The sequence below is a fragment of the Ursus americanus genome, chromosome 17 (assembly GCF_024610735.1).
Source record: "Ursus americanus isolate L20-20 chromosome 17, mUrsAme1.1.p, whole genome shotgun sequence".
Classification (NCBI taxonomy): domain Eukaryota; kingdom Metazoa; phylum Chordata; class Mammalia; order Carnivora; family Ursidae; genus Ursus; species Ursus americanus.
This window is the reverse complement of record NC_142143.1, coordinates 6,817,788-6,884,349: the sequence shown is the minus strand read 5'-3', so window position 1 is coordinate 6,884,349 and position 66,562 is coordinate 6,817,788. Positions and strand designations below refer to the sequence as shown.

The 66,562-nt window shown below is 51.1% G+C and overlaps 6 protein-coding genes across 25 annotated transcripts; 3 read left to right on the top strand and 3 right to left on the bottom strand.

Annotated features, from left to right (window-relative positions):
* Positions 1-8,293: 8,293 nt before the first annotated feature.
* On the bottom strand, positions 8,294-18,857 carry NAGA (alpha-N-acetylgalactosaminidase). 2 transcript variants are annotated; one of them, XM_045779495.2, is made up of 10 exons: positions 18,661-18,857; positions 15,629-15,720; positions 14,649-14,784; positions 14,051-14,222; positions 13,385-13,562; positions 12,938-13,032; positions 12,099-12,260; positions 10,647-10,844; positions 9,417-9,560; positions 8,294-8,927 (listed from the first exon to the last, which is right to left on the bottom strand). In XM_045779495.2, exons 2-10 carry the CDS (start codon positions 15,642-15,644, stop codon positions 8,793-8,795), a joined length of 1,236 nt encoding a protein of 411 aa, XP_045635451.2. In that variant the 5' UTR covers positions 15,645-15,720; positions 18,661-18,857; the 3' UTR covers positions 8,294-8,792. The 2 variants fall into 2 exon arrangements, with proteins under 2 accessions (XP_045635451.2, XP_045635450.2); XM_045779494.2 differs by lacking the exon at positions 18,661-18,857 and adding an exon at positions 16,157-16,311.
* PHETA2 (PH domain containing endocytic trafficking adaptor 2) lies at positions 18,353-23,071 on the top strand. 3 transcript variants are annotated; one of them, XM_087868666.1, is made up of 5 exons: positions 18,353-18,632; positions 19,934-20,015; positions 20,545-20,718; positions 20,837-21,601; positions 22,660-23,071. In XM_087868666.1, the coding sequence occupies exons 3-5, from the start codon at positions 20,685-20,687 to the stop codon at positions 22,668-22,670; spliced, it is 810 nt and encodes a 269-aa protein (XP_087724792.1). In that variant the 5' UTR covers positions 18,353-18,632; positions 19,934-20,015; positions 20,545-20,684; the 3' UTR covers positions 22,671-23,071. The 3 variants fall into 3 exon arrangements, with proteins under 3 accessions (XP_087724792.1, XP_087724791.1, XP_045635452.2); XM_087868665.1 differs by having other exon boundaries at positions 18,356-18,632; positions 20,837-23,071; XM_045779496.2 differs by lacking the exon at positions 20,545-20,718 and having other exon boundaries at positions 18,356-18,632; positions 20,837-23,071.
* Positions 23,072-23,517: 446 nt separating this feature from the next.
* SMDT1 (single-pass membrane protein with aspartate rich tail 1) lies at positions 23,518-27,030 on the top strand. Its single transcript, XM_045779498.2, has 3 exons — positions 23,518-23,786; positions 25,130-25,270; positions 26,797-27,030. The coding sequence occupies exons 1-2, from the start codon at positions 23,601-23,603 to the stop codon at positions 25,265-25,267; spliced, it is 324 nt and encodes a 107-aa protein (XP_045635454.1). The 5' UTR covers positions 23,518-23,600; the 3' UTR covers positions 25,268-25,270; positions 26,797-27,030.
* Positions 27,031-28,262: 1,232 nt separating this feature from the next.
* NDUFA6 (NADH:ubiquinone oxidoreductase subunit A6) lies at positions 28,263-35,319 on the bottom strand. The gene is made up of 3 exons (XM_045779497.2): positions 35,144-35,319; positions 29,637-29,752; positions 28,263-28,466 (listed from the first exon to the last, which is right to left on the bottom strand). The coding sequence occupies exons 1-3, from the start codon at positions 35,280-35,282 to the stop codon at positions 28,335-28,337; spliced, it is 387 nt and encodes a 128-aa protein (XP_045635453.2). The 5' UTR covers positions 35,283-35,319; the 3' UTR covers positions 28,263-28,334.
* A 256-nt stretch (positions 35,320-35,575) lies between these two features.
* LOC123780677 (uncharacterized) lies at positions 35,576-61,525 on the top strand. Of its 13 annotated transcripts, none has more exons than XM_087868662.1 (16): positions 35,576-35,876; positions 42,741-42,799; positions 43,103-43,261; positions 43,504-43,762; positions 45,335-45,371; positions 51,789-51,980; positions 52,417-52,608; positions 52,707-53,120; positions 54,557-54,595; positions 55,320-55,363; positions 55,820-55,896; positions 59,259-59,324; positions 59,436-59,474; positions 59,738-59,905; positions 60,270-60,312; positions 60,800-61,525. In XM_087868662.1, exons 9-16 carry the CDS (start codon positions 54,564-54,566, stop codon positions 60,859-60,861), a joined length of 531 nt encoding a protein of 176 aa, XP_087724788.1. In that variant the 5' UTR covers positions 35,576-35,876; positions 42,741-42,799; positions 43,103-43,261; positions 43,504-43,762; positions 45,335-45,371; positions 51,789-51,980; positions 52,417-52,608; positions 52,707-53,120; positions 54,557-54,563; the 3' UTR covers positions 60,862-61,525. The 13 variants fall into 13 exon arrangements, with proteins under 13 accessions (XP_087724788.1, XP_087724787.1, XP_087724780.1 ...); XM_087868661.1 differs by having other exon boundaries at positions 60,632-61,525; XM_087868654.1 differs by having other exon boundaries at positions 43,640-43,762; positions 59,738-60,312.
* A 140-nt stretch (positions 61,526-61,665) lies between these two features.
* CYP2D6 (cytochrome P450 family 2 subfamily D member 6) lies at positions 61,666-66,272 on the bottom strand. Of its 5 annotated transcripts, none has more exons than XM_087868650.1 (9): positions 65,797-66,272; positions 64,922-65,093; positions 64,198-64,350; positions 63,939-64,099; positions 63,339-63,515; positions 63,028-63,193; positions 62,609-62,796; positions 62,004-62,154; positions 61,666-61,914 (listed from the first exon to the last, which is right to left on the bottom strand). In XM_087868650.1, the coding sequence occupies exons 1-9, from the start codon at positions 65,983-65,985 to the stop codon at positions 61,736-61,738; spliced, it is 1,536 nt and encodes a 511-aa protein (XP_087724776.1). In that variant the 5' UTR covers positions 65,986-66,272; the 3' UTR covers positions 61,666-61,735. The 5 variants fall into 5 exon arrangements, with proteins under 5 accessions (XP_087724776.1, XP_087724777.1, XP_045635645.1 ...); XM_087868651.1 differs by having other exon boundaries at positions 63,028-63,169; positions 65,797-66,269; XM_045779689.2 differs by having other exon boundaries at positions 62,013-62,154; positions 65,797-66,268.
* Between the last annotated feature and the right edge of the window lie 290 nt (positions 66,273-66,562).

The following is a 66,562-nucleotide window of genomic DNA, read 5'->3' as shown; positions in this document are numbered from 1 at the left end:
TTCCCAGAGGCCGATGCACGCACGTGTAGCTGCAGCTGCTGACGGCCACAAGGCCAGTGGTGGACCTCCACACAGATGGGCAGCTTTACCGCACCTCTAGGCCACTGTCGTTGCTGTGGGCCATCCTGGTGGCTGCCGCCGCTAAGCCAAAACCACCAGGCTGTGGAGCATCGCCATTCCAGGGTGCCCTACCCAGCGGGCCTGGCCCACCTACACAGGGATTTTTTTCAATAAAAATACATATGGTACTGTCCTTTCTCTTCCTTATGATTTTCTTAACTTTCTCTTTTCTTTAGCTTACTTTGTTATAAGAATACAGTATATAATACAGACAATGTACAAATATGTGCTAATCAACTAAGTTATCAGCAAGGCTTCCAATCAACAGTAGGCTATTACAAGTTAAGTTCTGGAGAGTCAGAATTATAAGGGGATTTTTGACTGTGCAGGGGTCAGCGCCCCTAACCCCCATGTTGTTCAAGGGTCAACTGTATTTACCTTCCCAGTGTGTTGTGTATTTTCATATGTTTTCATGTTACTAATTAGCATACTTTCATTTCAGTTTGAAGAACTCCTTTCAGCATTTCTTATAAGGCACTTCTATTTTTTTTTTTTTTAGATTTAATTTATTTATTTGACAGAGAGAGCACAAACAGGGGGAGCAGCAGGCAGAGGGAGAGGGAGAAGCAGGCTTCCTAATGAACAAGGAGCCCCATGTGGGGCTCGATTCCAGGACCCTGGAATCATTATCTGAGCTGAAGGCAGATGCTTGAGCGAGTGAGTCACCCAGGCACCCTTATAAGGCACTTCTAGTGGTGATGAACTCCCTCAGCTTTTGTTTGTCTGCGGTAATCTTTGTTTCTCCTTCATTTCTGAAGGACAGCTTTGCCAGATCATTCTTGGTTGCAGTTTTATTTTTTCGGCACTTTGAATATATCACCCCACTCTCTCCTAGCCTGTAAGGCGTCTGCGGAGAAATCCACTGATAGCTTTATGGGGATTCCCTTGTAGGTTACAAGCTTCTTTATTCTTGCTGCATTTTTTTAAAAAATATTTTATTTATTTATTTGACAGAGAGAGAGACAGCCAGCGAGAGAGGGAACACAAGCAGGGGGAGTGGGAGAGGAAGAAGCAGGCTCCCAGGGGAGGAGTCCGATGTGGGGCTCGATCACAGGACTCTGGGATCACGCCCTGAGCCGAAGGCAGACGTTTAACAACTGAGCCACCCAGGTGCCCCTGATTTTCAACACTTTTATCCTAATGTATCTTGGAGAAAATCTCTTGAAGTTGGGACCTTGGGAACTCTCAGCCATTATTTTTTTAAATAAGCTTTCTCAGGGAGCCTGGGTGGCTCAGATGGTTAAGCATCTGCCTTCGGCTCAGGTCATGATCTCCAGGTCCTGGGATCGAGCCACACGTCAGGCTCCCTGCTCAGCAGAGAGTCTCCTTCTCCCTCTCCCCCTGCTTGTGCACTTTCTCCCTCTCTCTCTCTTTCACTCTCTTGAATAAATAAAATCTTAAAAAACAAATCTTTCTCCTTCCGCTTCTCCCTCTCTTTTCCTTCTGGGGCTCCAGTAATTAGCACATTGCTTCTGTTGACGGCATCATGTAGATCGTATAGGCTTTCTTCACTCTCTCCTTCTTTTTCCTTTGTTAGTCTCTGACTGGATAATATCAAAGTTCCTTTGTTCTAATTCACAGATTCTTTCTCCTGATTGCTTCATTCTGCAGCTGATGCCCTCTGTGGCATTTTCCACCTCGTTCGTTGTACTCTTCAGCTCCAGAAGTCATTTGGTTCTTTTTTGGTATTATTTCTATCTCTTTGTCTTTCTGTCTCTATGATTTCTAGCTCTATCTCATTTTATTCGTCTATTGTTTTCCTGATTTCATTGAATTGTCTTTCTGTGTTTTCTTGTAGCTCGTTGGGCTTCCTTAAAACAGCTATTTTGAATTTTTAAAAAGATTTTATCTATTTATTAGAGAGAGAGAGAGAGAGGACAAGCAGGGGGATCGGCAGAGGGAGAGGGAGAAGCAGGCTCCCCGCTGAGCAGGGAGCCTGATGTGGGGCTCCATCCCAGGACCTTGAGATCATGACCTGAACAGAAGGCAGACGCTTAACCGACTGAGCCACCCAGGCGCCCCTGACAGTCTCTGTTTTGTTTTCTCGAGGGTAGGGTTAAAGCTCAAGTTTGTGGTCTCTCCCAGTCTGCAGACTCCGGCTGGCTTTCTGTGCATGCTCACTAGCCACCAGCCAAAGCTCACTCTTGTCACCATCAAGACTTTGCACAGAAAAGAGGGTAAAGCGGTGTGGGGGCGAGGTGCGTGGCTCACCTGTGGGCCAGTTGGGGGGATCTGCAGGCAAGATCAGCTTGTGGGCAGGCTTCTTACTGGGGTCTGAAACACAGTAGGATCCCTCGTCCCTTTAATGCCTTGTGAGGGTCTTATGTGTCACTCTGCCAGCCTTTTCCCACCCCCAAGTCATGCCGCTCATGACTCAGTACTCTGGTCAGAGTGAGTGAGAAATAGGTTTGTTTGGCAACATGCTGCACAACTGGGGAAGCCATGTGCTCACTCACATGCTCTCATTTTTCCCTGTGGGAGAAATCAAGGGCCAAGAAACGTCTGACTTGGCACTGAGCTGTGCTTCCTTGGGGGAGGAGTGACATGTGTAAACTCAAACTGTTCCTCTTTCCCTCTCTAGTGCGTCCAAATTTTTATTTTCTTTCTCCAGTGGTGTGCTGGAATTTCTTTCCTGGAAACCCGGACTTCCACAAAGGCTCTCTTGTCTGTGGGTGATTGTCTAAGGCAGCGTTCTCCAGGGTCTCCCAGGCTGTGGCTGAGAGGGGCTGGAGCCAGTTCTCAGGCCACTGCAGGGTTCGAGCCAGGACTGAGGTCTGTGCACCTGTTACCTGCTGCGCTGGTGGTCAAGGCTCTTCCCTCCCCGGCTCCACGGTGTGTGGTGTTGAGTCCTGCGCCTCCCACAGGCACTTTGGTCTGTGAGGGAATGCCAGCTTGGTGTTTTTGACTTGGGCTGGGGGGGTACATCTCATAGCTTATTTAGCAACCCCACTTTTAAAATTCTTACTCTTTTTTTTTTTTTAAAGATTTTATTTATTTATTCGACAGAGATAGAGACAGCCAGCGAGAGAGGGAACACAAGCAGGGGGAGTGGGAGAGGAAGAAGCAGGCTCATAGCGGAGGAGCCTGATGTGGGGCTCGATCCCATAACGCCGGGATCACGCCCTGAGCCGAAGGCAGACGCTTAACCGCTGTGCCACCCAGGCGCCCCTAAAATTCTTAGTCTTTATCCTGAATATCCACCTGACAGATTATATTCCTTTCCCTTCTCCTTGTTCGCCCTTTTATGGTTGGAAATAACTTGGGGAAGAGTGAGGCTGGCTCTGTTCCTGGAACTATCTGATATTCAGGTAAGGATGGCAGAAAAGTTTGGATAACATCGAATGGGAAAAAAGGAATATTACAACGTTATTTTGCATGTTACCAGGAGTCTGGAAAAAGAAGGAAGTAGAGGAAGAATCATTACTGGGAAGTTGGCACAATCTCCGGTGGCAGGAGGGTGTCCCTTCCTCATGACACCCAGGTCCATTCTTCTTCATTCCTTCTCTTAGGCATCCTAGGGTGGGAAGACGTGCACGTCTGGATGGGACGCCCCATTGCATTCGTGGGGAGTGCTGCTGTCCTGTTTGTGACCCAGACTAAACATATTCTTCACGAGCCCATGTACTACTTTTAGCCTTGTTGGACCCTGCTGACCTGGGCCTCTCCACAGCCACCACCCCTAAATGCTGGACATCTTCTGGTTGAGTCTCAGGGATATATCTCTTTTTTAAAAAAAATGGTAAAAAACATAACGTAAAGCCTATCTTAACCATATTGAAGTCCATTTCAGTAGTGTGAACTGTATTCACATTCTTGTGCAGTGGATATCTAGAACATTCTCGTGCAGAACTGAAACTCCATACCCATTGAACAACTCCCCGTTCCCCGCTTCCCTCAAACCCCTGGCAACTACCATTCTACTTTGTTTCTACAAAATTGACTACTTTAGATACCTCACGTAAGTGGAATCACACAGTGTCCATCTTTTTGTGGCAAGCTTATTTCACTCAGTGTATCCTCAAGGTTCATCCATGTAGCATGTGACAGAATGTCCTTCTTTTTTAAGCTGAATAATATGTATGTATATACTTCATTTCTTCATCCATTCATCCATCAATGGACTTTTGGGTTACGTGTCTTAACTATTGTGCTTAATACTGCAGTGGATATGGGTGTGAGTTTTGTTGTTGTTGTTTTAAAATTTTTATTTTTAAATAATCTCTACAGCCAACATGGGGCTCAGACTTATAGCCTCGAGGTCAAGAGTCTCACGCTCTACCAACTGAGCCAGTCAGGCGCCCCTGGTGTGAATTTTTTTTTTAAAGATTTTTATTTATTTATTTGACAGAGAAAGACAGCTAGCGAGAGAGGAAACACAAGCAGGGGGAGTGGGAGAGGAAGAAGCAGGCTCCCAGCAGAGGAGCCCGACGTGGGGCTCGATCCCATAACTCCGGGATCACGCCCTGAGCCGAAGGCAGACACCTAACGACTGAGCCATTCAGGCGCCCCTTGGTGTGAATTTTTTTTAACAGCTTTACTGAGATATAATTCACGTAACCATAGTTCATTCATTTAATGTGTGCAATTCAATGGGTTTTAGTATATTCACAGGTATGTGCAACCATTGCTCTAGTCAAGTCAAGAACATTTTTATCACCTCAAAAAGAAGCCTTGTACCCTTCAGTGTTATCCCTTATCCCACCACCCTCCCCACCTGGCCCTAAGCAACCACTAGTCTACTCTCTGTTTTACACATTTCCCTATCCCGGACTTTCAGAGGAATGGAATCATATAATATGCGGTCTTTTGTGACCAGCTTCTTTCCCTTAGCGTAAGGTTTTCAAGGTTCGTCCATGTTGTAGCAGGTGTTAGTACTTGACTCCATTTTGTGGCTGACTAATACTACATTGTATGGTTAACCGTATTTTGTTTATTCATTCCGGAGTTGGTGGGCATTTGGGTTGTTTCCACCTTTTGGCTGCTATGAATAATGCCGCTATAAACATCTGTGTGCGGGGTTTTTACGGACATATGTTTTCATTTCTTTTGCATGTATACTGAGATGTGGAATTTCCAGGTCGTATAGTAATCCTGTATTTAATCATTTCGAGGAATTGCCAGGTCATTTTCCACAGGAGCTGTACCAGTTTTACATTTCTACCAGTAGCATATGAGGGCTCTCATTTCCCCACATTCTTATCAACAATTATGACTTTTTTATTCTAACCATCCTTTTAGGTGTGAAGTGGTATCTTGTGGTTTTTATTTGCATTTCCCTAATGGTTAGTGATGTGGAGCACTGGCCATTTGCTTATCTTCCTTGGAAAAATGTCTGTTCAGATCCTGTGCCCATTTTGAAATTGGGTTGTCTTTTGATTGAGTTGTAAGAGTTCTTTATGTATTTTAACATAAGTCCCTTATATGACATGTCTGTTGCAGACATTTTCTTTCATTTTTTGGGTTGTCTTTTCTCTTTTTCATATAAGCAAATTATAGCTACAGATCTCCCTCTGATCCCTACTTGCAGTCCATAAGGTTTGGTATGTTGTGTTTTCATGTTTGGGGTACGCTGTATGTTCATTTTCATTCATCTCAAGTATCTTCCCTAGTATGTGCTGGTCTGCTTCTGTCTTGCTGCTTTTAAAATCCTCTTTTTGTCTTTTTAGAGTTTGGGTTCTGTCTAGGGCTGAATCCCTTTAGGCTTATCCTACTTGGAGCTCGTGAATTTCTTGGATGTGTAGCTTAATTTTTGTCATCAAATAGGGGAAACTTGTAGCCATAATTTTTTCAAATATTCTTTCTGCCCTTTCTCTCTCTTCTGTGTATGTTGCTGTGCTGCATGGTGTCCTGTAGGTCTCTGAGCCTCCGTTCATTTTTCTTCATTCTGCTGTCCCTCAGACAGGTGAATTTCAATGGACCTATCTTTGAGCTTGCCGATTTCTTCTGCCTGGGCATGTCAAATAATTGTTGTTGTTGTTTTTAAACCTGTTATTGTATTTTTCAACTTGTATTTGGTTCCTTTCTGTAATTTCAATCTCTTTAGTGATATTCTCTATTTAGTGAGACATTATTCTATTCTTTCCTTTAGCTCTTCATGAAACATGGTTTCCTTCAGCTCTGTGAACATATTTAATATAGCGGATTTAAAATCTAGTGGTAGAGTCAACTAATGAATCACCAAGCTTGTTGTTCTTACCAAGGTTCTACTCCCTGTCTTAACTGAAGGCACTCTGGGTTGCTGGAGGCTTTTGATTAATTTCCAGAGTTCTGTAAAAGTTGATTCTGATAACATGTGGCAGGTTTTTCATTGCTTTTATGGAGGGAACAAACATTTGGTGGTTATTACTGGACCACTTTTGTTGATTCCTTGCTTGCATTTTGATTCAAAGAAACTATAGTAAGGTATTTTGAGACAGTTGGCAAAAACTGAACACAGAATGGTTATTAGATTATTAAAAACTTTATTTTGGTGGCCAGGAAAATTGTATTAAGGTCACAAATATTTTTAAAGACCTGTTAGAGCTACATAGTGGTATTTACAGTTTTCTTTGATATGCTTTCTAATACTCCAGCTCACAAAAGTATGTATGGGAAGACAGCTATGAAATATTGGCACACGTTGACGGGTGTTAGAACTGGGTCATGGGGGTTCACCATTTTATTTTTGTGTTTGAAAATTTCTATAACAAAGTGTTTCTTAAAAGATGAGATGTACCCTTGGGTCCAAACAAGGATGCCTTGAATTGGGAAAAAATAATTGAGCTCCTAACTGGCTTTGGGTAGAAGGGAGTAAAACAACGCCTGGAAGATAGGCAGGGTGTGATATCGAGAGCATGAAGGCTAAAGAGAGAACCACAAGTGAAGACATGTAACCGTATCTCAGTCTGGAAGGCAAATGAACTGACTGGTCAAGTCCTGGCTGCTCCCTAACCCTGACTCCCAAGTCCATGGTCTCAACCACCATCCCTGCCACATCCCAGGGTGGTGGGAAAGACTTCTTTCCTAGGACTGGCCAAAGAATTGTTCCCAGCTGAGTCCATTCCATCCAGGCTTGAACAGGACTGTGATCAAGATCCGAAGCTGGAGCTGTGCAGCGGCGACCGGCCTCCAAGGGCAGAGGCCTCCAAGGGAGGAGGTGGGCTTCTGACCTTCTAAGTGACCCACAGCCTTAAGACATCAGCTGGGAAAAGGGAGCTCTCTCTGATGACCCCAGACTCAATCAATGAAGCCTCAGTAATCTTAAATGACATTGTAAAATACGCACCTGTAAGTTCTTTCTACCATATTCCTATAAAGGAACTCAAACCCTGAGGGAGGAGCCATGGAAGATCTACCCAGAAGAGTTCCCACAGGGCAAAATAGTGCAAGGCCTGGGGCACTGGGTGCTCCCACATTCAAAGCCCAAGAAAAACCTACCTAGCTTGCTCTGCTGCCAGGTTTCCAAATGGGGACAAGAGCCACCAGGGACCACAGGTCCCCTGTGGCCTTAGCTAAATGAACAGGGCTTGGGAAATAGAAACCAAAGGAAGGCAGTCAAGAACCTGCCATTCTTTTACTTTGCTGAGGAGGAGGAACAGGAAATACATTTTAAGACACAAAGAACCCCTCGACTTGTCTTTGGACACAGCTGGGGGAACTGAACCTACTCTGAAGCCAGGTTAGGAAAAAAGAAACCGAGGGAGGGGCTGGGGCACTGCCAGGCAGAGGCCCAGCTGTCATGGCCCTGTGGGAGAAAGGGTAGCTGACCCCCTCACTGGCACCCCGCTCCAGAGTGCCACTGAATGAAGCCCTGTCAGAAAGGGGGACATGAGCTGACAGGTGCCGAAGACAGTAATGCAAAATCCTTAGCAGATCGGGCTCTTGCAGCAGGAGGGCTGAGGAGTCTGAGTGGCGTGGGGAAGGGGTGCACAAGATAAAGGGCCTGGGAACGTTGCTACTCTGCTTCGCTGGGTCATCGCCACGGCTGTGTGGGACAGAGCAGGATGGCTCCCTGGTGAGAGGCAAGTCTGGCATGTCTAGGAAGTACAATCTGTAGGTCACTTTGGAAAATGACGAGCCAGAGGATGCCACACACCTTCCATGCGAGGTGAGATGTGAAACCAGCACCCTGTGTACTGCCGCCCGGAGTCCCTCACTGAAGGTGCCCGTGGCCCCAGGTCCACACTGCAACCACTCGATTGAAGAACAGCTTTATTGGTAACCTGACAGAATCAAGGTTACCTAGGTGGTGTCAGCCTGCGAGGCCTTATCCAGGCAGGAAAACCAATCACACGATTCATGGGAGTTCCTGACAAGAGGTCAGATCTCCACTCCTAATCATAAGAAAAATCCCAAATCCTGATTTCAGAGTAGACAAAAGGTCAGAGGGTATCAATCCCCTGCTCGTGGGGGCTCAGGAGGCTGGCTGAGTTGCTCAGTAACATCTGTGGGGCCGCGCAGACAAAGTAGAAGCCAGGAAGGCCACAGGAAATTGCCCCAAGACAAGTTTCCAAGAAGGTTCACACTTGGGCAGGGCATGGAACCTGGCCCTGAGATTGCACTTTGGGTCTGATGGGGCCAAGTCACCGAGTGGGCCTGGGTATCAGAGAACCCCGCCTTCGGGCCTCGGCATGTGGAGGCTCCATAGTCTGGGCTCAGCGCCGCCGCCACAGCCTGTCACAGGTCTCAGCTCCTCAGTGCTGGGGCGTCCCCAGCTTCCTGATGGGGTACAGGTACCACATCACCACCCCTGAGGGGTTGATGATCACTGTGAAGTTGGTTTGAGAGTGGAGGCCACTGATGACGTCACCCGTGTAGACATTCTGGGCCTGCAGTGGGAGGAGACATCGCCAAAACCACTATAAGAATAGTTGCACAGAGCCCCCCTCCGAGGGCAGGAAAGCCTGGACTTCGGCCTGTCTGTGGTGGGCCTCCAGGATGCCCCACAGAAGTGGGAGCCCTGCACCTCCCGCGACTTGTCCATTGGCAAAGCCAGCAGTTGCCCAAACGAGGCAGTGGTGATAGCCCCAGCCCACGGACAACCTGAGGAACGTGCCGCCAAGGACTGACCAATAAGGGGACGCACGCAGCCTCGGTGCCCAGGCCTTAGTTATACAGAGTAGTTCTGTTTGCAGAGCTCGAAAACACCAGTGCAGAGAAGGGTACCAGCCACCGCCCTGCATGCCTGCAGCTCCCCTCGGGCTCCTGCCAGAGGACCCAGGGTCCGAGGCCTGGGGGGGGCCGCGTACAAGTGAGCACCACTCCCAGCAACCCCCTCCCAGGAAAACCCGCAGCCCTGCAGGTGGCAGGGTACTCACCTCGTACGTGCTGGAGCTGTTGAAGTTCAGCTGGCCGAGGGAGGAGTGGTAGTGGTAAGGCATATCCGTCCGGCGGCTGAAGAAGACCACGGCGCTGGCCTCATTGGCCAGGGGCCGCACGAACACTTCGATGTGGGATTTCTCCTGGGCACAGAACGTGGCTAGTGGCTGGCCTTGCTGCTCAGGCAGGCCCTGAAATCCCCTCCCTAGCCCTCCTTTGAGCTCTGGGTCTCCCTAGCCCACACTTCCATGTCATGCAGAAGTTTGGGGGGATACCCCAGCCCTCCAGCATCCCAACTTATTCTTGCCTGACTCTGCAGATGCTCCCTGACATTTCCTGTGTGCCAGGCCCCATGCTAGAACACAGAGACAAATGCTGTATAACGTCCTGTCTCGGAGAGCTCGTAGGATAAGGCAAGGGTTAGATGTGGGCAGCTGCTGGCACTGGAGTAGAGGAAGCTGTCCAGTAAGAAAAATGAACTCTGCCCTGAGCAGCCCAGAGGGTGAAGCCCCATCTTCCAGGAGGTCCCTGGGCCTGGTTCCACCATAAGCCCCTCCAGCAGGGATTAGTTACCTCCTCTTGGCCTCACCCATTCTGTATGTGCCTTCTCTAAGTTGTGCGGATTTAACTAGAGAGGTGAGGATCTGTGCAAGCAGCACAAGCTTTGAGGCTCTACTGTTGGAGTTAAGTTCTACTGTACCATTTACCAACTGTGTGGCCTTGGGTAACTCAGACTCCTCAAGTCTCAGTTTCCTCACTTGTAAAAGAGGGAAGGAGTATTCACCTGAGAAAAGGTACCCACAATGCCCAGCACACAGTAGGTTCTCAATAAATAGTCAGTGCTAGTCTAGTATTAGTAGTAGTTGCATTCCTTGGCTCAGACAACTCCTAAGCTCCGGAGGGAAGCCCTGGTTCGCTGCCAGACATCACGGGATGTGCGCAAAAGTCTTGTACTTCCAAACGGAGGGGCCCCACTGTCCTGTGTGCACTTGTGGGGTGATGTGTCCCTTCCCCAGATCCCAGGAGCTGTCCTGCTCTGGCCTTGCTCTCAGGCAAAGGCGGGGGACGTCTGGAGCAGCTCCCAGTAGAATCCTTGACTGAATGCAACCAGGAAGGAGGGCTGAGCAGATTTCAGAGGCCCAGCCCTCCATGACCTCCAGGCCTCCAGCCTTGTTCTCAGGGGAGCCCAGTCCCTCGGCCTCCCCTTCCCTCCCCCCACACCCCAGTACCCTGAGAATCCTGCGTCCCTGGATGCCCAAGGGATCCTGGTTGATTTTGATCATGAGTGGATTCTGCAGAATGTCCATGTTCTGGGCAGAGATGGTACGCAGGTCCGTGGACATGAAGAGGGGGGCTGCCAGCACCGTCCATAGGGCCATCTGGGCCCGGGCTTGCTCAAAGCTGAGGCCAAAGTTCCCTACAAGCAGCTGGGGGCAGAGAGGAGAGGAACAGTCAGCTCTGTCCTCTCCAGGGAGGTGGGCACGGGGCCCAACCCTACACATGTAGCCAAGTCAAGAGAAGATGGAGGAGGATAGCCTGTGGGGCCTGGGTCTGTGAACATTTCCCAGTGTGTGGCCTTGGGGTGAGCGGAGCACTCTCCCTGTGAGCCTCAGCTTTTTATTTCACCAAGAATATGGGGTGATACTATGTTTTGGCCACGTCACAGGTCGTTCAGATGATCCAGTGGGATCCCGTTGCCAAAAGTGTTTATAAACCGCAACACCAAAGTCAAGAAATACAGTCAGATGGAAGCAGTAGGTAACCAGACCTGGACAGAGTCCCTGCTGCTGCCCCTAGCACCCACTTGCCCAGCCACAGGTGACAGGACGAAGGGGGACTTCCTGACCAATCCACAGACTGGACACAATTATTGCTAACGCAACACGGTTACATATTTAGTGATACCAACTGAACAGCCACGGTGCGGGTGCGTCGAGCAGTGCCGAGCGTTTTAAAGGACCATCCGTTTCAATACTCAGAACAACCCTATATGAGGTAGCTGTTCTCATTTTCCAATTGACAAAACTGAAGCACAGAAAAAACGGAGTCGCTTTCCCAAGGATGAGTGGCAGAGAGGGAACTAGAACTCCACGGCAGGCCAATTTGTTTCTCTAGGCGTCTATCTGGCCTATGTAATACTAATATGTACAATAATGTAATTATTATAACCATCACTGGAAGTACATGCTTGTTGGCTAAATGAAGAGGTAGCTATAAAGTCATAAGATAAATTGCAAAAAATTGTAAGTCACCAGGGCTCTGAGTGAGGTAGGTACGAGGGGCCAACTCCGCCTGTGGAGGCCCCGCGGGAGGGCACCAGGGCTCGGGGCAGGGCGGTCCGGGGAGGCACCGGCAGGAGGGTGTGCACTCTTCGTGATCTTCACCCTCCAGAGGAGCAATGTCACACAAGAGTCACTACTGACCAGTCCTCAGGTTTCAAGAAACATCAGAACTGCCTGGGGAGATGCTTAACAATGGGCATTGCGAGAACATTCTGATCCAAAAGGTGGGGGTGGGGCCCTGGGAACAGCCATGTAAACAAGCTCCCGTGGTGAGTCTAAGGCGGCTGGCTCAAGGACACGTTTTAGAGACACTGATCTAGAACCTGGCGAGCATCCAGGAAGACAGCACAGGGCAGTGGGGCGCAGGTCTGTCGTGGCCATCCCCCTCCATGCTGGTACCATGTCTGGGTCGTTCCAGTGCCCAGGGCCTGCCGCTGGCTGCAGGATGTCCTGGTTGTCCACAAACCAGTCCAGGATGGAGAGCACGCTACTCCACGAGTCCTGGATGTCGTCGTAGTTGCGCCAGAGGTTGCAGATCTCTGCCAGCAGAGTGTAGTTCACCTGGATGTTGGGGGAAGGCAGAGCCCAGCACCAGAGTCACGCCCTGCAGCCTCAGGCTGGCACAGGGGCTGAGGAGCCTCGGCAGCAGACACGGAGGGTGGGGGAGGGCGAAGAGAACAGGCCCTGAGCCAGATCAGGGTGAGACAGGTCTCCCCTGCCCTCTCATGCCACCTGGGGCCGAGCCCAGGGTATGGGCCGAGGCTGGTGTACCCACAACCGTCCCCACCGCACTCCCGCCCCTGTATTCTCTCAGTGAGTCCCACCACCTGCCAGCACTCTCCCTCAGGTCTGCTGGTCTGATCCCACCCTTTCTAGTGTCCTAGGTGCTGGAGGGCCCCTGGGGAGGCTCAGCTTCACCTGCCTGGCCTCACCAGCCTTCTGGATCTCCTGGCCCACTCAGTACAACCAGGATACTGCAAACTTGCTGGGTGATATATGTCAGCCCATGACATGTGGTTTCTATGCCTTGGACACCCATCCCTTCAGCCCACCTCACAAGTGTTTCCTCTTCTCTAGACCCAGGGCTGGCTGAGGCCCCCCCTGGGGCAGTTATAACCCTCTCTTAGACCCACAAATCAGCACATGGACAGCTATGATGAGAGCAGCCCTGACTGCACAGGAGGCAGGGAGGCTCGGGTGTGGGGTGCATTGCCGGGCAGGTGCACAGAATGGCTTACCTTTGGGGGAAGGCCCCCTTCATAGGCCGGCCAACTGCAGGAGAAGGCAATGGGGCGGCCTGTGGCATTCAGGGCAGCTGCCATCTTGGGGTACCCTGGAGAAGCCCAACCCCCACATTTTAGGACTGAGAAGGCTCAGGAGGAAATCTGAGGCCTCAGCCCAAACCTCCCACCAAATGTAAGGAAACTGAGGCTCAAAAGAGGAGGTGCCTCCCCCTGTATCCAGAGCTGCACACACTTCCTTGGCAGGGGCATGGTGCCAACCCATCATAGGAAGCCTGGGAGGCAAAAATGCCCCCAGCCTCTGGTGCAGGGAATTGGGAAATACTACCCCATAGCGGGCATACGGGCAGATGAGCTCAAGCTTAGCCAGGGGGGCACCTGTGAGCTTTCCATGACCGCCCCTCCCTGTCTACCTGATGGCCCCCAGCCAGCTTGAGGACCCACCCTTGGCCCGTTCCTCGGGGGTTGAAAAGCAGCCATCCAACTTCAGCATGTCCACCTTCCACTCGGCAAAGGTTTGAGCGTCCTGAATCACCTTGTCTAGCGTGGTGCCCGGGTAGCCCATACAGGTGAAGTTGCCCATGTCCTCGTAGATGCCCAGCTTCAGGCCCAGGGAGTGAGCCTGTGGAGGGTTGAGGACACTGCGGGCTCAGGCGGGGAGCCACCTCACAGGCACATCTGACCAGGCCCCATTATAAAACTATCAATGGCTCCCCGCTGTCCAAAGGAAAGGGTCTCGGTTTGCTGGCCTGGCCTCTGCCAACCATGGCCCTTCTCACTCCTACACACACCTCCCACGGGCAGTTGCTGGCTTCTAGGCCTTGCTTCTGCCATCCCCTCTGCCTTGAATGCCATCTCTTCTTGTATCAGCTCAAGAACTGCCTCCTCTCGTGAATTTTTCTGAAATCCCAGGCTGAATAAGATGCCTTTCCTGGCTCTTACCCACCAGAGTGGGCCAAAATGAGCTGTTCGTTTATCTGTTTCCCCCACCAGACTGGTTTCTCAAGCAGGGATTGTGGAAATGAACCCTAAGTGAAGTGGTGCCAGTTGGGGCGAGAGGGAGTGTGGTCTGGACCCCCAGCTAAAGGGCAGGGCTGGGGTGGGGCTCACATAGTCAGCCAGGAAGGCAATGCCGTTCGGGAAGCGCTTGGGGTCGGGCACCAGGCGGCCTTTGTCGTCACGCCCACCAATCCAGCAGTCGTCAATGTTAAGGTACGTGTAGCCTAGGTCCCGCCATCCATCCTGTGCCAGGTGGTCGGCCATCTCCATGAAGAGCCGCTCACTGGTGAGAGGCAGAGGATGGGGCAGCTCAGTGACCCCCCACCCCCTTCTTCAGAGCTTTTCAGACTTCTCAGATAATCTGAGTGTGAATCCAAGCTATAAGAACCATCATCAGGGTGGAATGAAAGGAGTGGTTGGGTCCCCAGGCTTGCAAGACTGAGCCAGCCTGGCTCTCACAATTATCTCCTTTCAGTGGCCTCAGGGGCTGGGTCCACCACAATGCCCCTGCCGCACTGGCCTGACAGTTCCCACCAAGGCCCCACGCAGGTCACAGGCTGTCTCTGATGTCCCAAAAGTCACCTCCGGCTGCATTCTCTTTGGGATGGGGCGCTCTGTCCCACCCTCTTTTCTAGCTGACCCTCCGCTCTCTCCCCCCCCCCCTCTGCTGGGTCTTGGGCAAGGCTTGTGAGGTGTGGGCCTTCCTCACCTGATGCAGTTCTTTGGGTCCTCATCGCAGTCGGTGTTGCAGCGAAAGCGTTCCCAGGCCAGCCAGCCCATGGGTGGCTTCCGCAGGAGCCCATTCTCTAGCACCAGCACCTCGGCCACCAGGGCCAGCAAGACCACTGCAGGGGGGTTGGAAGGATGACTGTCAGCGGCTCCCATAGCCCCAGCCCTCACGCTACCCCATCCATATGCTGTTTGGCTCTGCAGAGCCCTTAGGGAAACCAGACTCCTGGGCTTAAGGCAGAACTAGCTCTTCTGTGACTGGGCTTAAGGCAAAACTAGCTCTTCTGCGGCTGCTGGCCCCGGCAGTCACAGTGAGGGGGCTCACAGTGCCTGGGGCAGGGCAGTGTGTTTGAGGGCTGAGTCCCCACTCGCTGTTGCCACCGCAGTGCTGAATTTGTAAAAAACTCACACCTGAGGCTGTATCCTTTCTATACCTTGACCAGTTCCCCCCATTGACACACAACTTGACAGAACATGGTAGTCAGACTCCAGGTCTCCTGACTCCCATCCAGAGCTCTTTGCTCTCCACCACAGATCCCGCCCCCCCCCCCAAGAGGCCTCAGGAGGGCTTAAGGGGTCACCCAGGTTGGACCTGCACCTAGCCAGCTCATCTGGGTGAACTCTTGCCCCCTCAGGCCTGCTTCCTTATCTATAAGATGAGGTTACTGTACTGACTTTACAGGGCTGTTCTCTGCCATGTTGATAACACATAAAATAGGACTTCTGCACTTCGAGGGAGAGAGGATGAGAAACGAAGAGGCCTCTTTGGAGGGGAACTGATTCCTAGGTGGGGAGCATCTCCTTTCTGGGCCAGCTCCAAGAATAAGAGGAACATGTCTCCCCACATACCCACATCAGGGAAGGAGGCCCAGAAACCAGAGGGCTGGAACTTCCTCCAGGTAGCCCCTACCCGCAATGGGTCACCTACCCTCCCCAAACTACCCCCACCCGCGTAGGTACCTGTCTTCAGCAACATTGCTCTGGACTCCGCGTCTCAGGACCTGACCAGATCTGCTCTGCTTTTACCAGCTTTATATGTTGGACTTTGGAAGCTAAGAAACGACAGAAAAGCACTGGGGTCACTACGGCCTCGCTAGCTCTGCCGCCCTCAGCCTTGGGCGTGGATCCCCCACTCAGTCCCGAAGTCGCCCTCAATTGCCCACCAGCCCCCGCCCCCAACCCCCAGCCATCACTTCCCCGAGCCCGCGGATTCCTCAGAAATACTAAACAAGGTGTCTCAGACGTTAGACCCCACCCTCTCTGTAGTGCTGGGAACCCCGAGCGCCCACGGGCGGCCCTCCGCCGGGTCGGGGCCACAAAAAGGCACCGATCGCCTCTGGGACGCCCGGGAAGAACAGAGGCGTCGGGCTGGGACCAGGCTTCGGATTCCTACCGGGTCTGGGTTGCCACCCCCCGCCCCCAAGGACCTCAGCCCAGCAGCCCCAGAGCGGGGATCCTCCCCCAGAGTGCCCAGCTCACGGAACTCACCCTGCGGACGCCCCCCGAACGCCACCGGCTTCTGCCTCTGGGGCAGCCAACTGCTGCGGTAATGTGATTTGCCTACTGCGTTCCAGGAGGGCGGAGCCTGACGGCGGCACGCCTTCCGCGGCGGAACCTATCAGAATCCCCCTAGCAACGTCGTGTCCCGCCCCCTGTGGGCCCAATAAGCCCTCCTCCGAACCTCCCAAAGCCCCGCCCCCCTCGAGCTCCGGCTCCGAGCCCACCCCCGGCAGGCACCATTCGAGCAGGTTTAAGGACTGGGTGACCTGGCTACCACGGCTCCCGGAGAGGGTGGTCCTTTCACCTCTGCGGTGTCCCTGAAGGCAAGCATAGTGCCCGGCACAATGTAGACGCTTAATAAATAGTATGGCGTGAATATCTGCTTTGTTAAAAGGAAGTGAGGAAATGTCATGAAGAACCACCCAAAGAAAGCCGCTCAAAAAACAGTAGTCGAAGTTGAATAGGCACTGCGAGAAAGATGGGTGGGAGAGAGCTAACCAGGTGTAGGGCACTGTTTTTGCAAAGCCAGGAGACTCTCCTCCCTTACCTGACGCTCCAGGCCAGCCACCGGTTGCACTGGCCCAGGCAAGCAATCTGCATATTCCTTCTCTTTCATTCATCAAATATTTATTGAGCAACTACTAGGTAGGTGCCAAACACTTTATTCTTGGCACTTTCACTTGGACGGTCACTGGGCATCTCAAACATAACCGGCCCCAAACTGAACACTGGAGACCTTCCATTTCTCAGGTAATGGCAACTCTCCTTCCATGTGCTCAAGCCAAAAGCTTGGAGTCCTCTTTGCCACCCCTTTCCCTCACTCCTCTCATCCAGTCTTTGGCAAACCCTGTTGCACTCTACCTTCAAAACCCACCTCTCGTCACTCTCCCAGCAACCATCACATCTTGCCTGGATTATTGGTTGCAGCACCCTCGTCACCCGTCGGCTTCCACCTACATTTGTTCTCTCCACAGCAGCCAGAGTGCTCCTTTAAAACATAGCTCAGGTTGGGGCACCCGGGTGGCTCAGTAGGTTAAGCCTCCCATCCCTGATTTTAGCTCAGGTCATGATCTGAGGGTCGTGAGATGGAGCCCAGGGTTGGGCTCCCGCTGAGCATGGAGCCTACTTGAGATTCTCTCTCCTTCTCCCTCTGCCTCCCCGCTCCACTTGCTCATGTGCTCTCTCTCCCTCCCTAAAAAATAAATTAATTAAAAAAAAACAACAAACCATTACTCAGATCACCACTCGCTCCAGACCGTGACGGCTGTTCATCTCAGTCCAGAAACTCACAGATTTACAAAGCCCCACCCACACACTCTGCCCATCTCCTACAGCTCTCCCCCTCCTCCCTGACTCCCTGCTGCACAGTCCTCCTTACAGTTCTTCAAGCGCACAACAGGTCTCAGGGCCTTTGCACCAGCTGTTCCCCCTGCCTGTCATGCTCTTCCTCCAGATTTTGGCATGACTGGCTCCCTTATTTCCTTCCAGTATTATTCAGAGGGCACCTTCTCAGTGAGGCCTACCCTGACCAACCTATTTGAAATTGCAACTTCCCTAGTCTAGCAATTCCCAAGCTCCCTGACCCTCCTATATTTTCCACGCTGCTTACTCCCTTCTAACACATTTATTACGGTCTCTATTATTAACTGAATAAAATTCAGGGGAAGAGACAGATAGCAAACAGGAAATAAAAGCATGAATATAGCGAAGTTTCTATAGTGGCTCGTGCTATAATGAAAACACAACTCAGGGATGTGATAGAGACTTGAAGGTAGGCTACTTTCCACCGCCTGGTCAGGGAGGGGACATTTGAGCTGAGACCTAATTGATGTGAAAGAGCCCTGAGACGTTAGAGTCAATGGGGCAAGAGCAAGAAGGAAGAACACTCTAGGCTGCAGGAAACTGCAAAGGCTAGAGCTCTGACCTCGGAACCCCCAAGTTCATGGGCAGATATGCCGACCTCCCTGGCTTCCGTGGGCCGTCGGAACCCTAGCCTCCTGCGTGTGGTTGAGCACTCCTGCAACCTTCACTACAGCCTACGAATAGACCGACCCCAGGCAGAGCCTGGGGGCCGCGGATGGGTGGCAGGCCGCTGGGAGTGGCGGAAGCAGAAATGCATAACCCCCAGAGACAGAGATGCCAGAATTTCAGGGGCCGGGTGGAGCCGCCAGGAAGCTCAGCCGGGCCTCACGGGCTGGATAGGAGCCCGCCCAGAGGAGGCGCCGGGCGAAGCCTTCCCAGGCTTGGCTCTGTGGGAAAAGTGGGCCGGGCGGGATGAGGGGGCTGGAGAGGGGAAGAGAAGGACTCCGAGTTCCCCCGGCGGTGGGCCGGGCCCGAGGCCCGCAGACGGCCTGCGGTGGGGCCCTGGGTTCGAGGTCGCCCGCCGCTGACCAGCTCTGTCCGGGCCTCTCGGGCCTCAGTTTCCCTCCCGCGTGGATCCAGGGGCGGCTTCGCGGACCGCCGGGTGAGCAGGGGAGGGGCGGGGGTGGTACCTCGAGCCTCCCGGAAGGGGTCTCCCGGCGCCCGCGGCCACGTTCCGGCCGGGCCGGAGGCGCGGGGTCCGGAGCAGGGAGCGCCCCGAGCCGCGGGCCGCCCTCCTGGGCGTCGGCGCGCCCCGCGGCGCGGAGGTGAGCGCGGCCCGGCGGGCTCTGGAGGAGGCGGCCCCGGGAAGGCGTGCCCCGCGGAGACGTGGCGGGGCCGCCCCACTGCGCGGACCCGGCGACTGAGGCGGCAGCCGCTGCTCTGCGGCGCCCGCGGGGGGGCGGTGGCGGGTCAGGGGCCCACCCGGGGGGCCCTAGCCCGCCCAGCTCCTCTCACAAGCAGAATCAGGAGACACGCGGTGTACCGGTCCCCCGCGGGCTTTGCGGTCCGGGTCCCGCAGCCCTGGGAGGAGTGGGGGCCACGCCCGCCCCCGGGCTCGAGGCGGGGGCGGGGGCACTGCTTCTCCGGCCCCGGCGCCCCTCTCCGCGCCCCGGTGCCGGTACCGGGAGGACAGCGGTGAGGCCAACGCCAGGGCGGCCCTCAGTGAGCACACCCCCCCCCCAGCCTCCCGCGACCGGCCACGGGCATGGCCCCGCCCCCGCGGCCCCCCCTGTTTCTCTCCGTAGGCCTTATCATGACCGGGCCTTACGTTACTTCTTAATTAATTTTCTCATTCATTTATCTTTGTCTGTTTACAATGTGTCTCCCCGCTGGAATGTAGGCTCCAGGAGGGACGCATTGCTTTGTCCATTGTTGTATTCTTGGTCATTTCAGTACTTTCTGAGGTCCTCTTCCTGATGGACTGGATACTGGAGGTTACACCGGCAGCCAAGGCGATTCCCGCCTGAGACATTCTGGGGCTCGGGATAGTGCTGTAAACACAAAGATCATTGTGGGGGGAAGGAAAGGAAAACAGAAGTGAGGGGGCTGCTGGTTGGGTCACCTTGTGATCAGGAGCACTTTAGATACAGCCATCAGGGCAGGCCTCACGGATGAGGTGACTTCAGTCCACAAATAAACCGTGTGATGTGCTAAAAGGGAAAAGCAGGAAGCTGAGGACTCTTGAACTCTGACCTTGCCTTTTGCCGGGTAGGGAACTGAGTTCTGCAAAGTGATGGTCAATTGCTCTGAAGTGCCTGGTCTGGGTGGGTGGGTCGGTAGGGAGATTTTCAGGGTTCAGGGGAGGCTTCCTGGAGGAGGCGGTGGTTTAACTGGGTCTCTAAGACTGAGCAGGAGTTCTTATCCTTTAGCGTGTGGTGACGGGGTTTGGCAATTGTTTTGCAGGTGCCCTAGGAACCACATAGTCAAAGGGCTAAGCCCTGTGGTTGGACAAGAGGCCCCCGCCCTCTTGCTGTGAGCTCTGCTGGTAAGTGGGTCACTGCTGAGACTTGCCCCCAGAAGGTGTGAGGGCATCAGGAGACCAAGCTCTGCTTCTCACTGGTCATGCAGTCTTGGGCAGTTGTTCATCTTCACTGCTCTGAGCCTCTGTTTTTCATGCGTCAGGAGGACAGCTGGATTAAGTGCCACTTACGATCCATGGGGCACCCACATTCAGTGGTTGAGGTTGGTCCTACCCAGCCGGGCCTTGTGTTCATGCCACACTCTTGTTTACTGAGCGGGTCCCTAAGCCCCCATCAATGAAGGAATGGGGCTGGCCTGCCCCACCTGCCTTCATCTGGCCCTGAAGGCTACAGATTCTTAACTAAAGGACAACTGTGTCATTAATGAATGAGAGGCTGGCAGGGGCCCAGGAGGGTCACAGAAACCGTGGAGGTTTGGTCTCAGGGTTGGAGCTAAGGGACCCCTGGATTGAGGGATGTTTAAGCACAATGATTTCTGCGGGTTCAGAGTCCATTTCAGCTCAGCTGATGCTTTTTTCTTTGGATTTAAAAAAGCTGTAGCAAACTTCTCCATACCTCCTGGTCTGGGACAATCACATTATCCTTCTCTCGGAGTCCCCTGCTGTCCAGTGTTTTGTATGCCCCTCACAACCACCCTTTGAGAGAAAAGGCACGGACACTAGCGCATTTCATGGATGAGGACGCTGACAGCCTCAGGGCACACAGCAAGTGAGTAGAGGCCACAGGGCAGGGGCCCAGGTTTCCTCCAGAGCCAGCGTTCTTTTCCTGACCCGGGCACAGAGGCTGCCTTCCTTTCTGACCTGTGGTTACCCATCTCCCCTCACAGTTCTTATGGGAGCCATGAAGCTGAATGAGAGGAGTGTGGCCCACTACGCACTGAGCGACTCCCCGGCCGACCATACAGGCTTTCTGCGCACTTGGGGTGGGCCAGGGACTCCACCGACCCCCAGTGGCACTGGCCGAAGGTGCTGGTTTGTCCTCAAAGGCAACCTGCTGTTCTCCTTTGAGAGTCGTGAGAGCCGGGCCCCGCTGAGCCTGGTGGTGCTGGAGGGCTGCACGGTGGAGCTGGCCGAGGCTCCCATGTCTGAGGAGTTCGCCTTCGCCATCCGCTTCGACGCCCCTGGCGTGCGCCCGCACCTGCTTGCGGCAGATGGGCCCGCGGCGCAGGAGGCCTGGGTGAAGGCGCTGTCCAGGGCAAGCTTTGGCTACATGCGCCTGGTGGTGCGCGAGCTGGAGAGCCAATTGCGCGATGCCCGCCACAGCCTGGCCTTGCATCGCCACTCATCCTGGAAGGCCACTGGCAGCCACTGGAAGCCCCAGGCTCCTGACCGCCGGTCTTCGGGCCTGGAAAACGGTCACTCCCTCTTCAAGGATTGCAGCCCCATGGACTTGGTTGAAGAAAGGGGCAGCAGGCCCGCACGACGGGGCTTGGCCGAGTGGCAGGGCCCTGCCAGCCTCTTCGTAGGCAGGAGGCAGAGCCCCTCGTTCCCTGAGACCTCCTACTTCTCTACCCTGCACAACTGGTATGGCCAGGAGATCATGGAGCTGAGGCAGCGGTGGCTGCAGAAGGTCTGGGGGAGCCAGGCGGAATGTAAGAATCAGGATGGGCCCTGAGCCTCAGCCCTTTGGGTTCTGCCCTTATCCTGCCGGTCAGGACTGCAGGGCCAGTTCTTTTTCAGCAATTTAATGTTTATTCGGTTTAAAGTTGCTTTTTTTGAGAGAGTTCTTTCCTTCCTGCTTTTTAGACATTCTCCAGGTTCCAGATCCACCCTCGTTCCTGGAGGGGACTGAGGAATCATTCCTTCCAGCCCCTTTATTTCCTGAGGCCCAGAGAAGGGGGGGCTTGCTTAGCAGCCACAGGGCCAGACCCAAGTCTCCTGCCTCTGTGCTGGACTGCCCCTCTCTCAGGGGATACTAATGAAATGGAGGAAGGAGGGAATATTATGTGGCCATAGACTGCCGTGCCTTTTTATGTACTCGCCAGACTCTACAACCACAACTTCCTACACAGGGAGTCTTGCGTACATTGAAATACCAGAAGTTGGCTGAAGTGTTGGCTCGAAGGACTGACATCGTCAGAGAAAGTAGATTTATTGTCATGGGGGTTTCTGGGGCCCAGGTCTTCCTGCGTGGTGGGGCATAGGACCCCCACTCTGCAGTTTGAGTGGGGCCCTTTGGAGGGAGAGGGCCTTCAGCCAGCAAAGGGGGATTGATTCTGCTCAGAAAGTGTTGGGGCCCCCAGATCCTCCTTGGCTGCTCTGTCTATAGATGGTGCTGGTCACTGCCCCAGGAGGGGCTGGTGGCTTTTACATGTCAGCAGAAATCCTTCCTGTATTCTGTCCTTAGCAGCTAGTTCCTGGAGCTGCCACGTGGGAAGCTAAAGGAGTGGGGAGGCAGTGGGGCTCCCTGGGGAAGCCAGGTGTTATTTTGGTTCTCAGTCTGGGTCATTCCGGGAGCTTGGACACAGGATTCCCAGCACCCTGTGATTAACTCTTCTCTCCTAACGGTACTCCCAAAGAGCCATTCCTGATCCTGAACCTGGCCTGGGAACTCATTCACCGTCCTGTCAGCCAGTGCACATCTGCCAAGACCCTCTCATTGCAACTCTCAGCAGCGTGGTACTGAGTGTTTTCTTTATTGATTGTTTAGGGAGGCAGTGACCGGGTGGAGAGAGCCAGCAGCCAGACTAGCCTGAGCCCTAGGGGTGTGGAGCAGTGGCTGGATGGAAGATGCAGAGCCTGGTCAAGACATCCCCCCTCTGCCTGCACACAACCTGCCCCTTCTTAGCCTCTCGAGCGCTTATTAGGGCCTTGGGTACACTGTCCAACTAGGTCTAGAGTCTTGGACTCAGCCTCCATGAGTCCAGGACTCCGAGAGGCCACCAGGGTCTGGAACCCATTCCTGTGGGCTTGCTTCCCAGGAAGAGGGGCTCAGCCCCTACGCAGAAGCCCCACAGCCCACTGCGCCTTGTTTTATACACAGATACTGCAGGCTTTTGTTACTGTTTTTACGGTTACAGTGCTTTTTTTATACGATTAAAACACTAAGTTTTTATTACTCACTTTGGTTCCTCAAGTTTATTTCAACAATCACTTGACCAATTTGTGCGAACCCCCCCCACCCCCTTCATTTGCCTGTATATAACGCATACCTCGGCAAGAAATCAAATTACAAAATCATCCAGGTAGTACAACTAATAGATTTTAATTATATATTTTAAATGTTAAAAAGAAAAATACAACTCTGTGAGGGTCAATGAAAGTGACCTTTCTTTTCAACAATCACCTGCTCTGCCCAGCCCCGGCGGTCCAGAGTGAGGGAACAATGGCGGAAGTAAGGCGGCTCCACCAGGGCCCGGAACGAGGCGGCTACTGGGGCGTCGGCGCCCTCCTCGTGACGTCACCACGTGGGGCGGGTGACAAACGCCTCTTTCACACCGCCGCAGGAACTCGGCGCACTGCGCAAGTGTGAGGGCTGGGGCTCGCGTCTGATCCCAAAACCTCGCGAGCGTTAGGGCAGCGCGCTTCCTGAGCGCGTCACAGGGGCCGGGCGGTGGGGTCCCGGTGCCGGGCTAGGGGCGGAGCTGGGAGATGGCGTCCGGAGCGGCTCGCTGGCTGGCATTGGCATCCGTCCGATCCGGGGCTTTCCGGAGCGGGCCGAGCTTGAGGAAAGGTGGCGATGTCTCCGCCGGAGGGGTTGGCTCAGGTCGGAGCTTGGTACCGTCGAGGTCAGTCATCGTTACTCGCAGCGGCGCCATTTTGCCCAAACCGGTGAAAGTGAGTGTCTGCCTGGAAGCGGGGCGAAGGGGCCGCGGCCAATCATTATGGGGAATGTACGCTGACTGATAGGAGCAAAGGCCAATCATACGACCGCCTTAGACCGGAAGACGGATCAAGGACAAAGTTTAGGAATGAAGCGCCGCTAATTTTGACAGGTGGGAGGAAATGGGTCAGATCCCTGTGTTGCGTTGGGCGCACGGAAGCAGAGGATGGGGGGCGAGAGCTGAGAAAGACTGCACTTTGCACTGGCTCATCGCTAGGAGTTGGTGCCCCAGTTCTCCAGACCACAAGACTGGGCTTTATGAGTCCTCTATAGACAGATCACGTAACCACTCCGTTCTTGTCTACCTCACAATTGATGGGATGAAATAACGAAAGCGTTATTCCTTTCCTTGTGAAAGGGTTTTGTAAATAAAGGGTACGTGGGACAGACCTTATTTCTTTAGGAGTTTTGATCTAGTACTTAATTCATGTGATTCGTAGTCCTGAGAGGTGGGCAGGGAATTTTTACAATCACTATTTCTACAAATGAATAGTCGGGCCAAAGCAGTGAAGCCGTGAGGCTCCAAAGCTAGCAGCGAGTTAGGGTCTGGAATCCAGGTTTCTGGCTGGTACAACCCCTCCCCATGTCCTATTTTTTTCCGCTGCTGAATGCTATCACGTGCCCTGAGTAGCCTTGGGTTTTTCTAAGTAAAATGGAAACAGCCCCTTACACCAAACAAGTGTGCTTTTTGACTCCAGGGCTGTGTGGGAGTTACAAAACAAACACAAATTCTCTTAGAGCTGGTCTGTCGCACAGACAAGTGAGTTCAGGATTGTTTCGTGGCAAGAGGCAGGGTCCATATTGAGGAAAAGCTGCCTTATAAAAAGGCACAGCTGGAAAAAATTTTTTTGAAACTCCGTAGGAAAATATGACAGGATATGTTGAAATTCTCCTGAAACTCCCCTAGTCCATCCACACAGCTAGTCTTTTATGGTAAGACATGCTCCCTTTTAAAACATGGTTGTTTTTAAGATTTAATGTGGTGAAATTAAACTTCTTGGGCACTGGGGAATCTTAAACAACTGTATGGAGTATCCTTCCATGGTTCATGCACGTCTAATTTTTAGATGTCTAGAGTGAATGCCTCATACTTTTCTTTCTGGTACCCACGTTGATGGCCATAAAATAACCTTATCTCCTCCTCTTTTTTCTTGCTCTGAATTTTTCCAAGATCTTTAAAATCAAGTAGCTGCGTATTATGGGTCTGGGTTCCACAGGAGTGCCCCTGAGGGGCCAAGCCTTCTGTGGTCCCAGAGTGGGCTCTGGAGCTCACAGCCACCGCTCTGCCCCTCCGCAGATGTCCTTCGGCCTTCTCCGTGTGTTCTCCATTGTGATCCCCTTTCTCTATGTCGGGACCCTCATTAGCAAGAACTTCGCCGCTCTGCTTGAGGAGCACGACATTTTTGTCCCCGAGGATGATGACGACGATGACTAACAGGTACGACTTCCTTTTCTCCTACGTGGACCAGGAACAGGAAGGGGGTGGGGCATCTGAACTCTGATGCAGTCTGCCCTGGTAGCAGTTCCTGGTCACCTGAAGCAGAAGCGCAGACCTTTAATAAACCGACTCACTTGGCTGTTTTTATTTTGCCTTTGCTCTGTGTTGATGAGGAAAACTATCTTATGGACTTGAAAATTCATTGGGATGGGGCGCCTGGGTGGCTCAGTCGGTTAGGCATCTGCCTTCGGCTCATGTCATGATCTCAGGGTCCTGGGGTCAAGCTCCATGTTGGGCTCCCTGCTCAGTGGGGAGTCTGCTTCTCCCTCTCCTTCTGCCCCTTCCCCCCCTGCTCATGCTCTTTCAGATACATAAGTAAAATCTTAAAAGAAAAATTCACTGGGATCTCTTCCAGCTGGGTTGATCCCATCCAGGCTTTTTATTTGTCTTTTATGTACCCTTGTTCTCTCAACCCGCAATTTAAAGCCTTACACACCCACCCCAAACAGCTTCATTCTCCACACTGAAATTTAGAAACTGCAGGTCCTCACCATGGTCAGCAAGGTCACCAAACTCTGTGCCTGTTCCATTCAGCTTTCTGGTGTTGGCTCCCAGCGCTCTCATACGTGCTGCTCGGCTGCCTTTCTGTTGTAGCTAAGGACAGTTCTGGCTCTGTAGTCTGACATTCAAGCTTGCCGTGACCTGGTCACACCTGTTACTCCAGCCTCACCTTCCATATTCCCAACCACACCCCTATCCCCAGTATCCACTATTTCCTCAATTACCCACATGTTTACCCACTCCCAAGCAGTGGCTCACTCTTCCTCCCAATTGGAAGGCTATTATTTTCCACTACTTTTTTTTTTTAATTCATTTGAGAGAGAGACAGAGCACAGGCAGGGGGCTCGGCAGAGGGAGAGGGAGAAGCAAACTCCCTGCTGAGCAGGGAGTCCGATGTGGGGCTCGATCCCAGGACCTGGAGATCATGGCCTGAGCCGAAGGCAGTCACTTAACCAACTGAGCCACCCAGGCGCCCCTATTTCCCACTACTCTTACTTCCACCAGTTCTTCATTGTCTTTGATGAAGTCTTCCCTCATTCCTCCATTTGAAAGTGACTGCTGTGTCCTGACTGACCAGCACCTCTTGTGGACAGTCAGTATAATATGCTTAAATACACAGGCACACCCCCAAATTCTACTAGACTAAGAGTTTCTTGCTGGCAAGGAACACGGTGTGTGTGTTTTAAGTAAGCTCTACACTCAGTGTGGGCCTTGAATTCACAATCCCAGGATCAAGAGTCGCATGTTCCACCAACTGAGCCAGCCAAGTGGCCCCAGGAATATGTTTTTAATACCTTTGGGCCCTCAGTGCCTGGTCTCTGATGAATGTTCATTGAATGTGCGAAAGAATAAACAAACTGCCTTGCTCCTGCCTTGTTTGGTAGAACTTCTCTGGAATGCTCTTTTTGGTATGTGGATAGAGGGCTGCTCTGTGCCCAGTTCACTGCTGCTTTCCTTTCTTGCAGGACATGGAAGAAGTCAGAAAGGAGACAGCCCTAACTTAATTATGATATAGTGATGCTCACAGTCTCTCCTCCTTCCCTATCAGAAGGGCCCAGGGAAAGCCCTCAGTCTCTCGACTCCAGTGAAGCCTCCTGCACCATCTGTGACGGAGCCCAGATCCCCAGGCTCTGGGAGGTTCCCAGAAATGTGCTGTCCACTGAGCACAATCAGCTTATGAATAAACATGATAAACATCAGCTCTGTGTGACTGTGTGGTGGCTGAAATGCCTGAATTTGAGTAGACCCCAGTTGTAGTTTCTTGTCCTTGCAGTCCTTCTCTAGCAGCTGAACATAACGGCCTTTGATTTACAACCCAAGATTTCCAGGCCCCCCTGCACCCACGAAGGTAGTTACAGGCACCTGGGACCTATTCTCATCACTTACAAAAGTCCAACAGAAGCTTTCCCCTCAGTAAAGATGCACAGGATAATTAAAGCCTCAAGCTTTTTTTGTCTTAACACTGGCTAGTTATCACATGCCAGTCATAAGCTTTGACTATTTAAAACTCCTTGAGAAACGTTGTTATTAGAATGAATCTTCCAACACTTGGCTTCCTTAGATGAAAAGACAGTAAAGGGGTTGGTGGTGCTGAAAAATCTGGGAATGCTCAGGGTGACTACCTACAGATCCTGAACCCCCCTCTCCAGCATTTAGACTGTCCAGGGAAAGAACCATCGAGAGCAGAGATGAGTTCTTTAACCTGTGTTGACATTTATTCTCCTGTCACTGGAGCTATAGCCCGGTTTGCAAAACCAGCAGAAATATTTCTGTTCTGTGCGCACTAAACAACGGTGTTCCCAGCAGAGCGCCTAACTGGGCAGGAAGTTCATTCCATTTTCAGGACTGGGGCTTGTTGCAGGTAGATGGCTAGGCCTCTTCAGAACCCAGGGAGCAACAGCCCAGCTTGGCAGCCGACTTCTGTGCCTCTCAGTGCTGCTCTGATCTCCAACAGCAAGAGCTGGCTAATTCTGGATAACCTGTGCAATCCTGGGGGCTGTAGAAACATGGCTAAATTGGGGCGCCTGGGGGGCCCAGTCAGTTAAGCATCTGACTCTTGATGTCGGCTCAGGCTGTGATCTCAGAGTCATGAGATCGAACTCGGAGTGGGGCTCCGCGCTGGGCGTGTAGCCTGCTTAAGATTCTCTCTCTCCATCTCCCTCTGCCCCTCACCCCACCCTCTCTCTTTCAACAAAGTCGTCCAGCCTGATACCCAGAATGATAGTTTCTGAACAGATGGTCTCATCCTTCCTGTTTACTGACACGCAAGGCTCTGAGAAAAGAGAATCTAATTTACAGGAAACACCACACTTCAGGAGAGGGAAAGAACAGGTGGTGTGTATACTAAGACCCCACTTGTTAAGGCAAAAAGTGAGACGGACTGTGGAAGAGGAACTTCCCACTGGCTCAGCAACAGGATTCTGTTAGGACGTGACCATCACATAGGGAGTTTATTCGTGCTCTAACATACTTAAATATCAACATGCACCTTTCCCGAGTGACTTCACGGGTCATGGCCAACATAGAACTTGGACAGGAAATCCTTTGGCCTCGGCGCTTCTGTTTCATGGAAGAACCGCATGACGTGTGTCCGCTGCTTCCAGACGTTAATCGTTTCCTCCAGTTCCATCTTTCCCTGCACAAGTGAGGGGAGAGGTGTTCAGTCAGAGTGGCTGAGGGGAAGCAGCACGACACTGAAGGCCAGGATTCTGTTCTCTGCTCTGGCGCAGACTTACTGAGTCACCTTGTAACAGGGCAAGTAACATCCTCTGTCAAGACCACAGTTTCTGCATGTGGAAAATGAGGTGGTTGGGCTAACTGATCACTGAGGCCTTTCAAATACTCTTTAACTCTGTAGCTAACCGATCCCAAGAGGGAGAGACTTCCAGGTTAACAGGCCTCTGCCCCATGACTGCCTAACCCGACTGGCTTAACTTGGGTTTCTGCTAAACATTCCTCCCATGGTACGTACTGGTCCATGCCAAAGTTTGCAATGATGCTAACGCGACGACCAGAGATAACACGATCAGGCCGGGATTTGACCCCATTTACACAGGACTCAGCCAACCAGCCTGCCTCTTCCGGCTGTAAGGAGCAACCTGGTGAAGCAGTAACTTCCAGGAATGAGGTTCAAGAAGAGTTTCAAACTTTCCACCTTATGTCTTTTTTTTTTTTTCAAAATACAAGCCCCGGGGCGCTGGGGTGGCTCATTCGGTTAAGCATCTGCCTTCGGCTCAGGTCATGATCTCAGGGTCCTGGGATTGAGCCCCGTGTGGGGCTCTGCACTCATAGGGAGTCTGCTTCTCCCTCTCCCTTGGCCCGTCTCCCTCCTCATGAGCACTCTCTTACTCTCGAATAATAAAATCTTTAAAAAATAAAAAAAATAAATAAAAATAAAAATGCAAGCCCCAGTGGGTTTTTTCTTGAACAATCTTATATTTAATCAGGTGATAACCTCTAAGTTCATCTGTTTCTTTGAAACACTAAACAAAAGTTACTGACCCAGTAGCTGCTTTTTTTTTTTTTTAAAGATTTTTTATTTATTTATTTGACAGAGATAGAGACAGCCAGCGAGAGAGGGAACACAAGCAGGGGGAGTGGGAGAGGAAGAAGCAGGCTCATAGCAGAGGAGCCTGATGTGGGGCTCGATCCCATAACACCGGGATCACGCCCTGAGCCGAAGGCAGACGCTTAACCGCTGTGCCACCCAGGCGCCCCCCAGTAGCTGCTTTTTAAACTCGGGAGACAAAACTGAGCAGCTCTGGACAAGCTGGCTGCTCTTACTCAGTCAGGGAGGGTCAATTACCTTAATGACCAGAAGATCCACCACCCTGGGGTCTGTGACGTGGCCATTCTTCATAAACATTTCTCGGACTTTATCCCGTCCTTGCTTCACGGTGATGTCCAGCTGGAATAAGTGCACTGAAGAGAAAACACGATTCAGGGTAGAAATTACATGGTTAAAACCTAATTAAAACCTTTACAAAAACTGAGTCAGTGGAGAGTCACTGAACACAGACAGGTTGCCCATTCATTTCATTCAGCAAATATTATTGGCCTGACCCTAAGCCAGGTGCTTGAGGCTGTAGCGGAGGAAGACGTGGCGCTTGCTCTCAAGGAGCTTACGGTTTGTTTGAAGAGACAAGACCGCCGCATTGAACTACAGCCCAGTTCAAGAGTGTGAACAGCCTGGCTTCACAGCCCAGCTCCGTCACACCACCTGTGTGATCCCGCGGCCATGAACTTCTCTGTGCCCGAGTGCATTTGTTTCCGAGGGAAAGGAGGGTAATAATAGCACATTGACTCCAGGGCTATTGGGAGGATTCCAGGAGATAAGACGAGATCCTTAGACCAGTGCCCGGCATGGAGTAAGCTCTCAAAAATATCAGCATTATCATCATACAGAACAACTGAGAGGAGACGCAGTGATGTGCTGTAGGCTTGTGCGGCACAGACTTAGGGTTGAGGGACACCTCCGAGTGCGTGTGCGGGCAGGGAAGGCTTCAGTCCAGCCTGTGATTACCACCACGTCGGGTGACTCGGCGGAAGGAACAGTCTCTCAAATTCTACTCCAAGGGGCAGCCATCCACGAATGCAAACACGTAATCGCAATATCCAGCAATCCCTGGCTAAGCAGAGGTCTAAAAGAGTGACACAGCCTTAGGGACCTGAGACTTCAGATGAGGCACATGTGTGTCCTATGCAAATTAGGTTTTAGTTGTTTGTATTCCCATCCTCTGGCAGTCGGCCTTCTGCTGATGACGAGGGCACGTCCAGGGCCTTGTGTGGTGGGCAGGATTAGAAGGGGGGCACATTAGGCCAAAGGGACAGCATGAACAAGGCTTACAGGCTAGAATGAGCATGTGGTTGGGGAGACCTCTGTGTGCTCATTTGGTGAGGACACCTTGTGCTGTGGCCTTTCCCGTGACATGTCCACTCCTGTCTACAGAATTATCAGAACCAGCTCTGAACACCATGAGAGTTATGCAGTGACTGAATGAATCGACAATAAAGTTCAGATCTTTACACTCAATTTAGTGACAGTGGTAGAAAAATAAAGCTTCTCCTGAGGGAAATACCATGCCACGCTGATCCCACAGGGAAGAGGCAACAGCAGACATGTAACAGGAGAAACTGCAGCCCAGCCTTATAGGGAAGTGTTAACAGAGCTCAGAAAATCCCGCGCACTGGAAGGAATGCAGGATCCAGTGTGTGCTGGGGCAGGCTCTCATGGAGCCCCTCCCCCCCAAGCTGCCTCCACTTTGGTAGCTTAAAATCAACCGTGGTGGGAGTACCAGCCCCCAGAAAATGGGAAAACGCTATAAATCTGGGTTCCCACCACAGCCCGTATCATAGTAGGAATTTTATTTTTTATTTTAGAAAGAAAGAGAGCAGGGGGCGGGGCAGAGGGAGAGGGGAAGCAGACTCCCGGCTGAGAGGGAAGCATTACAGGAGGGCTTGATCTCACAACCCCCAGTTAATGACCCGAGCAACCTGAGCCGGAACCAAGAGTAAGACACCAGGTGCCCCTCATAGTAGGAATTTTAGAAAAAAGCAAACAAAGGGAAGATAAGACAAAGAGATACAAAAACAAATGTAAACTAACAAGGATCCTAGAATTTAGAATCCTCCCGTTTGGGGGAATGAGGCCTACCGCACTGTGGGTACTTGCCTGAAGTCATACTATTGGTCCCTGGCACATGTGGGCCTGGAATCCAGGTTGTTTATTGTTTTTAAAAAATTTACAATCTGGTGCTTTTTAAAGGAAATGAATACGAGGACTCTTCTTCCCCTGCTATCAGTGCTTACCTTTCCTGCATTTTTATATTAGATTTCTGCCCAACCTTGGGAGTTTAAAAAAACAAGGTCCCTCTATACTAGGGGAGCCGGTGCCCATCCGCTCCCATTCCTCACGATCTCCTCAACTACACACCAGGGCATTGGGTGTGCGAGTCTTCTCCTCAGGAAAATGTTTTTGCTTACCATGTCAGTTCACAGATCCCTGAATGCCCGACCTCCCACGTTAAGAGCCCTTGTCTCTAGAGAGACAAATTCCATAGCTTTGTCCTAATTTCCCTCCTCCCATCCCAAGCCTCTGAACACACCCCTCCACCAGTGAGAAAGGCTGTGGGAAGGCAAACTGCAACAGCCTAAGCTATCACCTGCTGGATCGTTCTTTGGTTTAACTCGGTGGTTCATAAAGCAGCGATTTTGCCCACCAGAACATCTGGCAATGTCTGGAGGCATCTGCGGTTGTCACAACTAGGGAGAGAGTGATACTGGCATCTAGTGGACAGAGGCCAGGGTTGTTGTTAAACAACGCTACAATGCACAGGACCGCCCCCACAACAATTACCCAGCACAATGTGTTGAGAAACCCTGGTATAAATTAATTCCAACTGCTTTCTCAACTCACAGTTTCTTGGCTTATTCTTTGAATTCTGAATATTTAAATTGCAATTTTGAAAAAATCTAAGAGGCTCAAAAGGAAGGTATCAAGTGCTTCTCGTGGATGAGGGTGCCTTTCCCAGCCTCTGTGTGTTTTTCCAAAGTTCCTGTCAAGGTTTTCCTGAGTCAGGGAGGCTCTGACACAATAAGAGGGCTGCCAATGATATCCTCAGCCGTTTGCTCCCATTCACTTCGGGAGCATTCACACCAGGCACTGGGAGATCCTGAGACGGGAAGGTGCACGTTGTGCTGGAGAAGAGCAGGGGGTCAGGGGTCAAACCAGCTGGGAAAGGTCTCCCCACCATTATGAACTATGACCTTGACTAGGGTACAGCCTTCTCAGCCTGTTTCCTCAACTAAAACATAGGAAAGAAAAGAACCTCAGACCTAACTCCTTTACAGGTACATGGCAAAAGTCGAGCGACAACATCTCGTAAACAGTAAAGCTACTATAAACGTTAGTTGTGAAACATTTCAGCACTTACTGCCCATACATCTAGTTTAAGTTTTAATGGTCTGGATACATGCCTGTCTTCCTGACTAGACCATAAGGCCCCCGAGGGCAGCGCTACTTTATTCACTTTTGTGTCTCTGGGCATCTAGTACCGGCCCTGGTGAAATGGAAATTAAACGAATAGTTTCTACAGAAAAGTCTCCTGTTTTGTAACCAGCAAGCCTCATGTAATATTTTTTCAGCGGAGGGATTCAGAGGAAGGTAGTTCTGTCTCTGTGCTCCCACGCAAGGCAGCCAGCACCCAGGCAAATGACTGCTATACACGTGCGCGTAACCCGGTCCCGTGGGATTCAGGGAGAACTACAGCAGGAGCAGAGAGCCAGGTGTAACAGGTGGCTCGCCAGGGTCTGAAGTTTGGCTCCCCTCCTCACTAACGGTGTGATGAGACACATTTATGTGCCTCAGTTTTCTTATCTGTAAGACAAGGAAACGATTCGAACCCACCCTCAAGTAAGGCAATGTAAAGAATTCAGCATAGTGCTGGGCCATATGTATGCAATTCAGTAAATGTTAGTTATTAGAAATACTATTACTTATTCCCAATTCTTGGTTTGGTTCCTTGGCTGGAGTCCGAATGATGCATAGCAGGACACCAGTGTAGACACAGGCCTGAGCAACTGACCACCTACAGACGACCAATCCTCCCCGTAAAGGAGGTGCCACCCCTGTGACCCTCCCCTTGTCCTTCTCCCCGCTCCCCCAGGCTCCTCCTTTCAGGACCCTTCTGACTCTGGAATAATCTTCTCAAATAGTATTTAAGGGGAGTTCCTGAGAGGGGATAGTTTAAAAACTGCTGGGTCCTGAATGTGGGTAACTGGGTCTATCCTCAACTCAGCCATTGACTTTTTTTTTTTTTTTTTTAAACCCTTTGCAAACCATTCTTTCACCATCTGGGTCTTGTTCCCCACCTCTTCTCTCTGCAACAAGAAAGGATTCTGGGCACTCACAGAAGTATTCTGCTAGGCAAACATTCTGTTTTTAAACATCTGCAACTGAATCTCCACCCCCCCCAAACACACATATGCAGACACTTGCTACTGTCACTTCCCTATACCTATTATCCACCTGTCCTCTTAATAAAACAACAACAGTAGCAGCCCACATTCAATGAGTGCCAGTTAGGCTTACCCTAAGCAATTTAGATATATTACCTATTTAAGAAGGGCTACTCTCTGAAGAAGGTACTATCATGATGCTCATTTTACAGATGAGGAAACTGAGGCATAGCAAGATGAAATAATTTGCTCAAGGTCACGCAGCTAATAAGGGACAAGGTCTGGAGGCAAGTGTCTATAACTACCACGTTCTATTGCTTCTCACACACTGGCTGGGAAGTGACAGCCTCAGCAGGCAGCTATGGTGCTCTAGCTCACTTTAAAAACACCTTCCCTCTCAGACTAGCAGTGACAGTCCACATTAAAACACACTCAATCAATCAACAAAACAACAAAATATCGACAGCCCCTGACATTTGTACTGTCCTTGCCAGTTTAGGTGGGCTTTCCCCCAGTCTTCCTCTCATCAGGGACACTGGGCAGTGCTGAGAGGGAAATACCAAGGTAAGAAAACAGAATCTCTGCATCCAGGGACCTTGTATTTCAATCTCTCCAGTAAACAGACTGGTTCTCCGACATCTAAGTAAGTGAAGGCAGGGGACAGTGAGGCAGTAGGGGACAGGCGATCAGAGGGGAGGGGGAGGAGTTCCTAAGAAGTAGGAGAGGCAGGTAGAGCTAGGGAGCAAGCTTGGGAAACTGGATGTGGGAGGAGGCCATCTCACCTGGACTGGAAAAGGCACCACTGACTTAACTGGATGACCTTGGGAAAGTCACTTCCCTTCTCTGGTGGTCTGTTTTTCCGTGGGGGATGTGGGAAACAGATGATCGCTCAAGTCCTACAGCCACTTTGTTTATATAATCTAATGGGCACCTGTAAATACATTCAGGAACTCTACGGAAGACTTTGGGTTCCAGATCTACCAAGGGCTGGCTCTGGGCCTCGGGGGCATCACTTCTCCTCTAGGTGCCTCACATGCCTCACCTATAAAATGAGCATGTCATCCACAGTCCCTGCTCTCCCTCCCACGGGTCCGGTAAGAATTACGGGGGACAAAAGGGCCAAAGCGCCCAGGGCGCCTAGAAAGGCGGTTCGGATGCAGGGCACGGCTGGTTTGAGTCCGGCGCCGCCGCCGGGTCGGGTCCACCAATGCTCGGGTGACCCTCCTCCCCTAAGCACCCGGAGTCGCCTGTGCCCAAGTCGGTGACCTCAGCTCCTCCCGGGAGAAATAGGAGGCCAGGACGGCTGCGACCTTGGGCGGCTGCATCTGGAGCCCCGCGTGCGCCGCAGCCTCTCACCAGTGTTCGGCACCTCTCGATACCAGGCGCGGTACAACTCGCGCACCCTCCGCTTGGCTTCGTTCATGTCCCGACTAAAAATGGGCTTCACTGAAGTGGGAGCCACAGCAGCAGCCCGCCGGAGGCCGCTCGCCGCCATCTTGCTAAAGAAATCACCTTCCGCGAGGGCGGCCGAAATACGAAAGTCTTTTGTCATTGGTTAAAACTGAAAGTCACGCCCCTAAGCGCCACGGGTAGGCGGGAAGATAGCTGTGAGGCTCTCTGATTGGCTGGGAGGCCTCCAACTCTGGGTGGGAACGGCCGCTGGGGGCTGCGCATGCCCAGGTGCGGAAACTCCCGCTCAGCCGCTGGCGGGCCTAACCGTGTCCCAACCGCGCCGCCAGGGGTCGCTCGAGCGCCAGACTGGCGGCGGAGCAGCGGCTTGGCGTCCCCCAGCGTCCCGCCCGCCACCTGCTCGCCGCGCTCCTTTGGTTGCGCCCGTGGGCGCGCGGGCCTCGCAGAGCGTCGCGGGTCGCTTTCCCCGGGCGGAGGCCGCGGGTCCCCAGGGGCGGCGGAAGCCCCTCATGGCGCCTGGGCTTCCTTGGCGCTGGCCTGGCCTCTGTGCGGTTTTTCTGCAGCAACAACTTTTTTTTCTTTTTTCCCCCCAATAAACCAACTCTTCGGAAGCGCCGCGTAGCTGCCAAAGCGCTTTCCTGGCCGTTGGCTTCCTGGCGCTTCTCCACATTCCGGGCAGGTAGGTCTATCAACAGCCGCGTTGTAGACAAAACTGTTTTTATCCTAAACTATGGGTCTCGGTGAAAAGCAGCCCAGAAATGTGGAGCCTTGCATCGACTATCCTGAATATCCCCTCCGTTGCTGGCATTTTTCTAGTGAGTTTGCCTCTGACCATCCCGGGCGGCCCGGAGGTGCGAAGGGAGAAATAACAGCTAACGCAGGGCAGGCCACGCACTAGGCGCACTAGAACGTTTTACCTGGTCTTCTTTAATCTCCTGGATCAGAGAGGTTCTGTTAGCACCCCAGGAAACAGGTGGTGTAGGGTCTAGGTCACGTGCCCGGTGAAGGCACCTCCTCCCCGCCCTGCCCCTGACCGGCAGGGACCTTGTGAGTGCTGGGGGAGGAGCAGGGGCCCGGTCTGAGCTTGGCTCTGGGACCCTAGCTAGCATGGAATACGCCCTGCATCTTTCCCAGGCTTTCCCGTTTTAAAGGGTACAAAAAATCCGATTTTAGTTCCTGTATTACCTTTTAAGACGTATCTGTGCATTTAAGTGAGTTATGCGTTCAAAGGAAGCATGCACCCTATACAAGTTCAAAGCATGGTAATAAAATGGAAACGGAAGCGTCAACCACAACCTTAAGAAGTGGTGATAGAGTTAAGGTTTATTTAAGCATACTGTGCTCTCGACGGCAGCTGGTTCAGTTCTCGAGCACATTAACTTGTTCATGCATAAGGGCACACCTGTGGGATAAGCACTGCTAGACCCATTTTACAGATGAGAAAACTGAGACATAGACGAAGTTACTTGACAGCGTTGGCTTGAGACCCAGGTAGCCGGGCCGCGGAGTCTGTACTCTGCCTCTCACCGCACCTACATCATCATATCCATCTGTCTAATTCTAACCCCGTCCATGCTCCTGCCTCCTCCAGGAGTAACCACTATCATGAATTTAGTGTTTAATATTCCTTTTCATTGAAAAAAAAATGGCTTCCAAAACAACCCGCAAACTGGGAGAAAATATTTGCAAATCATATATTCCATAAAGTATTTGTATCTAGGATATACAAAAGACTCTTACAACTCAATAATAAAAAGACAGCCTGATTTAAAAACAAGCAAAGATGGGGCGCCCGGCTGGCTCTGTCGGTAGAGCATCTGACTCTTGATCTCAGGGTCATGAGTCCAAGCCCCATGTTGGGCATGGAGCCTAGTTTAAAAAAAAAAAAAAGCAAAGGTGACAAACCCAATGGCAGGGAGGATATGGAGCAGCAGGAACCCTGTCGTTGCTGGTGAGAGTGAAGCATCAGACAGCCACTCTGCAAGTCAGTTTGGCAGTTTCTCACAAAACTAAGCATACTCTTACCAAATGATCCAGCAATCACGCTCCTCGGTCTTCACCCAAATGAGTTGAAAACTTTTGTCCACCCAAAAATCTGCACACAGATATTTATAACAGCTTTATTCATAGTTGCCAAAACTTGGAAGCAACCAAGATGTCCTTCAGGAGGTGAATGGATAAATAAACTTTTGTACATTCATAAAATGGAATATTCTTTGGCATTAGAAAGAAATGAGCTATCAAGCCATGAAAAGACTTAGAGGGGGGTGCCTGGGTGGCGCAGCCGGCTGAGCAACCCACTCTTGGTTTCAGCTCTGGTCTTGATCTCAGGGTCCTGGGATGGAGCCCCGCGTAGGGCTCCACGCTCAGTGTGGAGTCTGCTTAAGACTCTCCCTCCCTCTCCCCTTGCCCCTCCTCCCCTGAAGTAAATAAATAAATCTTAAAAAAAAAAAAAGACATGGAGGAAAGTTAAATGGATATTACTAAGTGGAAAAAGCCAATTTGAAAGGCTGTATGCGGTATAACTCCAGCTCTGTGGCATAACAGAAAAATACAAAATTGTGGAGACAATAAAAAGATCATTGGTTGTTAGGGGCTGGGAGGAGGGAGCAAGGAGTGAATAGGGGAGACTCGGTGTGATACTGTAGCGGTAGACACATGTCATTATGTTTGTCCAAACCCACAGAGTAAGCCCCGATGTCAACTGTGGGCTTTGGATGACAGTGGTGTGTCAGTGAAGGTTCATTGGTTATAACAAATGCACCACTCTGGTGTGGGGGGGTGTTGATAGCAGAGGAGTCTGGGGTGGGGGTAAGGATATATGGGAAATCCCTGTACATTCCACTCAATTTTGCTCTGAACCTAAAACTACTGTAAAAAATAAATATTTTTTTAATGGTAAAAGGATTTGAGTAGCTATTTCTCCAAAGAAGATATACAGTGACATGAAAAGACACTCAACGTGGTTAGTCATTAGGTAAATGCAGATCCAAACCATAACAAGACACCATCTCTGACCCGCTAGAATCCTACAACAAAAAGACAATAGTCAGTGTTGGTGAGGATGTGGGGAAACTGGAGCTCTCATACACATTGGTGGGAGTGTAAAATGACACGGCCACTTCGGAAAACAGCCTGGCAGTCTCTTAAAAACTCCAGTTCCGGGTGTCCACCCAGAAGAAATGAAAACGTTTGTCCATATGCAAATGTTCATAGCAGCCCTGTTCACAGTAACCAAAAAGTAGAAACAACCCAAAAGTCCATCACCAGATGGATTAAAAAAAAAGTGGATAAAAGTGCGGGCTGTCCATACAACAGAATACTCTTCAGCTATGATGAACCTTGAAAACATTATGCTAAATGAAAAAAAGCTAGATACAAAACACATATTGTATGATTTCACTTATATGAAGGGTTCAGAAAATGCAAATCTGGGGTGCCTGGGTGGCGCAGTCGTTAAGCATCTGCCTTCGGCTCAGGGCGTGATCCCGGCGTTCTGGGATCAAGCCCCACATCAGGCTCCTCCGCTGGGAGCCTGCTTCTTCCTCTCCCACTCCCCCTGCTCGTGTTCCCTCTCTCGCTGGCTGTCTCTATCTCTGTCGAATAAATAAATAAAATCTTGAAAAAAGAAAAGGCAAATCTACACAGATGAGTGGGCGGAGTGGGAATGTGGAATGAATGTATGAGGTGAATATGAGGTTTCTGGGTTTTTTTACGTATTTAAATTCAATTAGCCAACATATAGACATCATTAGTCTCAGAGTGTTCAACAATTTATCATTCGCGTTTCTGTTTAGGCAGAGGGAAATGCTCTGAAATTAGGCTGTGGTATAGTGTACAACTTTGTAAATAGACTAAAGTCCATTCAATCGTACACTTGAATGAAAGATAAATTTTATGTTGTGTAAATTATATCTCAATCAAGCTGTTGGGGAAAATGGCCTCATAACTTTTCAAATGTGTAAAGTCCAGTGTGTTTTAATAATGTCTTCTTGCTCTCATCACCTTAAAAAAAGAAAAAAAAAACCTATTTGTCTTTGTTAAAAGCAAAGATTTTAGAAAATTGGGAAAGAATAGCACAGTACAGAAAATAAATATCCTCTATAGAATTAGAAGCAATGTAGTATATAGTGAAAATAATTTATTGTTAGTTCCTGATACCAGTTGCAAGCTGTATGTCAAGTTACCTTACGCCCAAGAGCTTTGGTTTCCCCATCTGTAAAATGGGAATAACAGTGGCTACCACACAGGGTTGTGAGGATTAAATGAAATAATGTATGTAATGTGAAGTGCCGAGAAGATGTTTGTGCAGACGGATATTTGATAAGTGTCTACTGATGAGATTATGAGAATCCTGTTAACTTTCTTTAGCCTCAATCCTTATAACATGTGACACAGAGTAGATTCCAGTGAAGAGCCAGTGGAGGGCGGCAGGCTTGTGGGGGTGGGGGGAGCGGAGTGCATCCAGCGTATTTTCTTTCTTTCTTTCTTTTTTTTTTTAAAGATTTTATCCATCTATTCGACAGAGATAGAGACAGCCAGCGAGAGAGGGAACACAAGCAGGGGGAGTGGGAGAGGAAGAAGCAGGCTCACAGCAGAAGAGCCTGATGTGGGGCTCGATCCCAGATCGCCAGGATCACGCCCCGAGCCGAAGGCAGACGCCCAACCGCTGTGCCACCCAGGCGCCCCTCTTTCTTTCTTTCTTTCTTTCTTTCTTTCTTTCTTTCTTTCTTTCTTTCTTTCTTTCTTTCTTTCTTTTTTTTTTTAAAGATTTTATTTATTTATTTGACAGGATAGAGACAGCCAGCAAGAGAGGGAACACAAGCAGGGGGAGCGGGAGAGGAAGAAGCAGGCTCATAGCAGAGGAGCCTGATGTGGGGCTCGATCCCACAATGCCGGGATCACGCCCTGAGCCGAAGGCAGACGCTTAACCACTGTGCCACCCAGGCGCCCCATCCAGTGTATTTTCTTGATCCTGTGTTTGCATCTAAGTCCCTATGTTTTACTTACATCGTACGTTTTACCCCAAATGAAGAAAAATGTCAATATTCTATAGCAAAGAATATGACTTTATTGGGAGAGGGGTATTAACATACTTGTGCATTAAAGGCTAGCCACGACCCCCAGCCCCTCTTGCCACTGTCTTTGGTACCCAGTGAATGTTAAATTGAGTCGAATTGAAACCCTTGGCATTTAGGAGACTTGTTCGGTTGATAGTGGAGTGAGAACTAGACCCCCGAATTTCTTATTCAGTGTTTTTCTGCCACTCCCTCCCTCCTCCCACTTTTGCCTTGATTTAAAGTTCTTCCATCTAAAACAGTCAACATCTATTTGTGTCCTTCCTCCTGGAGACCACCTTAGGGTCAGAGGTAAGAGCAGAGGGTCTTTTGAGTTCCAGTGGCGTAGGGGATCATGGAGCCCCCAGATGGAGGCAAAACCAGGAACTGACTCATCAGGGTCCAGAAACACAGCCACACACTGCCGCCTACTTGGCCTTTTCTTTCTGGTCCCTAAAGGGAAGGGAAAGCAGCTTTTATGATTTTCCCTGTGTTATACCACACATTTTAAATTAAACTTTTAAGATAATCGTACATTCATACGTATAAGAAATAAAAGAGAAAGGTCAGGTGTGCCCTTTACCCAGTCTGTCCCAATGGTAGCATATTGTAAAACGATAGTACAATAGAACGACCCGGATATTGACCTTGATGCAATCAAGATCCAGAACATTCCCATTATAAGGATCCCTCATGTTTCCCTTCCCCCACCCCCTTCTTAGTCTCTGAAAAAGGGACTCCATTTTGTCATTTCAAGAATGTTATACTAATGCAATTATATAGTACATAACCTTTTGGAGAGGCTTTTTTTTTTTTTCCACTCAGCATAATACTCTCAAGATTCATCCAGGTTGTTACGTGTGTCAGTAGTTTGTTCCTTCTTCTTTCTTCTTTTTTTTTTTTAAAGATTTTATTTATTCATTCGACAGAGGGAGACAGCCAGCGAGAGAGGGAACACAAGCAGGGGGAGTGGGAGAGGAAGAAGCAGGCTCATAGCGGAGGAGCCCGATGTGGGGCTCGATCCCAGAACACCGGGATCACGCCCTGAGCCAAAGGCAGACGCTTAACCGCTGTGCCACCCAGGCGCCCCTGTTCCTTCTTATTTCTGAGTTCTATTCCGTGGTATCTATTCCATGATATACTGCAGTCTAACCACCCACCCCTTCAAGGACATCTGAGTTGTTTCCAGTTTTTGGCTCTTATAAATAAAACTGCTACAAACGGTTGTGTATAGCTTTTGTGTTAACAGAAGTCCTCATTTCTGTAGTATAAATGCTCGGGAGCAGCACGGCTGGGTCATATGTTTGCTGCCTATTTGGCTGTTTAAGACACCACTGAATTGTTTTCCAGAGTGACTAAGCCATCTTACATTCCCATTAGCAGCACGCAGGTGGTCCGGTTCTCCGGATCCTGTTCTGCGCTGGTGCCGCAACTTTTGTGTCTTAGCCATTCCGGTGGATTTGTAGGGGTACCTCACTGTTGTTTTGGTTTGCATTTTCCTTGTGGGTAGCGATGTTGAACATCCTTTTAAATGTTTATTTCCCATCTTATATTCTCTCTACTGAAATGTCTTTTCATGTCTTTTGCCCATTTTCTAATTAGGTTGTTTGTTTACCTGGTGAATTTTAAGAGCTCTGTATATATTCTAGATTCTAGTCCTTTGTCAGATACGTGGTTTGCGGATATTCCCTCCCCTCTGTAGCTTGTCCTTTCATCTTTTCAGCAGGGTCTCTCACAGAGCAAAAGTGTTTAATTTTGATGAAAGCCAATTTATCAACTTTTTTCCTTTTATGGATTGTGCTTTTGGTGTCAAATCGAAGAACCCTTTGCCAAGCCCTAGGTTCAGAAGATTTTCTATGATTTTTTTCCCCTAAAAGCCTTATGTTTTGCATTTAAGTATGTGATGCATTTTGAATTAACTTTTGTATAAGGTGTTAGATTTAGATAAAGATTTTTTTTTTTTTTTTGCCTGTGGATGTCCAATTACTCCAGAACCATTTGTTGAAAAGCCAGTTTTTCTCCACGGAATTGCTTTTGCGCCTTTATCAAAAGTCAGTGGAGAGGCGCCTGGGTGACTCAGTCGGTTGAGCATCTGCCTTCAGCTCAGATGATGATCCCGGGGTCCTGGGATTCAGCCCCACGTTGGGCTCCCTGCTCAGTGGGGAGTCTGCTTCTCACTCTTCTCTCCCTCTGCCCCTCTCCCCCCACTCATATTCTCTCTCTGTCTCAAATAAATAAAATAAACAATTTTTAAAAGATTTTATTTATTTATTTGACAGAGAGCGAGCACAAGCAGGGGGAGCGGCAAGCAGAGGGTGAGAGAGAAGCAGACTCCCTGCTGAGCAGGGAGCCCGATGTGGGGCTCAATCCCAGGACCCTGGGATCCTGACCTGAGCTGAAGGCAGACGCTTCCCCGACTGAGTCACCCAGGCGCCCTTCCTTATCTAATGTTTCTTTGCTGAGACTCTTTTTTTATTTTGTTTCAGGCAGGTTCATAAATGCTTGTTGAAGCATGTTTACGACGGCTGCTTTAAAATGTTTGCAGGTACGTCTGCCTTTGTCGTCTTGCTGTCGGCAACTCTTGATTGTTTTTGTTGTTGTCTGGCAGTTTAAACTGTTGCTTGTTTTTGGTGTGATGAGTGATTTTTTTTATCGAAACCTGGACATTCTGGGTATTATGTTAAGAGATCCCGGATCTTATTTAAACTTTTTCTCTTCTCTTCTCTTCCCTTCCCTTCCCTTCCTTTTCTCCTTCCCTTCCTTTTCCCCTTCCCTTCCCTTCCCTCCCCTCCCCTCCCCTCCCCTCCCCTCCTCTCCCCTCCCCTTCCCTTCCCTCCCACCACTCCAGCAGGGAAATGGAAGAGCTTCCTTGGTACTACGAGTCGGGGAAGAAGTCCAGGTTCCCCACTCGGCCTTAGTCGACACTAAGGGGGCCCCTCACAGTAATTAGCAGGAGTGGGAGTTCTGGCTGCCTACAGACCTTCTTCCTCTTACACCTCTCTGGTCGGTAAGGGCGGAGGGCCTCGCTACTGCTCCTCCCCCTTGTGGCTTCCACAGACACCGTGGGAGGGAGGTTGCTTTTACCTGTGGTCAAAGGTGAATGCCGACTCTCCGCTCGGTCTCCTCCGACGATATTCAGTAGGAAGCGGGCGATGCACCGAGTGCGGTACCTCTGAGCACAGGGCCCCCTGCGACCGCACACGTTACGTGCCTGTGAGGCCGGCTCTGAAATGAACCTTATCACTGCAGGTTGCCGCCTAGAGCGGGAGACCTCACGAAGCATGGGCCGAATACCCAGTCCTCACCAGCAGAGAGTAGTGGGCAGGAATCGGGATTTCGGGCCCTGCCGCTGACCCTCTGTGTGACCACGGTGTGCATTTCCCAGACATTTCCTGAGTGGCGTTCTCCGACAGCCACGGAGCCAAATACAGAGGACATAAAGGAGATGGGGACACAGTCCTTGCCCTCGTGAGCCTTGGCACTCACCGCACGAACTCCTGGAATCTGGGTAAAATTCTGGGTAGGGGGCGAGGGGCAACAATGCCTCGGGAGTGACTTAGGATTCATTTCCCGCCAACTTGAGTTGAGGGCTCGGAGTTTAAAATGCTCCAACAATAGAAAACAACAAAGAAGTGTGCCTCTTACAGAACAGTGAGCAAGTGTGCTGTTTCACTACTTCTTGCACGTCTGAGTTTGTGGGCTGAAGTTTTGGGGGGGTTGGGTGTAGTGGCCTCTACCATAGCCTGTTCTTTTGCGTCTTACTTTTTTCACTAAACGTCTCCAAGATCATTCTCTCAGTTTCTCTAGATCTGATTCATTTTAGTTCTGGAAAGAATTTGTAATGTGGATAGATCCTCTTTCATATCTCAGCTGTTCCCCTATTCATAGATCTAGGCGGTTTCCAGCTCTGTGCTATTGCAAGCAAGGGACATCCTCATTCATGCCTCATTTAAGCCTGCCTGAGTGGGTTTCTCTGGAACAGGTAACCGGAAGGAGGACTGCTGAGGCTAAAGGCGTGTGCATTTCACGCAGATATTGCCAGATTGCCCTCTCCTCGGCGACTGAAGTCCTTGGACCCACTTCAGCATTTCATATTGTCAGTTTTGCAGTTTTAGCAACTTGAGGGGAGAAAGATAATAGTTTAAAAAAAAATTTCATGATTACTAATGAAATTGAGCTGCTTTTCATGTGGCCACTTTTATTTCTTCATATTCTTTGTCCATTTTTCTATTTCACTGTCCAGTTGATTTGCAGGTGAATTTTTTGTAGTCTCTATATTAATCTTGGCGATATATACTGCAAATACCCCATTTCTCGTTTGTTTTCAACTTTGTCGATGGCTTTTTCATATAGAAGTTTAAATATTTATATAGTCTAAGTATTTTGTGTCTTAATTATTTTTTTTTTAAAGATTTTGTTTATTTGACAGAGAGACAGAGCAGGGGAAGGAGCAGATGGAGAGGGAGTCAGAGAATCTCAAGCAGACTCATGCTGAGCTCAGAGCCTGATGTGGGGCTTGATCTCACAACCCTGAGATCACGACCTGAGCTGAGATCAAGAGTTAGATGCTTAACTGACTGAGCCACCCAGGCATCCCTGTGTCTTTTTTTTTTTTTTAAGATTTTTAAAATTTATTTGAGAGAGAGAGAGAAGCAGATTCCCCGCTGAGCAGGGAGCCCAGTGTGGGGCTGGATCCCAGGACCCTGGGATCATGACATGGGCCAAAGGCAGGCACTTAACCGACTGAGCCACCCAGGCACGACCCCCTGCCCCCCCCCCCACCGTGTCTTATCGGTAAGAAGATCTCTTCTACTCCAAGGTTGCAAACATATTCTTTTTAAAAATACTTCCATAGGCTCTTCTTGAATGCTTTTATTTATCGTGGAGTGCTGTTCACCTGTGTAGGGTCATGAAAGCACATTGCTAGTCAGGCTGTACTTGTGGTTAGACTTTAGGGTGCTGGGACTCCCCATTCCTGCTGGGCGTTCATTACCAGCCCCCCAGCACTTCTCTGGGCAATCCTCACATGCATCGCTCTCACCTGGTGGTTGATGCCTCTGTTTTTGTCTGCTTGCCACAGGTGCGGAGAGAGGAAGTCTGTCACCTTTCTGCTTCACGTGAGTCCCCCAGTCAGTTATCCTGATGGGGTTCTGTCCTGCTCCCCAGATCTATCACTTTGATGAACAGTCAGAGACCCCCAGAGACCTTCCAGCTTTCACGGTGATGCTCTCTGCCTGTATTTTGTGCTTTCGTTTCCTCTGCCAACCTCCTTCTGTCTGCCTTCCATTTCTGAGGGATTCCTTATAGCTTCTGGTGTCACAGGACATCACTGTTTGTTTTCCAGCACTATTATGGATTTATTTTCAGGTCTACATTCTTTTACCTCTGTGGTGTGAGGTGGGAGAGAGAGAGGCAGTGTGCAGGTGGCAGGCTGGTGTCTGGGTGGGGCCACTGAGAACCCTCCTGTTGTCCTGACACTGAAAGCTGACTAGGCTCAGCATAGAATTCTTGAGTCACAATCATTTCCCCTCAAAACTCTGTAGAACGTTACTCCACTTTCCTCTGACAGTATTGTGTGTGGCAATTCTGATACCATTCTGAGTCTTTATTCTTTTTAGGTAATCTGGTCCCCCCACGCCACCTTAATGTTTTCTTTCTTTCCTTTTTTTTTTAAGATTTTATTTTTAGGGGCGCCTGGGTGGCTCAGTCGTTAAGCATCTGACTTTGGCTTAGGGCGTGATCCCAGCGTTCCGGGATCGAGCCCCACATCAGGCTCCTCCGCTGGAAGACTGCTTTTTCCTCTCCCACTCCCCCTGCTTGTGTTCCCTCTCTCGCTGGGTGTCTCTATCTCTGTCAAATAAATAAATAAAATCTTAAAAAAAAAAGATTTTATTTTTAAGTAAGTTTTACACCCAATATGGGGTCTGAACTCACAAACCCAAGATCAAGCGTTGCTTGCTCCACTGACTGAGCCAGCCAGACGCCCCCTTAATGTTTTCTTTATCCTTAAAATTAAAAGATCTTACCAGGATATGTATACTTAGTATTACTTTTGCCTCATTAAGTTAATCTAAAAGCCTGTGATTAAGAGTCAAGGCTTCCTTTACTTTGAAGAAGTAAAGTTTTATTTCATTGCTTCTCCCTCAGCTCTCTTCCTCCTGCTGTTTTCTATTTGATGACCAGTCTTCTAGGTTTGTCCTCCATATTGCTCATCTTTTCTCTCAATGTTTCTATTCTTTATCTTTTGCCTGTGTGTACTGGGAGAATTTCTTGGTCTTTTAATGCACTTATTCAGTTGTTTTTTTATAGCATCCAACCTGCTATTCACAGTTTCTATTATATGGCACCTGGCTGGCTTAGTTGGTAGAGCGTATGACTCTTGATCTCGGGTTTGTGAGTTCAAGCCCTGTGTTGGGTGTGGAGAGTACTTAAAAAGTAAAACCTTTTTAAAAAATATCAAATTTAACTGTTGGCCTGTATCTATTACACATAGATACGGTGTCTTCTTGAATATTGTTGAGAATACAAAATAGGACATTTCTAGCTTGCTTCTGTTTTGGGGGGGGGGTAACTGTTGCAGAGGACACCATGGATCGCTCTGAATCATGTTGCTGAATTCCTCCTTTTGGCCATTTCTTTTCACAGGCCCTTTTATCTGTTTCCTAACCTTACAAAGAAATAACTATATTTGTTCTGTTAGGAGTTGAGGTGGGTTCTTTTGAAGATTATATGAGTACCTGTTTAAATGTTTACAGAATGTTTACCATGTTTAAAGTCTAGACAAACTCTTTTTTTTTTAAAGAGTTTATTTTAATTTATTTGAGAGAAAGAACGAGAGAGAGAGAGAGAGCATGAGTAGGGGGAGAGACAGAAGGAAATGGAGAAGCAGAATCCCCACTGAGCAGGGAGCCCCGTGTGGGGCTCGATCCCAGGACCCTGGGATCATGACCTGAGCCGAAGGCAGACGCTTAACTAACTGAGCCACCAGGCACCCTAACTTTACTCTTTTTAAAGCCAACTGAAGCCCTGCTCCTTCTCTCTCTCTTAAATAAATAAATAAATAAAACCTGGAAAAAAAAAACAACAACAACCCCCCCAACTTTACTGATGTATAATTGGCATACCACAAACTTTTGATATTGATATTTGAGATTTTCATATATACTTGGGAAACCATCATCACAATGAAAAGAATGAGCATATCTGTCACCAGTAAAAGCTTCCTCGTGTGCCTTTGTAATCCCTCCATCCCACCTCTCCCTCTTTGTAGCTCCCTCCCAGACAACCACTGATCTGCTTTCTGTCACGAAAACGTTATTTGCATTTTGTAAACTTTTATATAAATGGAATCATGCAGCATGTATGCTTCTTTTTCCGCTTCTTTCACTCAGCAAAATTATTTTGAGGTTCATCCTTATTGTTATGGGGGTCAGAAGTCCATTCCTTTTATTGCTGAGTATATTCCATTATATGGATAGGCTGCAATTTGTTTGTTTACCTGTTCGTGGACATTTGGGTTGTTTCCACTTTGGAGCTATTACAGATAAAGTGATTATGAATATTTGTGTGCATGTCATTGTATGGAACACATTTCCTTTCTCAGGTAAATACCTAGAATGGGATGGCAGGTAACACGGTAGGTGTATGTTTTTCTTTTTAAAGAAACTTCCAAACTCCAAAAACCAGTCATATCATTTTATATTCTTATCAGCAGTGGTTGAGAGTTTCAGTTACTCCACTTCTCCTCAATGTTTGATATGGTCAGTATTTTTAATTTGAGATAGTCTTAAGTAGGTAGGGACTGATATCTTATGGTTTTAATTTAGATTTTCTTTCCTTAGTGACCAGTGATATTGAGAGTCTTTTCATATGCTTATTTACCATCTGTTTTTCTTCTTTGGTGAAATATCTGTTTAAATCTTTTGCCCATTTAAAAAATCAGTTCTTTGTTTTCTTCTTATAGAAGAGAGGTTTGAGAGTTCTTTATATATTCTAGACAGATCTCTTTATTAGATATGTAATTTGCAAATATTTTCTCCTAGTCTGTGGCTTGTCTTTCTATTCTCTTAATTGTGTCTTTATTTATTTATTTTTTAAAAAAATTTATTTATTTGACAGATAGAGACAGCCAGCGAGAGAGGGAACACGAGCAGGGGGAGTGGGAGAGGAAGAAGCAGGCTCATAGCGGAGGAGCCTGATGTGGGGCTCGATCCCATAACGCCGGGATCACGCCCTGAGCCGAAGGCAGACCGCTTAACGACTGTGCCACCCAGGCGCCCCTCTTAATAGTGTCTTTAGAAGAGAAGATTTAAATTTTGATGAAGTCCAATATATCAGTTTTTTTCTATGATGGATCATGATTTTGGTGTTATATTCAGAAATCAGTTTAATCCATGGTCACAAAGATTTTCTCCTATGTTTTCTTCTAGAAATTTTATAGTTTTAGGTTTTACATTTAGGTCTGTGATTAATTTTGAGTTATTTTTTGTACATGGTGTGAGATATGAATCAGAGTCCACTTTTCTCCATATGAATATCCACTTTCTCCAGGACCGTTTATTGAAATGACTTTCCTTTGGTGAATTACATTTGCACCTTTGTCTAAAATCGATCGACAGTATAAGGCTGTGCCTCTGGACTCTTCTGTCCCATCTGTCTTGACATCAACAATTTCATATTGTCTTGATTGCTGACCAACTTTGGTTTTTTTTCAAAATTGTTTGGCTATTTTAGGTCCTTCACATTTCTGTATGAGCCTTAGATACAGCATATTGGTTTTAATCCAAAAAAGTTTGCTGGAATTTTTATTACACTTACAGTGAATTTATAGATCAGTTTGAGGTTGGAATTGACATTTTTAACAATGTCGAATCCTCTGATCCATAACTGCAGTATATCTCTTCACTTATGTAGATCTTCTTTAATTTTTCTCGGAGGTGTTTTGTCACGTTTAGTGTACACGTCTTGCACACGTCTTCTGTCAAATTTTTCTCTACATATTTCATATTTTCGATGCTATTATTAATAGTATTTTAAAATATTTCAATTCCTAGTTGTTCATTGCTATTATATAGAAATATGATTGACTTTTTAAATTTTTAAAGATTTTATTTATTTATTTTCAGAGAGGGAGAGAGCACAAGCAGGGGAGTGGTAGGCAGAGGGAGAAGCTGGCGCCCTGCTGAGCAAGGAGCCCGATGCTGGGCTCCATCCCAGGACCCTGGGATCGTGACCTGAGCCAGAGGCAGAACTTTAACCATCTGAGCCACCCAGGTGTCCCTGACTTTTTAAATTTTTAATTATACTTTATTTTTTAGGGTAGTTTTATGTTCACAGCAAATATAATTTATTTTTATATATCAATCTTGTATCCTTCAACTTTGCTAAACTATAGTAGATTTTTGTATGATTCCATAGGATTTTATACACAATCATGTTGTCTGCACAATAAAGACAGTTTACTTCTTCCTTTCCAATCTGGCTGATTTTTACTTCTCTTTCTCTGTCTCTCCTGTTCTCTCTTTCTTTTTATGTTAAGTTTTGTAGCTCATTGAAAGAAGTGGTCATCTTTTATAATGGCTGATTTTGATGACCAAATTTGAAAAACATTAGTTTAATCAATGAGCAACATTATGATATATTTGCAAGTGAAAGGCTTTTGTCTCATTTGCAATTTGCTACAAAAATCGATGGAGGAAAATGTTACAGCTCTTTTATGAAATGGACACAGTATTATAAGATATATATTTTTGGAATATATGTATATAGTGCTGAATCACTGCAGTAATAAGGCTCTGACTCTGGACATGTGTTACTCAAAGTATAGAGTTTGACCTCAGGAAAAAAATTGACAAGTGGTAATAAATCAGATTTTCAAATGTTAAGTTGGTTATTGGACTAGATAGTTAGGGTAGGGGAAGTTTGATGTTACGCTTTATTATTGACATCATTGCCCTTTTCAGGAGTATGGTAGGTTTACTAATGGTAAAACGGGCAATTACTCCTCTCTTTTGACTGAGTTCATTGTCTAAAACTTCCAATATATCGTGTAGAAAGGATGAAGGCAGACATCCTTGCCTTATTCCTGAACTTAGGGGGAAAGTATTCAGTATTTTACCCCGGAGTATATTGTTAGCACTAAGTTTTTCATTGCTGTCCTTCATCAGGTTGAAGATGTTCCCAACTCCTTCTAGTTTGCTGGGAGTTTTTTGGTTTTGTTTGTGTTTTTCAGAACAGATGTTGATTTTATCAAAAATTTTTTTATGTATCTATAAGGATAATCATATGCTTTTTCTTTTTTAGTTTGTTAATATGGCAAATTATGTTGATTAGATTTTGAACATTGAACCAACCTTGCATTCCTGAGGATAAACTCCTTTGATATTGTGTATTATCCTTTTTAAATGTTGTTAGTTTTGAGTTAAGATTTTCTTTTTAAATATATTTTTTAAAGATTTTATTTATTTACTTGAGAGAGAGTGAGAGAGAGAGAGCACAGAGGGAGAGGGAGAAGCAGACTCCCTGCTAAGCAGAGACCCCCCCTCCACATGGGGCTCGATCCCAGGACCCCAAGATCATGACCTGAGCCAAAGGTAGACACTCAACTGACTGAGTCACCCAGGAGCCTCTCAAGTTAAGATTTTCTTAATAATATTTGCCTCTGTGTTTATGAGGGATGTTGTCCTATAGATTTCTTGTGTCATCTTTGGTTTTGATATCAGATAATGCTGTCCTCATACGATACGATGAAAAGTATTTCCTCCTCTTTTTCTAGAAGGGTGTGTAGAATTAGTGTTATTTCTTCCTGAAAAGTTTGGTAGAATTCACTAGTGAAGCCATAAAGATCTGGAGTTTTCTTTGTGGGAAAGTTAAGTAAATTTAATGTCTCTAATAGATACTGTGTTATCAGGTTATGTATTTCTTCTTGCATGAGCTTTGGTATTTTTTGTCTTTTAAAGATTTTGTCCATTTCCTCTGCATTGTCCCATTTATTGGTGTGGCATGTTCATAATATTCCCTTATTACCATTTTGGTATCTATAGAATCTGTGTCATCGGTTACCTTAATCATTCTCAATATTGATCACTTGTATCTTATTTTTTTCTAGTCTAGTCTATTTACAGAATTAGACTTTTTTTTTTTAAGATTTTACTTATTTATTCGACAGAGATAGAGACAGCCAGCAAGAGAGGGAACACAAGCAGGGGGAGTGGGAGAGGAAGAAGCAGGCTCATAGCGGAGGAGCCTGATGTGGGGCTCGATCCCAGAACGCCGGGATCACGCCCTGAGCCGAAGGCAGACGCTTAACCGCTGTGCCACCCAGGCGCCCCAGAATTAGACATTTTTTTGACCTCACAAAACCAGCTTTTGGTTTTACTGATTTTTTTCTATTGTTTTTTGTTTTCTATTTCAACTATTTTCACTTTAGTCTTTTTAATTTCAATTCCTGTGGTTACTTTGGGCTTTATTTGCTCTTCCATTTCCAGTTCCTTTTTTTTTTTTTTTTTTAAAGATTTTACTTACTTATTTGACAGAGACAGACAGCCAGCGAGAGCGGGAACACAAGCAGGGGGAGTGGGAGAGGAAGAAGCAGGCTCATAGCGGAGGAGCCTGATGTGGGGCTCGATCCCAGAACGCCGGGATCACGCCCTGAGCCGAAGGCAGATGCTTAACGACTGAGCCACCCAGGCGCCCCCCATTTCCAGTTCCTTAAAGAAGAAACTAACGTAATTCATTGAAACATTTTTTATTTTCTAATACAGATATTTTAGTGCTGTGATATTTTTCTCTATGTACCGCTTTAACTGCATCCCACATATTTTGATATTTTTTCATTTTCATTCAGTTCAAAATACTTTCTTTCTTTTAGATTTTTTATTTCACTTGTGCGTTATTTAAATGTATGTTGTTTTAGTTTATTTGGGGATTTTCCAGGGGTCTTTCTGTTACCGATATCTAATTTAATTCCTTTGTGGTCAAAGAACATACTTGAAATGACTTTTTTTAAGGAGGCTCCACACCCAATGTGGGGCTCAAACTCACAACCCTGAGATCAAAAGTCGAATACTCTACCAACTGAGCCAGCCAGGCTTCCCCTATAAATGACTTTAATATTTTATTTTACTTTATTTTTTAAAAGATTTTTATTTATTTATTTGACAGAGAGAGAGCTGGAGAGCACAAGCAGGGGGCGTGGCAGAGGGAGAGGGAGAAGCAGGCTCCATGCTGAGCAGGGAGCCTGATGTGGGGCTCGATCCCAGGACCCTGAGATCACGGCCTGAGCCAGCATTTCTCCTGGCCCCAAACAGAAGCTCAGCAGACACTGGTTGAATGGATGGATGACACTCAGAAATGGTTAGGCTGTGTTCTTGTTTTGGATTCAGAAAATTCCCTTACTGTGCTATGTGACAAGACTGAGTCTCACAGGCCTTTATGTCTTCATGTCCCTACAGGACTCTGCACGTCACTTGGCACCCCGTCGGTTCTGGTGGCACGGAATGGAACTAGGGACTCAGCTACAGAGGTGCTGCCTCGCCTGGTGGGGATTGAAGGCCACCCTGAGGCACCTGACACGCTGCTGTGGCCACAGTTGGAGGGGCTGTCCTGTCACAAAGCCCCCGGAGACATGATGTCACACACAGAGACCACTCTCCTTGCTAAAGGGAGGGGCTGGGCCCTGCACTCCCAGACTTAGCTGGGCTCCGGTGCCCTTCTCTCACTCGATTCTGGAGCCAGACGGGAGGGGAGGAAGACACTGCCTGGACACTGATATGGTCGGAGGGGGCCCTGCAGGTCGCTGACATCATCGAGGTTGGCAGCTTTGGCAAGCGGGCTCGAAGGCTGTCCTCAGGAAAGCAGCCAAGCAGGTGAAAATCGTCTTGACAACTCGTAGCTTCCCTTTGCCGCATCCCTTCCTACCTGGCATTCCCCTTCTCCCTCTTCTCTCCCTCAGGACCCATTTACTCACCTCTCCTCCTCCAGACCGCCTCTCAGAAAGAGCCTGATAACTTTGCTCACACCAACTTATAAATGACTAGAAAGCTTCCTGTCGAGTACGTTGCCAGTGGGTTTCTCAGAGAAGGCGATCGGGAGAAGGGAGGCGCGCAGGGCCCTGCAGAGAGGTGAAGTGAGCCAAGCCTGGCAAAGGCCCACGGGGTTTGGTGGCTCAGAGCGCACTGGTGACCTTGGTGGGAGAGGTTTTGGAGGTTTGCGGGGCCAGGAACAGACGGAGGCAGCTGTGGAGTGAGGGGAGGCGGAGAGGCGTGAAGACACCCAGGGCAGACAGCTGGGGGCCAGGGTGGAGGATAGGGGGCCATTACAAAGGCCACCGGGGAAGGGATCTGGTTCAAGGGAGAAGGCCTTTTTTTAATGGAAGAGATGAGCGATGTGTGAAATGCTGATTAGGAGCCAGAAGAGAAGGAAAGGCTGAATATACCAGTGAGAAAGGGGGCCCCCAAACCCCTTGGGCGGGAAAAGACCAGATGGAACAGAGCACAGAGCGAGGCAGCCCCAGAGAGCCCAGGGCCTCCGCCTCCATGAGGAGGGAGCAGAGAATGGGTGGGTTTGGTGGCAGAGAGCAGAGGAACTTCCGTCTGGGGGTGCCTGAGTTCTCTGCTGAGTGTGGGGCAGGTGGAGGTGGGAGCAGGGTTAAAGGGAGATTCTGAACTTGTCCCTGGGCAGACTAAGGAGCTCCCTTGGGAAGCAGAGGCTCCCTAGGCCGCGCCGGGTCCAGCTCACATGGGAGACCTTGACTTTACCGTGGCCTCGGTTTGAATGGAGCTCGACCCTGCTGGTGGGATTTCAGACAGAGGGGGTCTTTTTGAGGAGGCTAGGATCTCCCCTGGGACTCCCTAAATTGTAAGAGTAAATAATAATGATTAAAAACAACGAACACTTTCAAATAGTTCCTGTTACACAGCATTTCTGAAATAACTAGTCACCTATATGTGGGGTCATTTTACACCAAAGGTTCAACAGAGTGCTACCTTCTTCCTTAATCCTATCCCAACCCCCTCTCCCCATCCCAATTCTCTTGAGAACTGCCTTTCCAGCTCTGAGGGCATTCAAACCAGCTTTTGTTTGGAACTCTGAAGTCTTGGGAGAAATTCCTGAGCGTTTTCCAACCTCCCAGTGCTAACCCAGTCCTTCCTGAGTTTGGCCCCGGCTGAGCCCTGCGGGTGGAGGTCCTGGCCTTTCCCTGACCGCCTCTGGCCCGTCGCACTGCCTGTAAGCCACCTGGTACAGGAACACGGGATCCCAGGCCTGCATCATGCATTGACCGTTGACCATCTTTTCTTCTTAGACTGAAAATGGTGTTTGGACTGGGCTGCCAGAGAGAAAGGTAAAGTTTAGATGGGCCCTGCCACAGTGCCTCGAGTGACCAGGAAGGGGGACCCCCGTTTGGGTCTAAGAGGAAAGGAAAATACGGTTTTCTATTCCCCTTTCCTTGACTGTTCCAGTATCTCTGGGACTCAGGGTTGGAGTGGCAGGCCTGGTCCTGGCAGGTGGGACCTGCCTATGTGTGTGTGTGCGTGTGCGTGTGTGTGTGTGCACGTGTGTGCACGTACACACGGAGCCACTGTCCCGGCAGTGTCGAGATGCTCTGCTTGTGGCAGGGGAGGGGTCCCAGAGGATGAGTCATGGGGGTACAGTTTCTGATCCGGATTGTGGATCTGTCAGTCCAGAGTAGGGGGGCCTTGGAGGGCCTCGGGGAGAAGAGCTGATCCAGCGCTGAGTGCCCAGCCGAGCCGGGTCCTTGCTTTCTGGCTGGGAAGGCAAGGTGATCCCAGGAAGACAGGTGCAAAGGGAAAGGGGAAGGGAGTGTCCTCCGGGCTCCAGGCTCCGAGTCTGGCTCCCAACATAGGCGGAGACACAGAGCCTGGCCCGCGGGGCAGCGGGGAGCCTAAGCCCAGCCCGGTTACACCTGAGGGATTTATTCACCCACAGTGTCGGACACGCGCTGGGGGAGTTGGTTCTGGGGTTTGGAGTGGGAGAAACCCGGTCCCCACCTGCCAGTGAGGGCACGAGACACCCCAGCCTTACCCTCAACTCCGCTTTCCTTCCAGGCTCTACAAGCCCCTGTACGTAGCACACCTCTTCATTCTTGCAGGTAAGGGCCTGGGCACTGGGACCATGGCAGGAGACGGGGTGGGGGGCTGGTTCTTACCTCAGGGCCACCCCACTCTCCAGCTGCCTACCCCAGCTCCCAGGGACTGGCAGTGCTGCTCAGAGTCAAGGCTGCCCTTCTGTCCCTTTCCTTCCTCGGTACCTCCCTAGCGAAATGGATTTGAACACACGTTTGACTGGAAACGCATCCTGCCCCCTCCCCAGAAGACCCACGAACCCAAACCCTCACAACTTCTTGTCCTATAGCAGTGATCTTAAATGTTTGCCTGCACACCTGTTGAAAAATTACATATCCTCTCATATATTTTAATGCCTAGCGTCTTTCATTACCAGTTTAGTTTAAAAGGATACGATTTCTGGTATACTGTAAATCCTGACATTGTAAAGTAATTGCCTCACTCTTGAATGTTTTAATGAGTCTTTCTTCCCTCACCTGCAGGAGTGGTGTACTACTATTTTCAGGGGTCTGTGGGGAAGCCAGCCCCCGACCATGAGATTGCTGGGGAACCCTCCCAGGTAAGCCCCGTGGAGGCCTAGAGGCCAGGGTGGTCTCGCTGTAGCCTGAATAGAGGTCGTGCTCCTTGACCCCGGTTGTTAACCAGCTGTGTGCGTGCGTGCGTGCATATGTGCGTGCGTGAGGGCTCTGCAGAAACTCACTGTGTTTCAAACAGAGGCTCCATCCGTCACGGGCTGGCTGTATGGTCAGCGCAGGGCTCTGTGGCCACAAACCAAAAGGAGCAGATGATCCCTCATTCATGTGAGTAGCTCTGGAACGTGGCTCAGCGCTCACGTGTGGATGAGGTCGTGGTGCGCAGGACGCCTGCCGGGGCTTGCATACTCTCCTCGAGGTCCCAGGTCCAAGAACCTGGGGCAGTAGCCTCTGCTCCGAGCCCTGGGGGGATGCTGGACGCCCACCGAGGCCACGTGCTGGACTCCGTGCTGTCCATCTGCTCGGTCACTGTAAACCTCACAGCCGCCCAGCAGCTCGCACTTTCTGTAGGCGGGAAGCAGGCCCCCAGGGGGACGGTGACTGGATCCAGGCCGCCCCGGGTGACAGCACGGAACCACATCCCTGATCTCCGGAGGCCTCCCGCTCTCTGCACAGTGCCGTTGGGAAGGGGGGGTTCCCGCAGAGACAAGGCCATCTGCGGCCCAGAAGCACTGACCAGTATGCGCTAACCTTGTGGGGCTGACCATTCAGAGGCGGGGAGCCCCTAAGAAGGCCCGCGGTGGCAGGAGCCGTGGAGACCACGGAGCCCAACTTTGCTTCCTTTCTTTGTTGCTGTTGTTGTTTAAAGTAACTGGTCACATTTCCACTTAAACGAAGTTTTACTGTCATCAAAGACAGGCATGTACTTAGTGTGATGCGTCAGAGTCTCAGGACCTGAAACCAACAGACGGCTGCCTTGTGCCCCACCCGCGATCCCAGCCTCCAGCCCTTCCCGCTGGAGCTTTGATTTTCCCAGGTTTCTAAATCGCAAGCTTATCCTGCTTTGTCTTCATTTTGCAGATTTAAACATTAGCCAGTGAATCCCTACAGCAGAAGCTGTCCCTCCAGCCTCCCGGTGTAGTTACAGCCGTGTTTTTGGATCGTGATATTTCTCATCTGAGTAATGACATTTGCAATCGTTAAAATCTTTTAAATAACATTGTGGCCATTTTGCTGATTTTTCTGTCACTGGGGCTTTTAAGTCCTCCCTCCGCTGTAGTGGGCTCTTGCTTGGCAGCTGGGTAACCCCTACCACAACCGAAAGACAAAGCAGTTCCATCCCTTTGAAAAATTCCTGCAGATTCATGCAGTCAGCCCTTCCCCGACCCCCCGCATCCAAGGAATGTTCCTATAGTTTGCCCTTTGCAAGACTGCCCCGTGAGTGGAGGCATCCTGCCTGTGGGCTGGTCTCTCACGGAGTCTGGTGCACCTGAGGCCCCTCTGGGCACGAGCGCAGCGGCAGCTCCTTCTTCCTGAGCGGGTGTCGTGTGCATGGACCGCGGTTCGTCTGCTCAGCACCGAAGAGAGATTTGGGTGTTTCTAGTTGGGGAACAATTACAATTAAGCCATTATGGGGCGCCTGGATGGCTCCGTCAGTTAAGTGTCTGACTCTTGGTTTCCGCTCAGGTTATGATCTCGGGGTCGTGGGATCGAGCCCCTGCATCGGGCTCCGCACTCAGTGGGGAATCTGCTTGAGATTCTCTCTCCTCTCCTTCTGCCCCTCCCCCATTCATGCTTTTTCTCTCTAAAATAAATAAATAATATCTTTTTAAAAAACCCACTATAAATATTCATTTATAAGTTTTGTGTCAACATAGGTTTTCTGTTCACGTTGGTCACTACCCGCAGCAGGGCTGGTGGGTCATGGCATCGGGGTCCGTTTAGTTTGGTAAGACCCCACGACTTTCAGAGTGGTTGCTGCCCGTTCCACACGCTCACCAGCCTCGAATGTGAGCTTCCGGCGGTTCCCCATCTGCTCCGGCACTCGCCGTTGGTTTTTGGCCATTCGGGGGGTGTCTGTCATAATTTCTGTGAGACCAGTATTGAGGGCTGACATCTTGAAACTGTGAGAACCGTGTTCCTAGCTGAGTCCCCTCGTGGGCCGTGGTTACTCTTGGCGTGTGATTTGGGTTTTGCCTCTTTTTTCTGTTAGTTTTCTCTCCACCTACAATTAATTTAGGCTCTCTGCCAAAAATATTAATTTCTTTGCAGTACATTTAGACAAATTAGGTGCTTTATCTGATAGTTTTCACAGAGCCATATCTCACGGGGCCCACGTGTCCCCATACGGACAGGATGCCCTCGAAGTTCGCAGCTCAGCTGTCCTGGGGCCTCCCTTTCTCGTCGCTCTGGGGAGCCCCTGGCACTCCTTTATTTTGATGGAGTACAAGCTCTAGGGGAACCTCTGCTTCCTGAGGGGTAGTCTTGAGAAATTACATGTCTGAAACAGTCGTAATCCGTAATGGACTAAGAGTTTGGGTAGGTATAAAATTCTAGAGTAGAAATATTTTTCTCATAGATTTTGAAAATCCTCATTGTCTTCTGGTTTCAAAGACTTTTTTTTTTTTTTTTTAAAGATTTTATTTATTTATGTGACAGAGAGACAGCCATCGAGAGAGGGAACACAGCAGGGGGAGTGGGAGAGGAAGAAGCAGGCTCATAGCAGAGGAGCCCGATGTGGGACTCGATCCCGGTACGCCGAGATCACGCCCTGAGCCGAAGGCAGACGCTTTAACGACTGTGCTACCCAGGCGCCCCAGGTTTCAAAGACTTTCAAGGGAAAGTCTGAGGAAAGTTGAATTCCTAGAACAGAATTTTTTCTTGTATTTCTGGAAGTTTTTGGGTTCCTTGTCCTCCATGTTCTGAGATCTATTGATGACCAAATCTGGGGTGATCTCCTTCATCCATCGTCCTGTACACTTGGTGATTCCTTCTCTTGTGCAAATTCGTGTCCCTCATCTTTGGGAAATTGTCTTGATAAAACAGGGACGTAGTTTTCTGATCTCTCTCCCTGCCACCTCAGTGTGTTGTCTGTTCCCTCTCAGAAAGATCTATGAGTTAGCTGTGGGAGCTCCCGATCTCTTCTCTCTTTCTTTCCGGGAAAAGTGTTTTTTCAACTTTCCCTCCTACACTTTGATTGGATTTTTTATTCCCATTATTCTGTCATATTTTTGTTTTCAAGAACTAGAGATTTTTTGAACATTTCTGTTTCAGAGCCTATTCCTGTTTCACGAATGCCAAGTTTTAACTTTCTAAAGACCTCAGTTATTGTTTGTTTGAACTTTTTCTGGACTGCGGGTGGCGCCTGAGTGTGCAGCGTTGCCAGTGAACTAGTGAGCCCGTGTGTCACCTCAGCCTTCCCTCCCTCTGCTCTCTCCTTGTCGTGCAGCTCGTAGGGGAGACCCTAAGGCCGGTGTGGGGGCCGACGGATAAGTGCTACCCTGTGACCACTCAGGTAGGTTAGGGCTGGGGACCCCACTTCCCCTGGAGTGGGCATCCCGGGCAGGTCCAGTGAGAGGACCGGCCCCTCCCAGCTGCGAGTCACCTCCCCTGTTTCCCTCCGTAGAGACGCAGAGCCAAGGGCGGGAAGAAGCAAGCGTCTGAGGTAAGTGAGGCTTGTCCTGGCAGGGCCCGGGGCTGAGGCTTGCTTCTGTCAGAGCTCCACGAGGGCCAGAGGCACCCCAGCTCGTGGCAGGGTGGTCCCAGGGATGGTGCCCCCCCCCCCCCCAGGGAACTTGCAACTCGCTGGGAAGGGAAGGCCTTCCTTGGGAGACCGAAGGTACACACTGCAGGCGTGGGGACCGGGGCAGGAGGAGGCGCTCTGAGGGCCTTTCTGTCCATACTCTGCCCTCCTGCCCCCCCCCATAGGCCATGCCCCCCAAGAGCGGTGCTGCCCCCAAGGAGGAGACTGAGCTCTGGTCTCAGCATGAAGGGGAGGTGAGGCCCCCAGCGAAGGAAGCAGCCAGCCCCAGTCCGGGTCCTGCTGCGAAGGCGGTGGCTGAGGAGGAAGAGGGGGCAGGGACCCCAGGCTGGGAGGTAGGGAAGCCTGGTGCCCCGACTGGACTGTCCCCAGCACGGGCCCTACCACGAAGCCCCAGAACACTGCGGGGGCGGGGGGAGGGCAGTGTTTGGGGGGGATGGGGCACCTGCAAGACCACGGGGCCAAAGTGCCTTCGCAGTCCCAGTGGAGCAAGGAGCCGTATGGGGTGGAGAGGCAGCGGCCACGGTGTGAGCGGAGAGTGGGTCCGGACCCTGCCTCCCCTGACCTCCCCCGTCTGTGGAAGGTGGCATCTGTCTCGTCCCACCACAGTGGGTCCGGACCCTGCCTCCCCTGACCTCCCCCGTCTGTGGAAGGTGGCATCTGTCTCGTCCCACCACTGTGCCCCGTCTCTCTTCCCAGGAGAACACAAAGGTCCGAAAGGAGATTGCAGTATACGCTTCTGGTAAGACGGCAGACCCCGCCCCGCTGCCCCGGGACCCTGCAGAGCTCAGCGGGCGGCCTCTCTCAGGCCTCTGGCCCTGGGTTGGGGAGGGGAGGAAAGAAGCCCAGGTAGCCAGACGCCCCATCCTCCCTGAATGTCTCGGCTGCCTCCTGCTTCCTTCCTGGTCGGCAGGAGCTTGAGGCCTCTCCCCTTGGTTTAGGGGAGTAGCAAGCGTTTCATCAGCGCCAGCCTGTTCCCCCAGTGTCAGAGGGCGCCCCGGCCCTGGGGAAGGGTCCTCCCCGCAAGGGACCCACAGGGCTTGCCTGTCTGTGCTCTGTAGAGGCGTCTGAGGGGGACAACAAGGAGGAAAGGCCTGGGGGCTGGGTCCCCCAGCTCCTGAGGAAGCTCTGGCTGGACTGGTTCCCAGCCCCTGAGATCCCGAAGACTCAGAACCACGAATGACCAAGTATCCAATAAATCCAGACACTTGCTGCTTCTGCGCGCCCAGCTGCTTCCTTTCAGGGGCTCCACCTAAACCCAGTGAGGCCCTGTCCACACTCCCTGCCCTGACAAGCTGCACCTGAGCCCCGCCACAACAGCTGGTACTCTGGAGGGGCCCCCCGACCCCGTGCTGAGGGGCAGAGCAAGCTCCCCGAATGAGCTGGGGAGCTCCATGTCCTGAGCGCATTTCGAAGGTGCTGGTGGGACCTCTGTCGGGGATGCTGTTGGGTATGGGGTGGAGGGGTGTCCTCTGGCAAAAGAGGCCTGGGGGAGTGGGGCGCCTCTGACCTGAGTGTCTCTGGTCCCCAGGCTGTTCCCTAAATGCACCAGGGGGTCTGCCCAAGACCAGGCTAAGCGGGTGCTGCCCAGGTGCTCAGTCCAGAACCAGCCGATTGTGGGGGTGGGGACGGGGGAATAGCAGTCCTGCTTTTGGCCGGGGTTCCAGGCTAACAGGCTCACGGTCTTTGGGGGTGTCATAGACGAAGTGGGACAGAAGAGCTGGTGGTGCTGGTGGAGCTGCTGGCCTGTGGGGTGGGTGGGTGGCACTGGACCTGAGATGTGGGTGTCCAGGCTGAGTGGGGCCCTCCCCATCCCCACCAGGGTCCAGTTGAGAGCTCACAGCAGCCTGTTCTAGCTCTTCCTGGCATGAGCCAGGGCCTAAGTAGAGACATTGTCACTAACCCACGCCGCCAGTATTGCGTCCCTGCGGGTAACTAGGGGTAAGCTGTGCGCTTCTGGCCCTTGTATCCCCATCTCTCAAATGGGATCACATGCAAGGTAAGCATGGATGAGGCAGGGGCGGGGCCTGGCCCTGGGGAGGCTGCTGAGGCCCCATCGCGGCCAGGGGACCCTGAGGGGACTCAGAAGCCAGGATGGAGCCACCCGACTGGTTTATTGCCCATGAGGCCCCACTGAGGAGCCAGTGGGGGGCTGCTTCCTCCGTCTAGCGAGGCACGGCACAGAGCTGGTAGGGGGCCGGGGCCACCAGGAAGGAGAAGACGCCGTGGTCGCTGGGCCGGGGCTGCCCGGCAGGCACCGAGAAGCTGAAGCGCTGCAGGAGGCAGGTGAAGAAGAGGAAGAGCTCCATGCGGGCCAGGGGCTCCCCGAGGCAGACGCGTCGGCCTGTGGGGGGTCCGGGGGTGCGCCGTGAGCCCGGGGGCCTGGGCCCCACCCTCCCAGGCTCCCTCAGGAGGGGTCAGTGAGTCGGGCACCCCAGGCACCTGCGGAGAAGGGCATGAAGGCCTCCTGCTTGACGAATCGGCCCTGGGCATCCAGGAAGTGCTCAGGGTAGAAACGGAAGGGCTTCTTCCAGATCTTCTCGTCCTTCAGCACTGATGATAGGTTGGTGATAATTCTTGTCCCCTGGCAGCAGATGCCCGGCATGAGTGGGGTCCGGGCTACGGGACGCCCAGACCCTTGCCGCCAACAGGGATGGGCGCACACTCTGCCTGGCACACACCCGGACTCTTTCAAGTAACCCGTTAGCCCAAGAAGCTTCTCGGCACCCGCTCTGTCCCCATGGCAGGGCTGAGCGCCTCACCATGCATGGGCGCCCACGCTACCACCCGTCCCTGTGCACAGGCTCCTGCAACACCCTGTGGCACATTTCAGTTTGTCTTCCCCAGGGGACTGAAGGGACAGGGCCAGCCCTGCCACTGCTCTCACCCCCCCCGCCCCCCCCCCCCGCCCCCACCGGGATAGCCGGGGCCTGCGGAAATGCGAACTGGGGGCCCGGGCCCTCCCTGGCCTTAGCCCTGCTGGGCCTGCCAGGCTGGAGGTGGGGCTGAGCACGGGTGAGGGAGGCCCGCAGACCTACCTTGGGGATGAGGAAGCCCTGCACTTCAGTGTCCCGGGACGTCATGTGGGGCAAGCCCAGTGGGACGATGTCCCCAAAACGCTGCACCTCATGGACCACGGCCATGGTGAAGGGCATGCGGGTCTGGTCCCCCATCTCTGGTCGCTGCACCCGCCCTATCACCTCATCTATCTCCTGTTGGACGCGTCCTGGACAGACAGGCATCCCCACAGTGGCCAGAAGCCGGGGTCTGGGCTCCGACCTCTGCCTGACTCCTGTGGATGCTGTGCCCACGTGCGGGCAGCTCTAACCTCTGAGTTAAGAGGTTAAGTTAACCAAGCTCTGCTCGGAGCTTCTGGGGGGGCCAAATCAAGCTCAAGGGGCCCCAACCTGCCCCTCCCCTCCCTCATCCATCCCACCCGGCCCCACGGTGGGCTCACGCTGCACATCCGGGTGCAGGATCATGAGCAGGAGGGCCCAGGTCAGCGTGGTTGAGGTGGACACCATGCCAGCAGCGAACAGGTCAGATATCACCATGCGCAGGTTCTCATCATTGAAGCTGCTCTCGGGGCTCCCCTTGGCCTGGGCCATGCTGACAGGTGAGCTCTGGGGCAGAGGGAAGGAGCCCCACATGGCCGCCCACCCCGCACCCATCAGTAATCACTGATCACTGGCTGATACGTGGGCCCCACCTTCCTGGGCCTTGATTCATGGGGCTCTCAACCCACAACCATTGTCCCTGACACCTCACCTTTTCCATCTCCTCCAGGAAGCCGTCAGTCAGGTCTCGGGGTGGCTGGGTCGGGTCCCAGGTCATCCTGCATTCCTGGATTAGCTCATCTGTTAGGGCCATGAAGGCCTTCTGTGCCGAGAAGACCTTGCTGGCCAGCCCAGGGATGCGCAGGAGCACGGGGATGGAGTTCAGGAACTGTTGGGCCACAGGTGGGGGACCTTCCTGTGCTCAGGCGTTCACCTTGATCAGGTCCCCGAGGCCTCCAGGGTGTCCGCTCAGCCCCAGAGTGTCCCCACCATTGACACGGTTCCTCCCTAAGTTCGGCCTTGATCGTCTTTCCTGGCCCGGGGCCCAGGACGATGAATCTAAAACCCAGACCTCATGGTCTCTAGCGGCTTCCAGGGAAGGAGATGTGCAGTCCTTAGCCCCTCTCCTCGGCCTGCTGACCCTGGGCCCGCCCCTGCCATCTCCCTCGATTGGCATTTCCCCACCTCCAGGCCTTCCGTCTTGGAATGCCTTTTCTCCCAGGCCCCTCTGCCCAGCCCCTCCTCCGGGGGCTACTTCAGGGCGAGCGCTCCTCCCCACCCTGCAGGGCTCCTTGGCGCCTCCGGCCCGCACCTCGTGCAGGAAGCCCTGGTCCTCCTCCACTCCCGCCTGCAGTCGGTCCAGCAGCTTGAGGAAGCGCGGGTCGTCATACTCGAAGCGGCGCCCGAAGGTGAGGGAGGAGATCACGTTGCTCACCGCTTTATCCACGAGGGCTCTGGGGCTGAAGGGGCGTCCTGAGAGGGGACGGGGCGGGTCCGGGGCTCGCCTCCATCCTCTTCCCCGGCCCCTCCCTCCATCCCTGTCCCCTGCGTCCCTCAGCCGCAACACTCACCGGCATGGTCGGCGAAGGCTTCACAGAGGCACGAGGCCTCCTCGGCCACCCACTGCTCCAGTGACTTCTTGCCCAGGCCGAGGTTGCGCAGCATGGACAAGGAGAAGCGCCGCTGCTCGCGCCACTCGCGCCCGTAGCGCGCCAGGATCACCCCTGGGGCGAGGCGGGGCCGTGGGCGGGGCTCTGGCGTGACCGCCCCTCCCCTTCACAAGGCCCCTCCCCTGCCCTGTTCACAGTCCCGGCCCCCGCCAGCCCACACCAACCTTGCCCCCCACCCCCATTGACTCGCTCCCACTTTGACACCCACTTCCCGCTGGGGACAGGTCGCTCTGCCTGCCCGCTTTGCTCGCCCGCTGGGGGCAGGTGCTGGCCCCACTCTGCTGCTCCGCCCACCTTGACTCCTTCGCAGTCAGGGAAAGTCCTGGCCCGCCCCCTGCCTCGCCCACACTGACTTCGACCTCCTCGTTCCCGCCCACCCTGACCTCCTGTCCCTGCTCCCAAGAGCCCTGGGCCCACCCGTCTTGGTCAGGCCCCACCCTCATCCTCCCGCGTCCCACCCAGGCAGTTGGCATCAACTCCTTCCTCCTCCTGCCGCCCCTCCACATTTGCTGCCTCTTCCCTGCACTGCACGTCCACGATCCTGCCCTGCGTGGGCCCGCCGGGGCTTGAGTCACTGCTGGCCCGGTCCCGGCCAGACCTCGGTCTGCCCCCACCCTCCGCTTGCCTTGGGAGTGCGGCCCGAACCCTAGGTGCTCATAGATGGGCATTGGCGGACGGTCGGCTGTGTCCTCGCTGTGGCACACGAGTGCCTCGCGCACGGCGTCCAGGCCGTTGAGCACGACCACGGGCGTCCAGGCCAGCTGCAGGCTGAACACGTTTCCGAAGCGGTGTCGCAGCTGCAGGCCAACGGTCGAGGGTGTTCGTCAAGCCGGGTGCCCACCAGGCTGCAGGCCTCTGTTTCACAGCGCTAGCCTTGGGGCACCCCGGGTCGCCAGCAGCGCTCTGGTGCAAGGGCGAGATCTGGCCTCTTGACCGTGGGGGTCACATTCTCTATGGGGGAGGGGCTGATGCTGCATCACCCCTCCCAGCTATGACTTTGCAAAGGTCACCAATTGTCACCGGGCCAAGTGAGGATCCCACCCCACAGGCGAAGAAACTGAAGTTCCTAGAGGTGAGCACTGAGGCCCAAGGACCCACAGCAGCAAAAGAGCCAAACCTGTCACTCTACCTGTGCCAGCCTCGGTTTCCTGATTTAAATGGGGCTCATGTCCAGACTCCTTCCCCTGTTCTCAAGACCTTTCCTCCTGCTGCTATCGAAAGGGACCCAGGTCACCTAATTAAAGTGCTGTCCAGCTGGATCTCAAATCCACTGCCAAGTCCACACTCCACTCCAGGCCTTTGCTCTCTCTGACCTTTGTTTGGAAAATCCACACTGTCCTTCCGGCCCTGCACACAGGCCCTCCTGCAGTCAGCCCTGCAAACCTGCCTCCTCCTCTCAGCCCACCTCCTTGTGCTCCCTGTGGCTTCAGCCACCACCCGCTGTCTGCCGCTGGGGGGGGGGGGGGTCCCCAGGATCTCTGCTGCCCCCCCCTTCATTACCTGGTCAAAGTAGCTGAGTGTGTTCTGGAAGTCCATCTGCAGCAGGTTGCCCAGCAGGGGCAGCGGCGTGGGGCCCGGCGGGTAGCGGGCAGCCCAGCACCCGCGTCTCTGCATCAGGTCCAGCAGGAGCAGGAAGACGGCCAAGGCTACGGCCAGCGGCCCCAGCATATCCCCGGTCAGCAGCCCCATGGCCGCCTCAGCGCCCGCTGTGCTCCTCGGGCACACGGGTGGCCCTCACCACACCAGGGACCCAGACCAGCAAGACAGGGCGCTCTCCCCACACTCGGCGAGCTCCTCCAGCCCGGCCCCGCTTTCTAAAGGGAGCTGAGACTGGCCTTTGCCCTCTGCCTGGAGTCAACATGTCGGGCGGGCTGTGTTGCCAGACGGTGCAGGGAGGGGCCGGGGAAGGTCAGGTGCAGGGAGGACCACGGGAGTCCTGTCCCTCCTGGGCCTCTCCGCGTGCTTACCCGGGGCAGGGGGGTGGGGGTAGGGGAGAGATGATGAAGCCCCCGTTCAGCCTGCCTCTGCAGCTCTGCTAACCAGGGGTCACTGGACTTGATCCTGCCACCCACCTGTCATATTGGGTAACACCCCGCAATGTGGTCACGGCCTTGTTCCCAGAACACGTCCTTGCCCTCTCATGTTACCTGCCTCTTCCCGAGTGGTTTTCGCCTCCCAAGTTGGTCACTGGCATTTGCCCAGTGCTGTAGGGAGGTCACAGGGAGCAGAGGGACCAGGTGTGGGGGGAGGGCATGGAAATGAAGTT

Excerpts from the sequence above, each read along its gene's own strand:
- NAGA (XM_045779495.2), bottom strand. Across the intron at positions 12,261-12,937 it reads AAGGGGGCCTTCCCCCAAAG|GTGAACTACACTCTGCTGGC; the intron begins GTAAGCCATTCT and ends CCCAACATCCAG. Across the intron at positions 10,845-12,098 it reads ACTGGAACGACCCAGACATG|CTGCTTGTAGGGAACTTTGG; the intron begins GTACCAGCATGG and ends CTCTGCCCCCAG.
- PHETA2 (XM_087868665.1), top strand. The coding sequence starts at position 20,685 with ATGAGGACGCTGACAGCCTCAGGGCACACAGCAA. Across the intron at positions 20,719-20,836 it reads AGCCTCAGGGCACACAGCAA|TTCTTATGGGAGCCATGAAG; the intron begins GTGAGTAGAGGC and ends CTCCCCTCACAG.
- SMDT1 (XM_045779498.2), top strand. The coding sequence starts at position 23,601 with ATGGCGTCCGGAGCGGCTCGCTGGCTGGCATTGGCATCCGTCCGATCC. Across the intron at positions 23,787-25,129 it reads TTTTGCCCAAACCGGTGAAA|ATGTCCTTCGGCCTTCTCCG; the intron begins GTGAGTGTCTGC and ends GCCCCTCCGCAG.
- NDUFA6 (XM_045779497.2), bottom strand. The coding sequence starts at position 35,282 with ATGGCGGCGAGCGGCCTCCGGCGGGCTGCTGCTGTGGCTCCCACTTCA. Across the intron at positions 29,753-35,143 it reads TCGAGAGGTGCCGAACACTG|TGCACTTATTCCAGCTGGAC; the intron begins GTGAGAGGCTGC and ends TTTTCTCTTCAG. Across the intron at positions 28,467-29,636 it reads TGGATCTTCTGGTCATTAAG|GGAAAGATGGAACTGGAGGA; the intron begins GTAATTGACCCT and ends TCACTTGTGCAG.
- LOC123780677 (XM_045779693.2), top strand. The coding sequence starts at position 54,564 with ATGGTGTTTGGACTGGGCTGCCAGAGAGAAAG. Across the intron at positions 55,364-55,819 it reads ACACCTCTTCATTCTTGCAG|GAGTGGTGTACTACTATTTT; the intron begins GTAAGGGCCTGG and ends CCTCACCTGCAG. Across the intron at positions 59,475-59,737 it reads GGAAGAAGCAAGCGTCTGAG|GCCATGCCCCCCAAGAGCGG; the intron begins GTAAGTGAGGCT and ends CCCCCCCCATAG.
- CYP2D6 (XM_087868650.1), bottom strand. The coding sequence starts at position 65,985 with ATGGGGCTGCTGACCGGGGATATGCTGGGGCCGCTGGCCGTAGCCTTG. Across the intron at positions 64,351-64,921 it reads GTTCGGGCCGCACTCCCAAG|GGGTGATCCTGGCGCGCTAC; the intron begins GCAAGCGGAGGG and ends GCCTCGCCCCAG. Across the intron at positions 64,100-64,197 it reads AGCCTTCGCCGACCATGCCG|GACGCCCCTTCAGCCCCAGA; the intron begins GTGAGTGTTGCG and ends GTCCCCTCTCAG.